Below are 60829 nucleotides of genomic sequence, written 5' to 3'. Positions count from 1 at the left end.
TGGATCAGGGCCCACTTCGTTTCAACACAACCATTTCTTTAAAGGCCTGATCTCCCAAGTGCAGTCGTGTTCTGAGGTCCTGGGGGTTAGGGATGCAACATGTAAATCTGGGGACCCCACTCATGACCATGGCCTTCACTCAGATATTGTCACGTGCAGGTCCTCCACGACCTCACAGACCTTTTCGGCTTTCTGGTCATTGCCAGTTTTTTTTTTTTTTTTTTTTTTACAATTTATTTTTGAGAAACAGAGTGAGACAGTGTGAGTGGGGGAGGGGCAGAGAGAGAAGGAGACACAGAATCCGAAGGAGGCTCCGGGCTCTGAGCAAGCGGTCAGCGCAGAGCCTGACGTGGGGCTCAAACCCACGAACCGCGAGATCATGACCTGAGCCGAAGTCGGACGCTCAACTGACTGAGCCACCCAGGCGCCCCAAGTCATTGCCAGTTTTTCAAAGGGGAGTCCAGACCCATTTAAAACTCCACGCTCAGCTTCTGCCCTCCCTCTGAGACCTCAGGGGGTTGGAAGGACCCGTCAAGGGCCTGGTCTGCCCCCTACAGTGCCAATTCTGCCCCGTTCTCCCAGGGCCTGAGGCCGGGCTGCTCACCGTCCCTCAATGTTGCTTCTCCCTTCTTCCGCAGATGTACACCCTCTGAATTTTAGTGGGGCACGTGGTGGCCCAGAGCAAGGCTGTCCCCCTAGGCCCCTTGGCACCAGGGATATCATGGGACTCTGTTTTGGCCAACGGAGTGTAAGCACAAGTGGGGAGGGAACTGTCCTCCTCCCCAGGGACTGGAACCAGCACCTCCGTCTCGGACCACGAGGTAGGTCTGGAATAGAGGCCGTCACAGCAGGGAGTGGGCCAAACGGAGCCCGGGCCCCTGAAGGCCCGTGGGTCCCCGACCGCCCACTTGGACACGAAAGAAAACTCAAACCCCGGCCTGCTCTCCCGTGGTTATCCCGGGCTTCCCGTCATCGTGCCTTCCCGCTAACAGATTCCCTGCTGCACAGTAGGTGCACAATATTCTTTCGAACGACTGGCTAGGCCGAGAGGTACGGGAGCTGAGCCGGGGCTGGGGCGGCGTGGCCCTGTGCCTGTGTGTCCTCAGCGTTACTGGGAAGGTGGACTGGCCCAGGTTTTATGCGATCTCTGCCTCTTCCTCTGCTGGGGGTGGGGGTGGGGTGGGGTGTGTCATCTTACCCACTCCAGAACTTGCCTGCCGTGCGGGGGCGGAGCTTCGGCAAGCCAGCTCTGGCCTGCCCCCACCCCTCGCTTCCTCCTCCCCTGGAGAGAAGGACGGAGTCTGATAGGTGGGTTCGGAATGGCAGGCAGGCAGGCACAGCCGCTTCCTGCCCCTCGTCTCTTGGGAGTCAGGCGCTGATTGGCCGAACACCTTCTGCTCTGCCCCTCCGGGACTGGTTGTGTGCAAGTGGGTCCCATAGGACAAGGCCGTGGTGGTGGCCTCCCAGTGCCCGCAGGGCCTGATTCTGGGGCTCAGTGTTAGGAACTGCCCCAGCAGGTCCTCCCGGGTATGATGCTAAGGTGACATCTGTCTCTCATCTTGCTGCTTTGACGTGCTTCCCGATGGCTGCAGAACTCAGGTTGGAGAAGGGCAAGGCATTTATTTGTCCGGCGACCCCCAGCAGCAGCCGTCACCTCTGACTGTGGGGGACGCCGGGGCCAGACAGGGAGTGTCAGAGCACCGGAGCATGCAGATGGCCCTTCCGCCAAGTGCCCAGAGCCTCTCTGACCCTCTGCAGCTCTCGGTGGCCACCGTGTTTCTCACTGCCCTATGGGAGCCAACCACCATGGGGACGGCCCCTCTGGTCTGACCTCCTGGGCGGGCGTGGAAGCAGTTTGCACAGGTTTGGCAGATCTGGCCACGCCTGTGTGCAGGGGACACCCGCTGGGTCACCTTAGGGTGTGGGGAGGGTCTCTGTGGGGGGAGAGGGCCAGTTTGGGGTGCAGACGCCCTGAGGGCTGTGTTCCGGAAGTCTTTGGCCCAGGTCTTCTGCGCCCCAGCTGGAGCTCTCCTAGCTGCGCTGATCTGTAGGAGATAAAGGGAGCCGGCTAGAACCGCACCCTAAGCTGCTGACCAGGCCTGAGATCAGTCAGCTTGGTGTCTGGCCGCTCTTCTCGGGGTGCCCACACTCCTCATTCTGCACTCCCCCCACCTCAGGGCCCCCGACCCCTCCTGCACGAAGGGCTCAGGAAGGTCTGGCGTGCCTCCCACTCCCGCCCTTGCAGGAGGGACAGGCCAGCAGGGAGAGGCCCTGTCCAGCCTGCACGTTGGACCCTGGGCTTGCCTGCCTCAGCCCCTGGCACTGGGCCCTCAGGTTCTGCTTCCCGCTGCCCCCAGCCTCTCCCTTGTGCCCTGGGTCTTTGGGGAGCCGCCTGTCTCTAGAAGCCTCTCACCTGTGCCCAGGTCTTTGGGGAGCCGCCCCGTCTCCAGGAAGAGCCAGAGGTTGCTGCATCTGTGTGACTCCACTCGGGTCACCCAATAGCTGGCCACTGAGCCTGTGACTGGGGACAGGGGCAGGGGCCAGTGGGCTGTGGGCCTGGGTCTCTGCACTTCTCAGGGAAAGGGGACCTGGGCAGATGGTGGTGGTGGACTCGGCAGGACGCCCACTGAGAACTGGGACCCCATCCCAGGAGGCATGCCTCCCACCCCTGCCGAAGAGCCAGCATCCCCTCTGGCAATCAGGTGCATTTCCAAGGCCATAGGCACAGGCCCCGGAGTACCCACCTACGGCCACCAGCACCTTCCACTGGAAGGGGTACGGAAACTTCCTCTGAAGGAACATCTGCAGGCCGAAGGTTGCACCGGTGCCTGCCAAGAGCCAAGGTCCCCGTCAGCCAGCCTGTCCACGAGGTGCTGAGCGCCCCCGGCCCCTGTCAGGCTCCCAGCACCTGACGCCACCTGCCGGGGAGTCAGGGTGAGACAGGAGGGCGAGGTCTCTCCATACCCTAGGACACGGGGACCCAGCCTACCTGTGACAAAGGTGAAAATGCCCTTCACGAAGGCGCTCGACTGGCACGCGGCATACTCCCGGAGTCCCTGGGATGAGGGAGGGGGTTGAGGGCTCAGTTCCCCTCCCGCTTCTTTTACCGTCCCTCCCGTCCCTCCTTCGGGCCGTAAGGAAGGAGACCTCATCGTGAGGCCCTGAGGGCTTGGACACATCCCACCTGCCTGCATGTCCACCCAGGATGCCCCGGTCCCCACAGCAGGAGGCTCCCCCCCCCCCCCCCCCGTCCCTGTCCCTCTTCCCTGACGAGGGCCCCCCCCACCCCCCCCGGATCCTCTACCCGCTCCGCTCAGGTCAGCTGCTGAGGTCGGGGGCCCGCGTTCCAGGCGGCCTTCTCACCGGGTGCTTGGCGGCCACGGCGTCGTCCACCCGGGACAGGCCCAGGTTCACCATGTCTGGCGGGTCACCGGGAGCCAGCGGGCGAGCCTGCGCAGGACCCGGCGGAGGGGGCGGGGCCGAACAGAGGGGCGGGCCTGCGCAGGACCCGGCGGAGGGGCGGGGCCGAACAGAGGGGCGGGACCTGCGCCGGACCCGGCGGGGGGCGGGGCCGAACAGAGGGGCGGGGCCTGCGCAGGACACGCGGAGGGGGCGGGAGCGAGAAGAGGGGCGGAGCCTGTGTCGGAAGAGGGGGGTCGGGGGGGCTAGGGTCCTGTGAGAAGGTGGGAAAGGGTGGGGGTGATGGTGGATAGTCTGGGCGATGGGACTCAGGTGGCCTTTGAAGTAGAAGGGGAGTGAGGCTGGGTCCTGGCCAGGTCTTCTGGGGGAGATTGACCATCAGTTTAGATCGCTGGTCAGAACGTTGAAGTCCCAGCTGGCACAGGGACCTGGGAATGGACAGATTCCCTGGGCTATTGGGTCCTGTGTGACATGTGGGCAGGTCTAGCTTACCTGTATGCCCCAGCCACGGTGGAGAAGCAAAGCTACCTCCTGGCCTGAGGATGAGGCCAGGCCTGAGCTGTTTTCCTGACTCGGGGGCAGTGCCTGTCCAGTGGCCAAGGCTGGGCATTCTGGGTGAGGCAAGACCCCTCCTTTGAGGCTCCGGCCCTTTACTAAATGGTCATGTTGACCTTAAGAATGAAAGTTATTTTACCAGCAGATATGGGTTGATTGGGGAATAGCACAGAATCGCAATTTGGGATATGCAAGCTAATGGGCAAAACCACAGACAAGTCCAACAAAGGAGAGAAACATTGTTTTATGGAGAAGAAGGAAATGGGAGGGGTCCTGAACCAAAGCCCACTGGAGAAAAGCAAGGGTTCAGGGTGATGGAGACTTTTCACAGGCTGAGTTGCAGGGGCCTGGATTTCTTGTAGGAGGGGTGGTGTAGCTCTTTGCCATGGGGCCTGTAACTCGTGATTTTCCCCGATTGACCCTGTATGGCGTGGCTCCTCTGTGGGCCGGGAGAGGCAGGGCTGACTTGGAGGGTGGTAGCCCTGTCCTCACCCCCAGACCCACTACCTTCACTTGCGCACACAACGGGGGAGGGTGGGCTGCCGGCTGGCGCCCCCGCCCCCTCCCCGGCACCCCAAGGAGGCCATCCTGTGCCGTCCACACGCCCTTTGCCAGGATGGGCTTCTCCTGCTCTTCCTACCCCCTGCCTCCCACACGCCCACTCCTTAGAGGGTGTGCCTGTGCCTGTGCACGTGTGTGTGTGTGTGTGCGTGTGCTGACACGTCTGCGCGAGCCCCTCTTACCTGGACAGGGGCCTCCCTCCTGGCCCGGGGCCCTGGAGGGGAAGAGACGGAGGAGAGACACGAGGGTCCAGAGAGCAGGCCACCCCGTTTCTCTGCGCGTGCTGCTCCCTGGTTCCAGGTCGGGTACCCCACAGTGGCCTCTCACTAACGAGGTGGGGTCAGCCCCTCTCCTGCCTGGCTGTGCCCTCTTCTGGCCTGGAGGACACCATCCCCTTCCTCCTCCCCTCTGCTTCCTCCCCTCCTCACATCCCTCTCCTCCCCCCTCTCCCCTCGTCCTCTCCTTTTCCCCATTTCTCCCTCCTCCCCTCCCCTCCCCTCCTTCTCTCCCTCCTTCTGTCCTCCCACCTCTCCCCTCCTCCTCCTCCCTTCTCCACTCCCCCCTCCCCTCTTCCCTCCCTCTTTCTCTCCTCTTCCTCCTTCTCTTCTCATTCCCATACTTAGTGTGGCTGCCCCAACAAAACCGGAGGCCCGGCACATGGGAGGATCTCCAGATCCTGGGTGGGGCAGCTGCCAGTGGGCCAGAGGCTGACTTGAGGCAACCTGGTGGTTGAGGTCGCCACTTAGCCCCACAGGTGCTCTCATGGGTGCGAGCTCTAGGGCCTGCCATCAGGTGCATGACACGTCACCCAGGTTTGGCAAGAGGAGGAGGCAGGGGGGCCTGACTGCTGAACAGTGGGGGCTGGGACGACCCAGGCCCGCAGAGCCCACGTCCTGACTGCCCTGCACGCTGAAGCTGGGGCAGGGTCACGGTGGCCTGCAGCCTGTGATCAGGGTGCTGAAGGTACCTGAGGGACAGGAGCATTGGAGGCAGCTGCCTGGTTTGGATTCCAGGTGAGGGTGGGGGCAGGGGCCCCTCCTGAAGCCCCAGGCAGAGATGCCCAGCCCCGACCCATTTCCTGGAGGGACACAGAGGGCACCCACAGATTAGGAGAAAGTGGGTCGTGTGTTTACACAGAAACTATGCGCACGTGGGTGGGGTGCAGGGGACCCTGAGGGCCCGTGCAGGAACCTAGAGCTGGGAGCAGCAGAGCTGACCCACCCAGGTCAAAGGGTGCAGGGGAGGACCGGTTCTAGAAGGTCAAGGTGAACTGTGTAGGTGAGGCCCCCAGTGACCATAGGGAGGATCTGGCCTCTGCCCTCCCAGCTGCTGCAAGGGCTCCCTGGGGTGGAGTCTGACTAGGCAGGGGTCCAGGGGGCCCTTGACATGTCAGCACAGTTCGGGCTCCCTCTGTGGTCAGCAGGGTGGAGGCACGGAGACCTGGAGACTGCTTCTCCCCCGAGGGCAGAGGTCTGGGGGCAGAGAGCAGTGCCACGAACCTGACGGCTGGGCCTGGGGGAGACGGTCAGCAGCCCCGAGCCACCGAAACCAGTGAGAAGTGTCTGGAAGGATCCTGGGGCTCCTGGATCGGCAGGAAGCTGGAGAACCAAGACCGTGGGGTCTGGGACAGCTCTGGTGAGTGGAGATGGACAGAACAAGAACCTCCAAGGGAAGTGTTGGGTCTGAGCCACGCTGGGGGTGCCGGCTCCAACCAACCCCTGAGTCCCAGGGCTCCTGCCCGCAGGACTCAGACCCCAGGGTGGGGGCAAAGGTGCTGCTGGGCAAGGTGGCAACCCCCACACCTGTCCCCTTGGCCTTCACAGCATGACTCTGGGAGGGGCTGAGGCAGGGAAGCCAGACGGCCCCTCGCCCACCAATTCTGTCCTCAGTGGCTGCTGGCTCGAGCTTGGCACAAGGGCAGGAGCAGGTGAAGGGTGCCCGGGGGAGCCCCGGTTCCTGCCTCCTGGGTGGTTGTGCTGCAGCTGGGCGGGGCCCAGGGCCCACCCCTCCACACAGCCTGCAGGGGAGGGGCTCTCCCCGCCCTCACCCCTCCCTACCTCTCACCAGGAGCTGCTGGAAGTCCCTGCTTCCCTTTGAGAGGGGAGGAGGTGGCCTCTTCATGGCCAGAGCCTTCCTTGACCCACAGTGGGGCCTCCTCCTCAGCCCGCAGGGCATCTCTGTCTGACTCGGCCCCAGAAGGCACACGGAGGAAAGGCCAGGGTGTGGTCCGGGTTTCGGAGAGCTCGCCTCCCCTGCATCTTTTCACATCTGGAGCTGGACCAGCCCTGGCAGAGTGGGCAGGGCATAGGGGCTCAGCTTGTCTGGGGCAGCCCTGGAGGGCAGACTGGCCTTTCCTGGATGGCACCCACCCCCGCAGCACTGGGGCTGGGGCCCCGCTCCTCTGTGCCCCTGGTCTGCCCCGGGGGGCTGAGAGGGCGATGCCACCTGCTCAGTGCCCACCCATTGTCAAGAAAGAGCCCCCCCCCCCCCGCCCCAGCCCTGGGGCCAGGGTGTCTCTGCAGGTGAGGGGGGAGAGGCTGCAGAAGCCATAGCCGGACGCACCCCTGCCTCCAGGGAGGCCACCCTTCAGTGCCTTGGGCCTTCTCTGTGCATGCCTGCCCCCGGTGGGCTGTCTGTGCCCGGGGCCCTCCTGACCCCGTCTGGAGTAGGGGTGGGGCAAGAGGCGGGCTTCACGCGTGCATTTTCTTTTTCCCGGAATTAAGTCTGTGGCTCTGTCCGTGTCATAACCTGTGTCGTCCGTGAAGGCCAGGATGGCCTCCAGCAGCATGTGTCATTTCTGACAGTGTGGGGTTTACTTCGCGACCCCACAGCTCAGCCATAAGCGTGCGCGGGGGCCGGGCAGCCCCAGCTGGGGGAGACCCAGACCCATTGACCGGTCACTCGGGACCCCCGGCCCCGGCAGCCACCGATGGCCTTTCTGTGGGTCCGCAGAACGGGGTGGCTCGGGTCTCTGTGTCTCTGCACGACGCGCTCGAGGCTCATCAGCGACGCGGCCGGTCGGTCCTCGGTCCTCCCTGTTCTGGGCGCCGTCCCCCGCTCTGTGTTTGTCGTTCACTGCCGCCGAGCCCGCCTGCGGTTTGAAGCGGGTTTCCAGTCCCAGGACTACCATGATCCCGGCGGGCCGGACGCCCCGCCCGAGCCCCTCCTCAGCTCAGGGTCCAGCCAGAGGGGAGCACCCCCCCCATCTCCCCACGCACAGAGCCTGCTGTGTGTGCCTGTGGAGCACTGCCCTCCAGGGCGCTGGGCGGGCAGGACGGGGGAGGCCCGGCAGCTGCCCCCTGCGTGGACTCTGGGGGGCTCGGGGGACGAGGCCGCGGCCTCGAGGGCCTGCTGCGGCCAGGGACAAGGCAGGCTGAGGCCACCCACACAGCCCGTGCCCGGGGCCGCGAGTGCTGCGGTGTCTCCGGAGGCCACGGTGTGTAGCGCCCCCCGCTGGCCGATGTGACTTTCCTCCCTCGTTCATCCGCAACTGTGAACAGAGAATCCCCTGTGGGGCCTCAGAAGCCAACGGGCCACCAGAGCTCCCGTTGTCACCGAGTTTATAGCATGTGCAGCAGGAGGAGAGTAAATAAACACGGAGGAAAATATTAAGCGCAAAGCCCGGAGGAAACAGACCGGGGGTGGGGTGCACGCTGGGGTGCGAGGAGGGCTGCTTGGAGGAGGCAGAGGCCGGAAGCCGCCCCGGGAGCAGCAGGCTCCCGCGGGTGCTGGAAGGGCCGCAGGGCCAGGGGGCCGATGCCGCCAGAGGCTGGGTTTCATCCCAGGTGCCCCGACGGACGACTCGGGAGGGTCGTAAGCAGGGATGCGCCAGATCTGTGCCCCTCAGGGTTCGCTCCGGCCACGGTGTGGAGAGCACGTCCCGGGGGGCGAGGAGCAGGGGGGCCGGCGGGTGGCCGAATGGCACTCAAGACCCCGGTCAGGGGCACGCCGGTGGCAGGTGTGTCTTCTGTGGGTTGGGGCGCTGCCTCACACCTCTGAGGCTCCTCAGGGGGGTCTGTCCCTCGGTCCTCGCTGGCTGGAGGAAGGACTGAAGCACCACCCTGGCATAGCAGTCCTGTGGCTGGAGGTCACGTCTGTCCTGCCCCCACCCTTTCCTTGGAGCTCTGGACTTGGGGCCTGGGGACTTGGGGCCTGGGGACTTGGGGCCTGGGGACTTGGGGACTTGGGGGCTTGGGGACTTGGGGCCTGGGGACTTGGGGGCTTGGGGACTTGGGGGCTTGGGGACTTGGGGGCCTGGGGGCTTGGGGCCTGGGGACTTGGGGACTTGGGGGCTTGGGGACTTGGGGCCTGGGGACTTGGGGGCTTGGGGACTTGGGGGCTTGGGGACTTGGGGGCTTGGGGACTTGGGGCCTGGGGACTTGGGGCCTGGGGACTTGGGGACTTGGGGGTCTGGGGACTTGGGGACTTGGGGGCCTGGGGACTTGGGGGCTTGGGGACTTGGGGGCTTGGGGACTTGAGGCCTGGGGACTTGGGGTGTGGGGATTTGGGGCCTGGGGACCTGGGGCATGGGGACTTGGGGCCTGGGGACTTGGGGACTTGGGGGCTTGGGGACTTGGGGCCTGGGGACTTGGGGCCTGGGGACTTGGGGGCATGGGGACTTGGGGGCTTGGGGACTTGGGGCCTGGGGACTTGGGGGCTTGGGGACTTGGGGGCTTGGGGACTTGAGGCCTGGGGACTTGGGGTGTGGGGATTTGGGGACTTGGGGGCATGGGGACTTGGGGCATGGGGACTTGGGGTGTGGGGACTTGGGGCCTGGGGATTTGGGGCCTGGGGACTTGGGGTGTGGGGACTTGGGGGCCTGGGGACTTGGAGCTCTGGAGTTGGGGCCTGGGGACTTGGGGTGTGGGGACTTGGGGCCTGGGGACTTGGGGCCTGGGGACTTGGGGCTGGGGACTTGGGGTGTGGGGACTTGGGGCCTGGGGACTTGGGGCATGGGGACTTGGGGCCTGGGGACTTGGGGCTGGGGACTTGGGGTGTGGGGACTTGGGGCCTGGGGACTTAAGGGCGTGGGGACTTGGAGCTCTGGACTTGGGGCGTGGGGTCTTGGGGACTTGGCACTTTGGCCTTCCTGTCCCCCAACCCAAGTGGTGTGTTTTTGAGGAAGGTCTTGGAGCTTGTGCGTGTGTGTTTTAAACAAGGTATGATTTACGTACGGTAGGACTCACTTTCTGGGGACAGATCTGCGGGTTTTGACAGATGCAGGCACATGGCCACCAGGGTCCGGGCTCCAAAAGTGTCCGCGTGCCCCTCTGCCCTCCGCTGCTCCACCACCCCTGTTCTTGCCACCAGAGCGGCTTCTGTTCCCAGGGACGTGCCTATTCTGGCAGGTCCGTGGCCTTTCCGGAGAGGCTTCTCTCACTCAGCAAACGCATCTGGGATTTGTCTAACTTCTTTACCCGAGCGGATGGTTTGGGCTTTTCATTCGCTCCCGGCACGGAGGGACCCCTCTCGTCCACTCACCCACTGAAGACGTTTGCTTGTCTCCGCTTTTTAGTGGTTGTGACTAGAGCCCTCCGAACATCCGCGTGCGGGTTCATTTCTCTTGCGTCAGTGCCGAGGTGCGCGACTGCCTGGGACAGGACCGGCTCCCTTTGTGAGAATCTGCCACACCGTTTTCCAGGGTGGCGCCTGGCTTTTCCCGCCCAGCGGCCGCAGGAGGGTGTATTTGCGGGCGGCCCTGCCACCTGAGGGCCACGCAGCGCGTCTCGCGTCGGAGCGGCTCCCCCTTCCTGTCCCCTGACTGATGGGCGTATTTTCACGTGCTTACTTTCCTCCTGATGTTTTCTTTGGTGAAGTGGTTTTTCAAATCTTTTGCCTGTTTTTTTTTTTCTAACTTGGATTGTTTGTTTTTCTTATCATTGCGTCTGTCTCAAGAGTTCTTTATACATTCAGGATTTAAGCCCTTTATCAGATGTGTGTTTTGAAAATATTTTCATGGGAAGGCTTTTCCTGTGTTGTACCCAGTGACTCTGGGGCCTGGCCGCACTCGGAAGCACCCTCCTCCCACCCTCCACCCACCCCAGCGGGGGGACCCTTCCACTCTGAAGCCCTCGGTAGTGTCGGCCCTCCCTGGGACCCCTGCCCCCGATCAGAGGTGTCGGGGCGCTGTGCCCCCGAGGACACAGGGTGATCGCAAGTAGTGTCTCTGGGTGCTCTGCGTGTGTGCACCCAAGAGGTCACTGGGGAGCCCCCACCAGCCCCTGGCGCCTCCTTGGCGATGCCCACGCCTACAGGCTTATGCAACCCTTGATAAGGTGGTTGTGATACCATAATCCACCCAGACTGGCGGCTCAGCTCCACCCTCCAGACGGGCTGCTGGAGGCCCAGTTGGTGGCTGGGTAGGGGGCGGTGGGGTCTAGAGCGAGGGGCACCCAGGCCTCCGACGTCCCCTCTGTCACAGCTGGCCCCGGGCAGGCTCTGCTCCTAGGTGAGGCCCCGAGGCCTGGCCGATGGCGTCTCCGTTGCAGTGTGGGGAGGAGGGACTGAGGACTTTGGGGGCCCAGACCTTGAGTGGGACCCTCTGGCTGGAGCATCCCCGAGGGGGTCCCAAGCCCCAGCCAGGCTGGAGGTGGATGGAGGCCAGGCTGCTGTCTCTGCTTCGTCCTCGGCGACTGCCTGGCAGGCCTGGGGCACAGATCCTCAGACCGGGTCAGAAGAGGGGAGAGCTCACCTCTCTGGGGCCCTCCAGGAAATGACCCCTGGGGCGGGGGCGGGGGCGGGGGGGGGCGCCCTTGAGTGATCGTGCCAGACAATGGACAAAGGGGACTGGGTTTTCCAGAGCCAAGTGCCTTCTGAGCCCAGCTGGTGGGCCGGGCTATAAAGCCTGGCCTCCCGGGGCTCCGACCGAGCCCGAGGGCAGACATGGCGGCCAAGCTCGTCCTCCTGGGCCACGTCCTGGTGCTGCTCTGGGTGTCCGTGGCTTGGGCCGAGGTCCTGGTGCAGCCCGATTTTGATGCCAAGAAGGTAACAGAGGCCGCTGCACTGTGCCACAGGTGGGGTGGGGGCTGAGCCCACGGCAACGCTCCACCACGGGGTGACGGCTGTCGCTGCTGGCCACGGGCGCCTGCTCTGTGCCTTGGGCCTGCAAACCCGGGGGTCGTCTCTCCATTTCATCCTGAAACGACCCCGTGGGGATAATTACTGAGCCATTTCACAGCCGGGGGAAGTGAGGCCACGCCACCCGCCCAGGTAGGCGGCAGAACAGGGGCTCGGACCAAGAGACAGGTGCTCAGGAGACCCCGGGCCGCGTGGTTCCCGACAGGCCCGTGTGGCCACGTGGCTTTGGGGCCCTGGGGCCCAGGGCAAGGGGGTCCGGCCTGCGGCCACCGAGCTTCCTTGCAGTTCTCAGGCCGCTGGTACGTGGTGTCCATGGTCTCCGACTGCAAAGTCTTCCTGGGCAAGAAGGACCATCTGCCGATGTCCTCCAGGGTCGTCAAGGCCACGGCAGGTGGCAACCTCAGCGTCCACATGGAGTTCCCCCGGTGAGTGCGGTGGGCCGGGGCGGGGGGGGGGGGGTGTGGGCGAGCCGGGCTGGCGGCCGGGAGCGAACACCGGGCCTGCACCCCCAGGGCTGACGGCTGCAACCAGGCGGACGCCGAGTACCTGAGGGTGGGCTCCCAGGGCCACTTCAGAGTCCCAGGTGGGTCCTGCCCCGCCCGCCTTCAGGGGCCCCTGACGCGGCTTCTCCGTGGGGTGACCCGGACCACCCCCCAGCGCCCTCTCCTGACCGCGCCCTCGCCCTCCGCCCTCCGCCCCTCCCTCGGGCCCAGACGCGGAGGCCGGTGGGGGTGGGGGTCGGCGCCCGGGCCCCGAGCACTTGGCCACGGCTGGCCGGCTCACCTCCTCTGCAGCCCTGGGCTACCTGGATGTGCGGGTCGTGGACACCGACTACAGCTCCTTCGCCGTGGTCTACATCTACAAGGAGCTGGAGGGGGCGCTCAGCACCATGGTGCAGCTGTACAGTGAGGCCCCCCCCCCCCACCCCCCCCGCCTCTCCTCCCCACCCAGGCCCCGCCTTCCCATCTCCCCCCGGCCCTGCCCCTTCGGGACCGGCCTCCCCTCAGCCATCTCCCCCAAGTCCAAGCCGAGAAGGACCGGGGGTGGGTGGTGGGACCCCACAGCTCTTCGGATGGGTCGAGGTTGGCTCGAGGGGCCTCTGGGGCCCAGGCCCCCTGTGGGTGGGGACCCCCCTCCCCCTTCCCTGCCCGGCCCCACTGCCTGAGAGCTAAGCGGGGGCTGAGATCCTGTTTCGCTTTAATTTCTGAGGGCCTTGGCAGAGGGGGGCCAGGGGCTCCCCAAGGTGCAGAGGTTGGGGTGAGGGCTGGAGGCTGGTTTCGGGAGCCCGAGGGATGTGGGGCCCAGGGGGATGTGGCCCTGGGAAACAGCCAGGCCATCCCCGTCTCCCAGACGCTCTTGTGTGAATTAGGAAAGGACACCCCTCTGGGTGGCTTCCAGTCCCTACTGGGCTCTCAGCCAGGCAGGCACTTTTGTGCAGTGCACAACCTGCACAATCTTGGGTGGCGGACCTGCTCCCAACTCTCAAGGAAGGGACCTCTGTCTCCCCTGCCCCCCACCTCCGTGAGCCACAGAGCTCACAGCGGCCCTGCTCTGCCCCAGGCCGGACCCAGGAAGCCAGTCCCCAAGCCGTGAAGGCCTTCCGGGACTTCTACCCCACGGTGGGGCTTCCCGACGACATGGTGGCCATGCTGCCCAAGTCAGGTACACGGGCCAGGGTCTACGCAGTCCCCAGCCCCCAGCCCCTTTCCCCGCTAGGTTGGCAGGCCCTCGCCCTCCTGCCCGCAGCCCCTCCTTCCCCACAACACACACTGCAGAAGAGGTTTCAGGCAGCTGGGAAGGGAGAGTCTTTCAGAGGGTGGGGCTTTTTGGGGGCCCGGGGCCCCCAGGGGTTAGGGGCCGCAGGAGGCCGTGGGCAGTCCCGGCCGGCCCAGCCTCACCGCTGTCTTCCTTCCCATAGACACATGCTCCTCTGGGGACAAAGAGGCTCCCTGAGTCCTCGGGAGACCCACCGTGGCCCTTCCCAGGTAGGAGGGAGATGGGGTACGTCCTCTGTCCTGTTCTCCGGCACCTGTCCGGGCAGCTCCTGGCCACCCCTCTGTCTGCCTGTCACCCTGCCTCCTGCTCTGCAGGTGCGGACCCCACCCCCCACTCTCCCCGCCCCCCGTTCGGCCTGGCCGTCCACTCTTGTGATTCAGGCCTCAGCTCACACGTTACCTCCTCCAGGAAGCTTCCTCTGACTTCCTACGGCTGCCATAACAAATCACCACATACCGGTGGCTTCAAAGGACAGAAATGTATCCCCTCCGCCGTTCTGAGGCCGCAGGTCCAAAGTCAAGGAGGGGGCAGGGCTGGCCCCTTCTGGAGGCTCCAGGGGAGAACCTGGCCTCTCCCGGCGTCTGGTGGTGCCGGAGGTCCTTGGCGTCCCTTGGCTTGTAGACCCGTCCCTGCCACCTCTGCCTCGGCTGTCACATGGCCGCCCTCCCTCTCTGTGTCTGTGTTCAAATTTCCCTCTTCTTAACGAGGACACCCGTCACGGGATGCGGGGCCCGCCCTCAACCCAGGACGGTGTCGTCTCGGTCCTTAACCGATCACATCTGCAAAGACCCAGATTCCAAGTAAGGTCCCGTTCTGAGGTCCTGGGTGGACGTGAATCTGGGGGGACGCTGTCCGGTGTGCTGTGTGTCCCCACAGTGTGTGGCTCCCTCCCTGGGGTGCTGGGCCTGGGATCTCAGTCTCTCCGGGAGAGTCTCATGAGGTGGGCGCTGCCCGCCATCTTCTTGTTCACTGCCGTCACGGGGCTGGGTCCCAGGAGCCCTTGGGACATGGACGTGGGTGGACTCTTGGGGACACCCTCCCCCAAAGGGGTCACCAGGAACCCGTGCCGCCCCTTACCAAGTTCGTAGTGCAAAACTTGGGAACCTACGTTAGACGATAGATGACAGGTGAGACGTGACAGTCCTGCAGCGTGGGAGGCCACCCTGCGGCCGCCCTGGCAGGAGAGGGTGGTGGGGGGTGCGTCTTCCTCAGCCTGCGTGCCCGTCATCCCGCTCTCCCTGGCCGTCCTGGCTATGTACCCAGTGGGGCGTTCGGGCTGTTTTAACTCCCCGTGACTCTGCAATACGCCCACCCAGCCTCCCGGCTTTGCCCCTACCACGGGTGCAGCTGTTTTAGGCGGGAGGAGAGGAGGGAGGGAATTGTGCCAAATCACTCACCTTCTGGAAGGCTCTGCCTTTGGAGCGTGTGAGCCCCATCTTCCTGCTGTGTGCCATACCCTGACTTTCAAGGTAAAGTGCCCCAATTGGGCCACTCCGGTGCTGAATATGGGGTGTCGTTGCGGCTTAGTGGCCGTTCTGGGGCTTTCTTGCCACGCCAGCCCCTTATCTCCTGACAGCGAGCAAGTGAGGCTCCGGGAGTGTGGCAGGTGCCCAGGCCACGGCAAGGTGCTGGACTCGGCCTGGGGCCTCCGGGGCAGCAGTGGTGGAATTGGCTTGCCATGGCCGAGCAGGCGACGTGTGACGGGGGCCGAGAGAGGGGCCCGAGTGTTTGCTGAGTGACTGGGTGCACGCGGTGACGGTGCCTTTCCTGTCCCTGCAGGGTGAGCTGGGCAGCCGGCCTTGTCGTCCTGAGCTGTCTGGACCCACCCCCCCCCGGCCCGCCCTGCCTTGGGTGGCTGCCTCCTCGCCATCTCTGGGCCTCCCTCTTCTGTTCAATAAACGTATTCTGCAGTCTAGTGGGTCCTCACCTCTTTGCAGAGGCCCCTGGGGAGGGCGCAGTGAGCCCCGTCTTGACCCAGAACTCCTGGGGAAACTGAGGCAGGGAGGCGGGCGTGCAGGAGCCACTGGCCACTGGGCACCTCCTGGCTTGAGGGGACAGGAGGCTCCAGCCCGTCTGGCACCTGTGAGGGGCTGCACCGTAGGCGGTCAGCGTCTAACGCCACTGGCCTGGCCCCCGCGCGTTCACGGCGCCTGCAGCTGGGGCTCCGCGGTGCACACACAGACCCCTGGAGGCACAGCGCCCTCCTGCCGCTGGGGTGACCTTGACCTTGGGCGTGTCATACAAACCTCAGTAAGGCCTGGAGACGGGTCATGGTCATGGCTGGTGCCCTCGGGGCCCTCGCCGCTGGCCCGGCCCAGATGCTCCACAGTGGATCCCTGGACACACGGTGAGCTTGTTTCGCTCCTTGTTCGGGAAACTGAGGCACAGAGAGCTCGGTGACTTACCTGGCAAGGAGCCAGGCTGAGGTTCAGGCCCCGGGGTCGGGCTCCAGGGCCTGGGCTCCATGCTGAGCCTCCATGAGACGTAGGGGGCAGGAGAGGCCTCCCTGGGGCCCTGGCCGCTGCTGTCCCCCCCTGCTAGGAGCTGCATCCAGTGAACACACTTCAAAGGGGTGGGGGGGGTGGGGCAGGAAGGTAGTGGCGGTCCTGCTTCACGGCTCACGGGCTGGAGCTGGAGGCCATCAGCCACATCAGATGAGGGACATCCGTCCTAGCCCTGCTCCTGCTTATCCACAGCATGTCCCCCGCGCTTCCTGTCCTCCCTCTCCTGCCTGGCCAAGCACGTCCTGGGGGGCCCTCTCCTGTTAGTCTGGGCCGGGAGCAGCCTGGGGCTCAGATCGGCCGGTCCTCAGCCTCCTCGGGGCCCCGCCGCCCCCGCTGTGTCGATGCCCCCCACCCCCCTCCCGGTCTCAGGCGTGCCGGCCAGCCCTGGGCCGCCCCGTCCTAGCTTGACCTTTCCACACCCGCCTGACCCTAAACTGACAGCCTCTGTGGGAGGGCAGTGTCCAGGGTCCAAGGTGGCCGGTCCCCCTGGTGGGTGGGACCTCCCCTTCGGCTGACCAAGCCTGGGGCCATTCCAGGGTGGGCTTTTCTGGCCCCGAAGCTGGGAAGGATCCTTCCTACCGGTCAAGAACCAGGATGCAGCCTCAGACCCCTCCTGGCCACGTGGCACTGTCCCCCTGCTTTGTCGCCAGTACACATGGGGAAACCAAGGCAGCGCAACTTGCCCCGAGTCACACAGCTGGTGGAGCCGGGGCTGCTGTTCACGAAACCGTCAACTGGGATAAACTGAAGTTGGGGGGGGGGTCCAGATGGGGAGGAGGTGGGGCTGCGTCCCGCCACGCTGGCTCGTGTCCTGGCTCGTGTCCTGGCTCGTGTCCTGGTCAGCGTCAGCAAGACAGGGCCGCTCTCGGGCCGGCCTTCTGGGCTCCGGGTCTTACCTGGCTGTGCACCGAGGCCTGAGTGAGTCCGGTGGGGGACGGGCGCGGGGCCTGGCCTGGTTCCTGTCACGGTGGCAGAGGACACGGGCCATAGGAAGGTGTCTGCAGAGGTCCCCGAGCCTCGGCCCCCCCCCCCCCGAATCTCCCATGAGTCCTCCCCCTCACCGGGGCTCTGTGCCTCCTCCCCGGAGACCTCCGCGGGGAGAGGGACGCCTCATTCATTTCCCCACCTGGAGGGCAGGGCCCCCATCGGCTCGGTGCTGCGCCGGCCGGATGTACCCGGCCGTCAGGACGTTTCCTCACTGTCCCAAGGCTGATCTGAAAGAGCCAGAAAGAGAAAGCTGTTCTGAGCCCGTGGGGCCTGGGCCCAGCATGCCCCTCGGGCTTGGGGCTGCGGTCCCGAGCCGCCCCATGGGGGTGGGGGGCCTCCTCCCTCCTCCTCTCGGGGACCCCAGGCGGGCCCACCGTGGGGCCGTGGGTGTCACCGGGCCTGGACCGCGCTCCAGGTGCGCGGTGTCCCCGGGAGCTTGCGCAACACCGTCCCGATATAAACCCAGGTGCCTGGGCAGCAGAGGCTCCGTGAGCGGCGATGGACGCGGGGCTGCTGAGTGTCATCCTGGGCACTGTCCTAGTGCGGGTGGAGACGGCCGCGCAGGACCTCAGTCTACACAAGGTGGCTCTTCTGTCTTATGTGGACAGGTCGGGCAGGGAGGGGCTGGCGTGTCCGGCTCCGTTGGCCCCGCTTCCGTCCCTCCAGCCCCCAGCCGATGCCACAGCGGCCACCCTGGGGGCCCCGGGGCCCACCCAGGTTGCTGAGGGCACGAGCCTCTCCTGGAGACGGGGTGTGAGAGCAGGGACCCAGGGACCGGCAGGGCCAGAGCCCTCCCTGAGCGTTTCCTGTGGGCAGGCCGGCTGGCCCTGCGGGGTCTCCAGGGACCGGGGCTCAGCGTGGCCACCTCCTGCTCCCGGATCGGTGGGGTCGCCCCCACCCTCCATGGCACCACACCCCGTGGCGCCCAGAAGAGGCTTTCCCAGCGTGGGGCCTTTGGTTCCCGTCTAGATGCTTCTTCGCCAGTCTGTGTTGGCTGCTGAGTCAGGAGCACACCAGAAGGCCCGGAGATGACAGACGTTGGGGACACGAATTCTTTCCTCTTGCAAAACGATCAGTTTCTGAGTTTCAGATGGAAGTTCTGGGCTCCGGGCGGGTGTCCGAAGGCAGAAGTCCCCTTCCCCAGCTGTGCCCTTCCTGCGGGGGGCGGTTGCTGGCTGCCCCCTCCTGTCTTTTGGGCTCCAGCCACCGCTGCCCCTGGCGCCCTGGCCCCAAGGACAGGGCATCGCCGTCTGATGGGCCGGAGGGGCTGGTCAGGAGGGTGGCGACCGTCGCTTTGCCACAAGGGCTTGTTGACCTTTCAGACCTGCCCAGGTGATGTGGGCCTGCTCCCTGACCCTGACCCCGCCCCTGCCCAGGTGGTGTGGGCTCTGTTCCCTTGGACGGGGCTCCGGCTTCTCTGTCTAGATTGTAGGATATTGGCGAGAAGCTGGTGTGGCCTCCAGCCAAAACCTGGCGCTAAAGACCCCAAAGAGGCTGGAGGCCTTGTTCCTGACCTTGAGTGGAGATGAGCTGACGGGGAAGGCTGCATACGACAGGTGAGGGGCCCCAGGGGGGTTCCCGGGAGCTCCGGCAGGAACAGGCACGTGAGGCCAGCCCCAGGCTGCACCGGCTGTAGCTGCGGGAGCGGGACGGTGTCCCTTTGGTGGACCGGTCCCCGCTGTGTCCAAAACACCAGACCTTGACCCGCTTCCCCAGCCCCACACCCCCAGGCTCCCACAGCTGCCACACGTCGATCTGCTCCTAGACCTGAAGATAAGCGTAGAGTTTTGAAAAAACCCCATTAACTGAAAAGAGAGAAAACAGTGCTAGGGCTCCTGGGGGTCACAGGCCCGGGGGGCAGAGGCTGGCAGGGCCCCGGCTCCGCCCCTCCACCACCCTCAGCCTGCCCCAGGCTCTCCTGGGTATGGATCCGCTGCTGGAGCCCTTTCTGAAGACGCGTTCCCCTCTCCGCACCCCTGTGACGGGCCCGGCAGAAAGAACGCAGGCTGGCCTTTCCCTGATGGGCCCTTTGCTCCCTTCCAGCTCAGGAAGTCGTGAGACAGAAAAAATAGTGGGCTCAGAAATAGATGTTTTGGGGAGATCCTGCTTTTCCTGGTAAGAAATGCTGCCCTGTTGTCACAGTTACCACCCCCTGGCCCTGCCCGCCAGCTCTCCTCGGCCTTGCCGTTTCCTGCGCTGTTCCTCATGCTGTTCCCTGTGCTCCTCCTCATGCCCCAGACTCTCCCATTCTCTCAGCACAAACTGGGCCATCGTTCAAGGGCTGGGTCCCCCCGGCCCCCTGCCTGGTATTACTGGAGGGTCTGGTGCTGGGCGGGGACGGGATGGAGACAGACCCTGCCCAATCCGGTGCACGCGGGCTCTCCTCCCCCCGCCCCCCAGGCCACAGGGAGACCCACGTGATAGGCACGGACTACGAGCAGGACGCCATTCTGAGGGTGTCCCTGCACTGGCAGGGCCAGGATTTCCATGTGCTCAAATACTTTAGTAAGCGCACCCCGCGGTGGGGGCTGGCCTCGCTCCCGCGTCCCGGAAACGGCCCAGCCCCCTGGTGTCCCCACAGCTCGGACCCTCGAGGACGAGTACGGACCAGGCTTCTGGAGGTTCCGGGAGTTGACAACAGACATAGGGCTGTACCTGGTGGCCCGGCACTGTGAGCCCCAGGCCTTCCGGGCGGGGGTTGGGCTGGGGACCCCGAGGGTGGGATCCGGGGGCCAGTCCCACAGCACCTCACGCTCCCCTGTCCCGCAGGGAGGTGTGCCAAGCTCCTGAAGGAGGTGAGCCTCGCCCCCCGCTGCGCCGAGCCCCCAGGCTGAGTCTCCCGGCCTGACAGGGGCCCTGGGTCACTCTGGATCCACGCTGCCAATGGGGACCCTGGAGGCTGGGGGACTGAGGACAGGGCTGGGAGAGGGAAGGGGAGAGGCGGAGCCGGTACGTCCCACCCGGGTGGGGACACAGACCTCGTGTCTCAGGTTCCCACTGTGCTGGCCCATCCCCTGCCTGAGCCCCGAGAGGTGGGGGACTATCACCCTGCTTTGCAGGTAGAGAAACTGAGGCCCAGGGAGGCTGCTCACAGTCATGCAGCTAAGACACGGGCTCCCACCTGTGGCCCCAACCGCTGCCCTGAGGCCCTGCCCTTCTGCGTCTCAGGAGCTGATCTAGAGGATCCCCTGACCCCAGGCCAGCATGGTCCGAGGCCCCTCCCGCCTGGCCTGCCTTGGCCCCAGGGGGCGGCTCGCACCCACTCCGAATAAACCCCATGCCAAGCCCACTGCCCTGAGTGTCTTTCTTGGGGAGGCGGGCCCGGGGGGTGACAGGTGGGTGCAGTGGGTGTGTGTCCCATGACTTCCCTGAAGCAGCAGCAAAGCTAAGTGTTGGGTGTTTGTTCACCGTGAACGATGGCGCGTGTGAACCACTCAGGTCCCGTCCCTGGCTGGACCTTTGCCCAGACAGGGCTGGGCTGGGGGGCTGCCTCTGGGCAGGCTGGCTCCCCGTCTGTCCCGTGTTTCCTTCCCTGTGGGGCCCGGGGGCCGCACAGCTCAGATGCAGGGTGACAGCCCCCGGAACCTCCCCCCTTCCCGCCCTGAGGGTCTCACCTGGCCCTGCCCTGCTCGGGGCCCACGAGCCAGGCTGTCCGGGTGTGTGGGCCCCGCAACCATCCTCCCATCACCGTCCCACTCCCAGAGAGCCTGAGCGGCCCCGAGCCGGGCATCCTTGAGCTGAGCTGCTGGTTTAGTCTCTCAGATGAAAGGGGACCACACTGCATTTCTGCCTACATTCTCCCATGGCTCCCTCTTGCCCCACAGTCAGATCCCACAGGCATGCAGTCCAAAGTCCTCCAGTCAAGGCTGCTCTTCTGTCCACCTGCTGGCTTCCTCCCACCCTCCCCTGCGTGGTCAGCTCAGCCCTTTCAGTGTCCGGGTCCCCTCATGCACGCTGTCACCCCATGTCCTACACTGACTGATCGCCCCACTTCCTTTCCACCAGCGGGGGCTGAGACCACAGGGCAGACAGGGTTCCTGGTCAGGGCAGAGAAAGTGGGGAAGGTCTCAGCCCAGGATGCCCAAGGCTCCCAGGGAGCAGCCGCCTCACGGGTGAGGCCAAGCGGTGCTGGGGGGCTGGTGGGGACCGGCCCACCCCCAGCAGAAACCGCCCCCGCTCAGGCGTCCAGCACCCTCCACCAAGGCCTGCCTGGAGGGAGGCCTGCCCGAGGCGGGGGCCTGCCCGGGACCTGCCGGACCGAATCCCGAGCCAGGCTCCCGAAAGACCCATGTTGTTCGTAGCTGCCCCTGACAGATTAGAGGGGACAACTGGGACTTTCCACGCATCTGTCCGCCCGAAGCTCGTAGGGCTAGGTGGTCCGCGTGCCGGTGGGCTCACCGGCTCGGGCAGCCGCCCCAAGCTCCACGGGCCTGGAGGGGGGGCGGTGGGGCTCGGGGGAGCAACGCGACACCAAGAGTTTATCTCTCACACATCTGGAAGTTGGAAGCCCGAGACCCGGGTGCTGATGGGTTGGTCTCTGCTGAGAGCCCTCCTCCGGCCTGGAGCCCGTGGGCTTCCGGCTGTGCCCTCGCCAGGCCCTTGCCCCACACACCCCGGAGAGACCTCTGTGTCTTGCCTCCCTCCTCTCACAAGGGCGCCGGTCCTACCCTCACGACCTCCCTCCACCCCGTCACCCCCTCAGAGGCCCCGTCTCCAGGCACAGCCACAGTGAGGATTAAGGCTTCAACAGTTGCATTTCTGGGGACGCGATTCAGTCCCTAACGAAAGCCAGCGGGATGCAGAGGCTGCCTCTGGGTCCAGGGCCTCTGCACTGCGTCCTAAGCTCACACGCTGCCGGACGTACGAGGAAACAGAAAAGGATGGCTGAGCTACACACAACGAACAGGAGCGCTGCTGAATGTGACCCGGGGGCGCCTGGGCGGCTCGGTTGGTTGAGCATCTGACCGGCTCAGGTCACGATCTCACGGTTTGTGAGTTCGAGCCCCGCGTCAGGCTCTGTGCTGACAGCTCGAGCCTGGACCCTGCTTCGGAGTCTGTGTCTCCCTCTCTCTGCCCCTCCCCTGCTCATGCTCTGTCTCTCTCTGTCTCAAAAATAAATAAACATTAAAAAAATAAAATCAAAAGTGAGCCGGAGAAGATCCGTGGGCGGAACGAGAAGACAGGTGGAGAGCGGCCTGGTACGGACGTAAAGGGCCGAAAGGAAGGCAGGCTCAAGGGACTAACTCGCCAACGAGACGGCAGAATTAAACAGCTGGCTAACGAACCCAGAACGAGCGAGCCAATGGGGCCGGGGCGCAGCGCGACGGAGGCCATCAGGAGAGCCAGGCGGGGACGCCAAAGCCGCGTGGCACAGCAGCCGAGACGAAAGCTTGCCCGGACGGGCATAGGGGACCGCAGGGGACACAAGCCAGTGGCCGTGAGCCTGGGACACACCGGCACAGACTGTCCAAGCTGAGGAGCAGAGAATGACCACCAGCGGCCGGGGTCGGGCGTGTGAAGTACTCCCAGGAAGAGAAGGGAGTGAAAATTGGGCAGAAAAAGATTTGAAGAAATAGAAGCGAAGATATGCCCAAACTTGACCGAACACATCCCGGGCGCAGGGAAGCCTAAGCAGGATGAAAGAAACCACCCCCAGGGACATCGTGCTCAAGTGGACACAGCGGCTTGGAGACGACGTTCACGGAGCCGCAGAGGAAAGGCGCTTCACAGACAGAGGCCGTGACAGCTGGCTTCTCGTGGCACGGGACGCAGGCACGTCTCTGAAACCAACTCGGAGTTCTGGGAAATAAAGCTATGCTTTGTAAATGTATTTTTAAAATTTATTCATTTATTCATGGGGTGGGGGGCACGAGCAGGGGAGGGGCGGAAAGAGAGGGAGGGAGAGAACCCCAAGCTGACTCAGCGCAGAGCCCGACGCGGGGCTCAAACCCACGAACCGTGACATGATGACCTGAGCCGAAATCACGAGTCGGATGCTTAGCCGACTGAGCCCCCGGGAGCCCCAATAAAGCTACGTTTCGAGAAATCAACGTGGAGGGAATTTGTCCCTCGTTTACCTGCGGCACAATAAATTACTGCTAGCATGTTCCTCAGGCAGAGGGAAATTGCAGGCGACGCCCCCCGAGGTCCGCGGGGAGGACGGCGGCGCAGGGGACGCCGGGAGAGCGCGCTCAACGGAGACAGAGGGTCAGTGACCTCTTGTGATCGCAAGACTTCGCTTCTCCGCCACGTGTTTCTTGCCTGTCAGTACGGACCCGGGAACGCTCCCTTCTTTCCTCTAGAGGCGCAAACCCGTCCAGATCTGTCCAGTGGGGGCTCCTCCCGGACAGCCGCTGAGTCCTTTTGACACACTTCCCTGATTCCTCAAACACGCGTTTACTGGAAACACTCCGAGTCCTCTCCTGTTGTCCGTGACCCCACCCTGGAGTCATCCCCCCACGGAGCCGGCTCCTTCTTGCAGAGAGCGGTGTTGAGAAAGCAAGATCCGAGAGCCAGGTGCCCCCTGCTCCCTCCTCACTGGGCTGGCATGGGCTTGGCCTCGGCAGAGAGATGCCCCCCGCTTTCCAACCCTGAGAAGACCGCCGCCCTCTGACGCATCCCGGAGCGCACAGAAAGCCTTTCGGGCTTGCTCCCCCAAACCGCCGCGAAGGACGAGCCTCAGAAAATCCAGAACTCAGGGTTTGTTTGGGCTTCCTTTACTCTTTAGCCTGAGAATATACAGAAAAAATCAGGGCTGATTCCGCTGACCCCGTTCGGGTGTTACGTCATTCGTCTATTATACAGTTTGATTCCTTTTTAAAATTTTTAAATGTTTGTTTATTTTTGACAGAGAGAGACAGATGGAGTGCGAGATGGGGAGGGGCAGAGACAGAGAGGGAGACACGGAATCTGCAGCCGGCTCCGGGATCCGAGCCGTCAGCGCGGAGCCCCACGCGGGGCTCGAACCCACGAACCGCGAGATCATGACCTGAGCCGAAGTCGGACGCTCGACTGCCGGAGCCTCCCAGGCGCCCCTGTGCGGTTGGATTCCACTCGTTTGCTTTTGATGTAATGGGTTACCCAGATCCCAAAGTCAAAGCGACACCAAGGAGGCATGCAGGGGGAGGGGGGTGTAACTTCCTCCCCGGCCCTACCTACCCTACCTGCCCCTGGGGGGGACCGCAGTCCTTAGACTCCGATTTCTCCGTTCTGGGTTTCTTCTGGCGGAAGGAGGCAGACACACACGTTCTGAGTCTCACCCGCCCGCTTCGCGTGCCCTTTGGCACTTTGTTCTTTCACTTGACGGTACACCCGCGTGTCACGTCACCCGACACCAGTTCACGGAGCCTTCCCACTGCGTGCGTCGCCGCGTAGGGCTCCGCTGCGGGCACACCGTCTTTGCGCCAACCAAGCTCCCGTGCGTGGCCATTTAGGTGGCTTCCAACGGCTTTCCGTTAGAAACCGTGCTTCGGTGAGTGAGCACCGCGCACATCCATTTTTTTGTGTCGTGGCAGGCGATTCTTTAGGGTAAGTTCCTGAGCGCGGTTCTAGAACAGAAGATAAATGGGTTTTGTTAGATGTCGCCACGTTTCCCCGTATAGGAATTGTACCCTTTTGTGGTCTGAGCAGCGAGCGTGGCATGCTCGGGGCCCCACGGCCTGGCCAGGGAGCGTGTGGTGGGGCCAAGCTCTTCGATTTTTCGCCAGGTGATAGGTGATAAACAGTTATCGGTGTTGTTTTAATTTGCGCGTCTCCCGTGGTGAATGAGAATGGAGACCGTCTCCATTCACCGGGGCTGCCCTTACGAAGGCCCACAGCCCTAAACATCAGAGGTGGATTCTGTCCCGGCTCTGGAGACTGGAGTCTGAGATGCAGGTGTGGCTGGGTTGTGTCCTCCTGAGGCCTCTGTCACGGCCATCTCCTCCCCGTGTCCCCACACGGTCTCCCCTGTGTGGTGTCTGTGTCTTAATCTCTTCTCATAAGGACCCCAGTTACGTTTAACCTGTATGACCTCGTTTTGATTTAATCCCTCTTCAAAGGCTCCATCTCTAAATAGTGCTGCATTCTGAGGCGTCGGGGTCAGGACTTAAGCAGAGAAATTTGGGGGGGACACAATTCATAGCAAACATCTTTTTGTATGTTTAGGCATCACTTTAATTTTTTTTGCATGAATTATCTGGTTATGTCATTTGTCCATTTTTCTGATGAGTTTTTGGCCCTTTTTTCTTTAATTTTTAACTATTTATTTTTGAGAGAGAGAGAGAGAGCGAGTGGGGGAGTGGCAGAGAGAGAGAGAGAGGGAGAGAGAGAGTCCCAAGCAGGCTCCACGCTGCCAGTGCAGAGCCCAATGTGGGGCTTGAACTCAGGAACTGTGAGATCCTGACCTGAGCTGAAGTCGGACACTTAACTGACTGAGCCACTCAGGTGCCCTTTTTCTTTAATTTTTAAAAGTTCCTTATAGAGCATGGCTATGAGCCCTTGCATGTGATATATGTTGGAAATACTTTCTCCAGATCTGTCATTCATCTTTTGACTTTGTTTGTGGCTTGTTTTTGCTATAAAAAAGTTTAAAAAATACAGACGGGTTATTTATCAATACTTTTTTTTTTAATTACATCTGGATTTTGATGCAAGTTAGTGTGGCCTATGGGTTTGTAATGGCTTGATTTGCCTCAGCTGCAAGGCGTTTCCCAGAATTCCCAGAAGGCGACAGCCTTACAGGGCTTATGGAATGAGCTCCCACGGCGACATGGGGTCAAACTCCTGCCCTAAATCCCTTTTTTGTGAATTCATATGCCTCCTGGTGGTTCTGCTTTAGGAGTGAACTGATGCAATTAGAAAGCCGTCTCCTACATCCATGTGATAGGGAAATTCACCAATGATTTCATTCATTACTCGTGTGGTTCCATTTCCACATTTAGTGTCAGATCTCTGATCCATTTGGTGTTTACTCTCGCGCATGAGGCAAATATGCTTCATTTTAATCTTCTTCCAGATGGATATTCAGTCGCCCTGACAGCATTTATTTACAAAAACCGATTTTTTCCTGGGATTTGAGACATCTCCTTTGCAGCACAACGTGTTCCATCTGGCTCAGGAGAGCCTACTGTATGATATTTTCTCCCTAAATCTGCATTCCGTAAGATCACTTCGGGTTACCCAGATGTCTTTTCATCTCTACCATGTTTTATGGTTTCCAGCTACGTTACGAGAATTTAAAGAACACGGTGTAACGTCAAATGTGGCTCTTATCTTGTTAAGCCAGGTGTTCGTAGCCGTTCTCACAATCCGTGTGGTTCCAATGTGTGTGTCGGCCCCCAGCGTTCCTGTTGGCATCCTGACCCCCAACATGATGGCGCTGGGAGGTGGGGTCTGGAAGGTGACAGGCCATGGGGGCGGCGTGCCCACGAGGGGAATCGGCGCAGCCGGAGCCCCCCACGTCCCCCCGCCGTGAGGACACCGAGACGCCCTTGTCCTTCCTGCAGGCACGGCTGACCGGAACACCCGGCGTCCAGAGCTGGGAGAAATCAGTGTCTGTTGCGCGTAAGCCGCCCGGTGTGCGGTTTTGTGATGCCAGCCCCGGGGCACTGAGGGAGGCCGCCTGGGGTCCCAATGCAGGAAGCGTCGTGGGGCTTCTGTTACCTCTTTCTTCTGCTGTGTTTCTCTCCGTTCACCTTAGTCTCCCCGGATGTTTTGTCAGGAATCTCTACGTGAAAAAACAGCAAATAGGATTACTCTGAAGAGTAGGGTGATATTTTTGTCCTTGTGAGTCATCTCCGGCTGCGAGGCGTCGGGGAAGCTGGCAGTCAGGGGCCCTCCTAATCCACGTTCGAGGCCCGACGCTCCCCGGGCTCCGGGGCAGTGGGAGCTTAGCTGCACGTTTGTGCCGGGGCTGGCTGGTTTACCTGTGTCCAGCTTCCCCACGGGGCTCACCAAGGGCCGGGTGGCGGCTCATCGGGGGTCAGTCCTTAGACCTGGCGAGACACGTGGCTTTATCTTTCTTTCACCTTCCGCGTCTCGCTTGTTTTTGTGTTGTTAGAACCCTTGGAAGCCGACTGGCAAAGCCATTGGAAATGTAGTCTGCCCATTCCACCCCCACCCCCGGGGAAGGATCCTGCCGGCCGCCTCCCCTTGGATTTCAGGGGCTCAGACGGATCCTGCCAAGCCCTCTGCCCTCTGCTCCCAAGTAGGGGCTCAGATGACCCAGAGGTGAGAAACTCAGGCCCACAGGGAACTCTCACGGAAACTTGGGGGACGTGCAGCTCCTGGCCCGGGTCACGGAGTACAGAGGTGGGGGGCAGCAGGCCAAGCCTGGCCGGAGAGTGGGGGAGTCCAGACAGGTGGAGCGGAGGGGCAGAAGGAACGGGACATTCCGGGCTGGCTGCTGACTGTGTGTGGGGGCAGGAGGCCAAGGCCAGGAGAGCAGAGTAATGGGTGGGCCAGGGGGGAGTGGGAGCTTTTTTTTTTTTTTTTTCTTCCCTATTTTTAATGATTGAGACAAAAGATCTGAAGTGCAGCTTCTAGAAGAACTGTTTGTGCCTTCCCTTGGTCTTGACTTTGGCCTGCTGCCAGCCACGGTCAAAGACCAGGGTCTCTGGCCTTCCCAGACTGAGCAAGGGAGAGAGTTGAATCCCCAGTGGTGTCAGTGGTTTGACGGGGGTTAGGATGCCCATTCTGGAACCGCCCAACAGAAGCAGACAGAAGCAGGGATCGGCACGGCAGTGTTGACGCTCCCCGGGGCCCACTCCCCATTCTCCAGCGCATCGGGGCAGGGCACAGGGGCCACCACTGAATAATAATGCCACCCCCTCGAGAAATGTCACCACCTTGCAAGGAGACAGGCCAGCGTGGTGTCTTGGTGGTCAGTGGCCGCCCACAGTGACCCACGAAGAGACGTTTGAACGGGTTTACACGGGCCGGAGGGACTGCGCGGCCCCGGGCCCCACGGCAGGTGTGCTGGTGCACAGACTTCCGGAAGATGGGGAGCGTCCTGCTCACTGTTCTTCTGATGTCAGTCTCAGCGCCTTGCTCCCAGGCTGTGTGTCTGGGAAGGCTGGACCCGAGTCAGGTAACGGCCCATCTGTTGGTGCCAGTGCTGGCCTCGAGCCCCGTCAGTCCTAGGGGCCCAGGCCCCTCCTGTGGGGCCACAGTCTCTGGGTTACCCTCCCGGTGCCAGCCCAGACCGGCACCGGCTACGGGGGGATGGGTCAGCCTGAGTCAAGGGCCCTGGACTCCCAGATAAAGAGGACGCGTCAATGGCTGGGGGACCCGGCCCCCCTCACCTGCTCCTCTCCTACCAGCTTCTGGGGTCCTGGTACGTTCTCGCCGTGGCCTCCGGTGAGAAGGGCTTTGCGGTGGAGAAGGCCACGAAGGACATCGAGGGTGTCGTGGTGACCCTTACTGCCGAAAGCAGTCTGAAAATGCTGTCCTCCAGGCACAGGTGAGCGAGCTGTGCGCTGTGCGCCTGTGTCCCCGGAGAGCAGGTCTGGCGGGCCTCTGGGTGGGATCATGGTGGATGCGAGGGGCCTCTCGGGACAAAGCCCCCCCCTCAGCTGCCGCCTAAACTGGGCTCGCGCGTGGTGTCTCGGAGCCGCTGGTATCCTTCCTCCCACACCCGCCTCTGCCTTTGGGAGCCGTGGGGCCCTGGGTCCCGCTGGGACGGGCCTGGCCGTGGGACGAGCAAGGACAGAGGAGGTCTGGGGTCCGATGGCGGCCCCGCTATGTTGGGTGAGCACACACGGTCACATGCGCCACGGTGTGGGCCACGAAGCCGCGTGGCTGGCTGTGTCCCGGTGAGGCTGGCGGAATCAGACATCCAAATCCAGAAACTAGGCGTCTGGAGAGCCTCAGGGTCTGTGAAAAGCCACCGGTGACGTAAGGGCCACGGGGGTGGCCGCGGGGCTGGGTCGCCATTCCGGTGTCCGCTCTCTGGTGTGACTGGTTAGCAGCGCCCCCTGGTGCTGTGTCACCTGCACCTCTGGGGACTGCGGCCAGACGCTGGTTTGGAAAGACGGATGGTGCCGAGCCCCCCTCCCCACCGGGACTGCAAGTGGGTCCTCTTACATTGAATTGAACTGAAGTCATCTGTTGGCCTTCAGATAGGAAGTGCATTTGCATGGCTCAGAAATCAGAGTCCCCAAAGGCACTCAGAGCGGGTCCTTCCCACCTGCCCAGCCAGCCCGTCCCCTCCCTGCAGGTGACCCATGCTTGTGATTCGTGGCGGCTCCTCAGACACGGGCGGCCACACGCCAGCACACGTGTGTCACCGAGCCATGCACGCCGGGAACCTCTCCATATCCGTCCACACAGCCTCTGCTCTCTTTTATTTTATTTTATTTAATTTTTAATTTTTATTTTTTTTAAGTTTATTTATTTTTGAGACAGACAGAGACAGGGAGAGACAGAGCATGAATGGGGGAGGGGCAGAGAGAGGGAGACACAGAATCCGAAACAGGCTCCAGGCTCCGAGCTGTCAGCACAGAGCCCGACGCGGGGCTCGAGCCCACGAACCGCGAGATGACGACCTGGGCCGAAGTCGGACGCTTCACCGACCGAGCCACCCAGGCGCCCCACCTCTGCTCTCTTTTAGAACATTTCACCTTTTATTCTCTTCTGTCTTTACTGAATTTTTAAAAATTGTGGTAAGATAAATGCAGCACAGAAACGGCCGTCGTAACCACTTTCAAGGACGCAGTTCGGGGGCGTCGGGCGCACTCACACTGTCGTGCAGCCGTCCCCCCGTCTGTCCCCAGAACGTGTTCGTCTTCCCAGACTGGACTCTGTCCCGTTACACACGGACCCTCCCCTCCCCCAGCCCCACCCTCCCGCTCTCGGCGTCCGTGGCTCCGACTCCTCCAGGGCCTCCGGCGAGCGTCCACTCCTACAGGACGTGTCCCCCTGTGACGGGCTGACGTCACTCAGCACGGTGCCCTCCAGGTTCGCCCACGTGGCAGCAGGTGCCGCGATTCCCCTCCTTTTTGAGGCTGACGTTCCCTGGTGTGGCCGGAGCACGTGGCCGCTTCCGCCTCTTGGTTTTGCAAACCACGCTGCCGTGAACGTGGGTGTGTACGTCTCCCTTCAGATCCTGCTTTTGGTTCTGGGCACGCGCAGCGGCGGGACCGCGGGGTCACACGGCGATTCCATGTCACATTTTCGGAGGCACTCTGCTCTGTTTTTTTTTTTTTTTAAATACATGAAATTTATTGTCAAATTGGTTTCCATACAACACCCAGTGCTCATCCCAGCAGGTGCCCTCCTCGATACCCCTCACCCACCCTCCCCTCCCTCCCACCCCCCATCAACCCTCAGTTTGCTCTCAGTTTTTGAGATTCTCTTATGCTTTGGCCCTCTCCCACTCTAACCTCTTTGTTTTTTTCCTTCCCCTCCCCCATGGGCTCCTGTTAAGTTTCTGCTGTTTTACAGCTGCCTATTGGTCCAGCAGGCTTTCTGCCAGCGCCCTGCTGCTGGGCAGACGGGGGTCTCCAATCTTTTGCAATTGGAAACACACTTTGGGGAGTGGGCCCAGGGGTCTACCCGAAGGATACATCTCTCGGAGTCCCCGTGTCTCCACATCACGCGTGGCCGGTCCCCTGAACTGGCGCCTGCCCCGGGCATTCCCTTACTCTTTGTTCTTTGCCATCTGATGGGCAGCAGATGGCCCTGTGTCAGCTTTTATGCGTCTTCTGTAAGGACAAGGGCCAGGGGCATCCTGGGACATGCCAACGTGCCTTTTGTGCTTCCTCCCGAACACGGGGCTCAAACTCACAACCCTGAGATCAAGACCTGAGCCGAGATCAAGAGTCGGACACTTAACCAACTGAGTCACCCAGGCGCCCCTGCCTGTCCGTATCTTTGGCATATTTTTCTGTTAGGTGTGTTTTTACCGGTTTGTAAGAACCCTTGAGTGTTCGGGATATTAGCCTCTCATCTGTGGTAAAAGTTAGTTGCAAATATATTTCCCAGTTTGTAATTTTTCTTATAACATTGAGATGGGTTGTTTCTGTTTGTTTTATTTTTTTAATTTTAATTTTTTAAAGTTTATTTACTTATTTTGAGAGGGAGAGAAATTGTGAGTGGGGAGGATCAGAGAGAGAGAGAGAGAGAGAATCCCAAGCAGGTCCCACGCTGTCAGCACAGAGCCTGACACGGGGCTCGATCCCGCAAACCATGAGATTGTGACCTGAGCTGAAATCTGGAGTGGACCCTTAACCGCCTGAGCCCCCTGGCCGCCCCAAGACCAACTGCCTGTCTGTTGTGTCCGTTCACTTTAGGGACTGCTTGGTCCCTTGTGATGCTGGGGCTCCTCACCCAAAATTGCAGAGGGCCCAGCGTCTGTCTGAGGCTCATTTTGCGCCCTTTGTGCCCCCACCATCCTGGGGAGGGAGCTGATCTGTATTTGGCTCTCTTGTGGCTCATTCCCGAGCCAGGCTGGATTCACTGGAGAGCGAGGTTTCTGGGTAACGGGAGCCGTCAGAGGAAGCCAGGATCCCCTCTGCGACACGCTGGCGGCAGGCCGGGCCCTGGCGGCAGGACCCTTGTGTCCCGTGGTCCCGACTCTGGACCCTGAGCTGAGGACGGACGGTCTCTTTTCCAGGCGGAGAGGTGTGATGTGGGCACGGTGTTGCTGTGGAGACAGAACTCTGGATGGGTGTTTGTGAACCCCTGTAAGGCGACAGCCTCCGCGGTGTCCCACGGGGTGCGGGGCAGCGTGGGGATGGGCTCGCTCGCCTGGCCAGCACTGCGGGAAGGGGAGGGGATCGGTCACCCCCAGACTCCCTCTGTGGTGTGCAGGGGGGTGGCCCTCCGCCCCCGTGGGGACAGGACCGGGGGAGTGTGACCCCGGATGAGCTGGGACAGGCCCTCGCCAGCTGGCCATCCGTCACCGGGGACCAGGGGACCACGGGGCTCTGGGGCTCTGAGCTTGCCTGGGGGCCTCTCGTGTCTCCCAGCCCTGGGCGTGTCAGACTACTGGGCGCTGGGCACCGACTTCAGGGACCATGCCGTCATCTTCACCCAGCTGGAGTTCAAGGACGAGGCCTTCAGCACCGGGAGCTATACAGTAAGTGGAGGAGACCCCGGGCCCGCCCACAAACTCCCTGCCGGCCGCAGCCACGCTGTGCGGGAAGCACATCGTCCCAGGGTCCGGGGCTAGAGAGAGGGGCCCGCCGCCTGGGCTGGCCCCTGTGCCCCCAGGGACCCGGCGCCTCGCCATGGCCCTCTCTGCCTGGGGCCCCATCCCTGCACTCCCCCTGCTGCAAGAAGGGCAGCTGGGGCGGGGGCACAGGTGTGAGGGTCCCCTCCTGCCCCGCAGGTCGGACGGAGCTGGCCAGCCAGGAGGCCGTGCGTCTCTTCACCGGGTGGAGCAGGGGCCTGGGCTTCCTGTCCCAGCAGCAGGCCGCGCTGCAGCGGGACCGTGAGTGTCCCCCGGGGCCGCCCCCGTGCCCAAGAACCGGCTCACTTCCGCTGGTCTCGGGGAGCCTCCCGGCCTCAGTGAGTCAGGCAGGACTAGGGGGGGTGAGTTCTTCAAGGAGTCACCTGCTCCCTGCCCGAAGTCAGGCCGACAGGGGAGGCCCCGTCTCGGGTGAGGCTGTGGGCCCGACCTCACGGCTCCTCTTGTCCCCCCAGTCACCTGTGCGCACAAGGCCTTCCGGGTAAGCTGGCTTCCCGAGCATCACCCCGCGTCCTACACCCCAGTGCTCTGCAGCCATGAGGGGCCGGGGACCCGGGTGGAGGCAGACGCCCCTCGAACCTGGGGTCCTCCAGTGCTCTTCCTGGTTTTCAGTGAATGCTTCGCCTCCAGTGGGGACAGTGCCCACCGTGTCCAGGCGAGGCCGGCCAGGCGCTGGCAACCTGCTCAGCCACCCAGGTGCTGGGTGCTGGGTGCTGGGTGCTGGGTGCTGGGTGCTGGGTGCTGGGCAGGTGCTCCCAGGGAATCTTGCTGCGTTTCCAAATAAAGCGATTCCACAAACTGCTATAGTTACCTCTCACTCGTGTGCTGGGCTGGGCTCGGTGTCGAGGGCGGACAGAGATGGACGGGGCGCCACTCTCGTGGGGCGCGGGCCGCGCAGGGAGAGGATAGGGTGCGGTGGGCACACCTAGGGCTGAACCACACGGCACAGAGCCAGCTCGGGGGCGAGAGGGCCGGCCTGCACTTGTGTCCCTCGGCAGAGTCCCTCTGGGTGGGGGGACCCGCGCACACGGGTCTTGGCTGGGGAATGGGGGCTGGGCCGGGGGCAGCCGCTCCCCGGGGAGGGGTCACACAGCCCCGGGCCGATGGGAGGGTCGTCTGCCTGAGTGAGAGCAGGCCTGCGGTTCGAGTTCGGACAGGGTGCTGGGCCGACGAGGTGGGCACTGGTGCCCACTGGGGTGCCAGGCTGGGGCACCTCGGTGTCCGGGGCAGGGCTCTGGGGCAAGGCCAGGGACCCAGGATTGCAGAGGCCTGGCCTGTGGGTCCTCCTGTGGTCCGGTGGGGCCCTGCCTGAAGTCTTGGCAGGAGCTGGGGTGGGGGCTGCCCATCCCTCACGGCGAGGTGGGGTGCACGCCAGGAAGGGGGCAGGTGGGCACATACAAGAGAGCTGCATGCACACGCACACGCACCCCATGTGCCTGTGCACACACACCGGTTGCCCCCTCTGTCAGCACCTGCTCAGGGCAGACCCCCCGTCAGCACCCGCTCAGGGCAGACCCCCCCGTCAGCACCCGCTCAGGGCAGACCCCCCGTCAGCACCCGCTCAGGGCAGACCCCCCCGTCAGCACCCGCTCAGGGCAGACCCCCCGTCAGCACCCGCTCAGGGCAGACCCCCCGTCAGCACCCGCTCAGGGCAGACCCCCCCGTCAGCACCCGCTCAGGGCAGACCCCCCCGTCAGCACCCGCTCAGGGCAGACCCCCCCGTCAGCACCTGCTCAGGGCGACCCTGCGGTCAGGTCCTCCTTCTCACACGCAGATAACCTTATGAAGTGACTCATAGTGACACCAGCTGGCTGTTGTCTCTCTTCCAGGGGTGGGGAGCTAGTGTGAGAGGCCCAGGGCTCCCACTGTGAGGAGGGACGGCTCCAGGGGACATGTGGTGACCTGAGGTCTGGGGGGAGTGACCTCGGGAACACGATGGCTTTGTCTGACGCCTCCCAGGCAGGCGGCACCGACCAGGCTGAGCACCTGGGCCGGCCCTCTGTGCCCGGGACAGGAGAGGGCCCGCAGCCCCCCGGCCTCCCCATCGGCCCACCCCAGGCCGGCTCAAGGCTCCGTGTTGGTTGGACGGCCACGGCAGGGTCCGTGGGTGGGGAGATTTAAACTCAGTGCCCTGGTGGCCGAAGAAGGAGGCTGAAGATGGGACCGGGGAGGCTGGTGCCCACGCTGGTCCTGGCGCTTGTGCTGGCCATGGGGTCCCGGCCACAGGAACAGCCGCCCAGGGAGGCCCACGGCCTCAACTGGAACAAGGTAAAGCCGTAGGCCTGCTGTCCCCCGAGCCAGGCACCCAGGCCGTGGGGGCCAGGGGTCGTCCGAGTGTGGGCAGCTGGAAGATCGCTCCCTAAAAATCTTCCAAGGGCCTTCCCGGGGCCCTGGGCAGTGCCCCGAGGCTGGCAGGAGTCTCCGGCACAAGCCCCTGCCAGCCCAGTGGGACTGCCCCCCGGCGTCTCCCAGAGCAGCTGCCGGCCATGGGGGGTGGGTAGGGCGCAGGGCCCCAGGCAGGTGCACCCAGAGATGCTAGGTGGGCAGAGGTGGAATCAGCAGGACGTGTTCTGGAACGAGGAGATCGCTGGCAGGAGGAGCCCTCCAGCGGGGGTGGCTGTGGGCACAGGCTGAGCGGGCTGTGGCGGTGTCTGGGACGGTGGGCTCGTGGCAGGAAATCAGAGGGATGGGGCCCCCCCGGAGGCCCCGCACGGGAAGAAAGTTACAGCACACGGTTCCCACTGCCCAGCCCCCACACCCCCGGACAGTCTGGCGTCTGCCCACCAGGGCCCCTAACCAGGGGCCGTGCAGGTCTGTGGGTGTTGGATGCGGGCTGGGTGTCTGGGAGGCATCCCTTGTCCGGTGGGTTCCGGGAGCCTGGCTGGGAGCCTGGGAAGGAGCGCCTTCCTCAGCACCTCTGCACAGTTTTCAGGGTTCTGGTACATTCTGGCTGTTGCCTCCGATGGCCAGGGGTTCTTGCCTGGCAGACACAGGAGGAAGCTGGGGGCATCCACGGTGAAGGTTCACAAAGTGGGCCAGCTGAAGGTGGTCCTGGCCTTTAGCCGGTGAGTGGAGCAGGGCGGGGGGCCCAGCACAGCGTCCCCAGAGCCCTGGCCACGGCAGCCTGGGGCATCATCCTGTCCGGGTGGGGGTGCCGGAGCCGGATCACCGGGAAAACCTAGAGTGACGGTCCCCACAGCCCTGAAACCCGTCACTTCCTGCCCCTAAAATTCAAGAGCCTGATTTTGGGAGAAGCCCCCACGCTACACGGGGTCACTCAGCAGGCACTGGGTGTTGGAAGTGTTTCCCTTAATCTGTGGGACCGGTCCCGGTCCAAATTGGAAAATTCCAGAAATGGGCGTCCCGCCTTGTCCCCCTAGGTCACAGGGGTGCCAGGCATACACGTTAATTCTTCGGAAAGATGGGAAGAAGGCGGTGTTCAGGAACACACGTGCGTATGATAGCCCGGGGCCGGGAGAGGGAGGCCTGGGGTGGCAGTGCCCCCCCGGCTTCGTCACCCAGACGCAGGACAGGGTGCCTCTGCCGGCGCCGTCCCCGGCCGCCCCTCCGTCCTGGGGAACGTGGGGGGGGGGGCGGGATGGGCGCCCGGCACACGGGGCGGTCAGGCGGGTCGTGGCCCCGGGGGGAGCAGGGGGCTCTCGACCCCTCCCGCACGCCCCTGCCTTGCTTCTCTCCCGCCCAGTGAAGGGGGTGGAGGGTTTCCACGTGCTGTCCACGGACTACAGCTTCGGCGTGGTCTACCTGCGCCTGGGCCGCGCCGGCCGGACCGCCAAGATGCTACTGTTCTTAAGTGAGTGACATCTGGGGGAGGGGGTGTGCGGGGGCAGGTAAGGGGGGGGCGCAGGGGCACAGGCTCAGAGGGAGGCCTCTGCCGCAGCTCGGGCTCCGCGACAGGGCGCCCGCGACCGACACCGATCCTCACGGCTCAGGGCGCGGACCCGATGGAGGGCCGGGGTCTGCAGGCGGCCGCCGTCTCGCCGCGTCAGGTGTTGGGGAGGGGGCTCCGGTCCCTTCCTCTTCTTACCAGGGCACTGATCCTGTCGCGAGGACCCCAGCTAACCCTGCGCACCGCCGGAGGCCCCGACCCCTCGCACCGTCGCACTGGGGCTTTGGTGTATGAATCTGGGAGGACACGGGCAGTCCATACTTTGGGTCGCAGCCCTTGCAGGGCAGGCTGGCGGCAGGTGGCAGGGGGCAGGTGGGTGGGTGGAGCCTGGAGACCACGTGGGCAGGTCTCTGAGGTGGCTGCTGCAGGGGTGAGTGGGGGAGGCCAGTGCAGGGGGGAGCCCGGAGGAGGAGAGGCCAGGCGCGGGGCTGGCCATCCACGGGAGGCTCAGGCCCTGGCGCTGAAGGCAGCATGGGGGGAGTTGGGGGCAGGGCAGGTGGAGGTGGTGAAGGGAAGGCAGATGGGGAGAGGTTCTGTGCCGGGCGGGGGCGGTACGGAAGGGAGTGGGGTCGGGAAAGGACCCCTCCAGGCACGGGGCACGCGGGGCATGCAGGGCACGCACGGGGGGGGGGGGAGGGCGGGGGGGGGGAAGGGCTGCAACCAGAGGGGTTGGGTGAGCAGACGGGGCTACCCGAGCCGGTCTCCAGGGCCTCGCTGGGGACACCGGCCCGCCTCGGGGCACAGAGGGGACAGAAGGACATTTCCCCATCACCTGTCTGCTGCGCCTCCCGTGGCAGCGCCCTCGCGTCTCTGTCCTGCGAGGGCCTGGCGGTGTCCGTGGGGGTCAGGGTGCAGCCCACGCGGCCAGAACTGGTAACTGACGTGACTGTGCTTCCCGACCGCAGGCAGACGGAACACGTCCAGCTTCCCGAGCATGAAAAGATTCGTAGACATATGTGAGACTTTGGAGCTCGCCGATGGTGTGACCGTTCTTCCGAAAGACGGTAACACGTGGTCGAGAGCCCTCCCCCCCCCCCCCCCCACTGTCCAGGTCAGCACCATGCCTGGCCCCGTCCGCCCTGTTAGGGTCGGCTCACCGGGGGCAGAGAGAGGAGGGTGACAGCGGTCTCTTCCAAGCCCCGTGGGAGGTGCCCCCCTTCCGCGGCCCTGTCCTGCATCAGCACCAGGCTCGTCCTGCCGACGGGCGTGGGCGGGGGGCACCGGGCAGCCCGTCTGGTCTGGGCTCTGTGGCCGTGGCTGGACGACCCGGGCAGTGTCCCACACCAGCACACGAGAAACCGGGGAGAGAAAGGGAACGCTCGTGGGCAGACCGGCCCCCACCGGGCAGCGCCCCCTCGGTGCCCCTCTGCCTCCACAGCCTCCTGTGCGCACACCATCCTGCCCTGAGGGCCACCACCGTTACTTTGGGGTCTGCTCGTGGCCCTCCGAGACCCCAGGAGCGTTCTTCGCGATTCCGGGAGTTCGCACGCTGAGCGGTGTTTGGTGACCCCGGGCCGCTGATGGGGTGAAGTCCAAGGGCCGTGGCTCTAGCCCAAGAGGGATCCTTGATGATCCTCAGGAGCTGGGGATAGGAGGGCACCTGCTGGCCGGCAGGGAGAGTCCAGTCCTGGCCCGTCAGCTCGTGCCCTCCGGGTTCCACGGCCGAGAGGGGCTGTCACCTCCTGTCTGCTGGGAAATAGACCTCGGACCGGTCCAGTGGAATCCTCGCCGCGTGTCTTCTCTGCAGTGAGTCTGCGCACCGCTCCCCGGGCTCCCCGACACCCCACACTTCCCCAGGAAGCCGCTCACTCCTTCGGGAAACACGTATAAGCACCCGTGACACGCCAGGCACGTGCTCGCTGCTGGCGAGAGGGCAGTGAGCAAAACAGGCAACAGCTTATTAGAATTTGGGGACTATCCGCCTCCGAGGGAGAGGGCCTCGAGCGTCCTAGATGCCTTCTGCACAGCTGCACAAGGACCACGCACACCATAATTCTTCTAGACTCTTCACAAAGATGTTACCCTAATGAGGTGCCTGTAGGAAGAGCCCTTGACCGCCTCACGCTTTCTGTGCCAGTCTCCCGGCTCGGCTCGGCTGGGAGCCTCAGCCCCACGGTCACCCCGGAGGCCAGGGCTGCAGCCTCAGCGGAGGCTCGACTGGGGCAGGGTCCGCCTCCAAGACCGCGACCGGGCACGTGCTCTTGGCAGGATTCGGCCGGGACTGGGGGGGTCTCAGGACTTCTGTGTCTCAGCCCGGAGCCTCTGCAGGTTCTTGGCACTGGGCCTCCTGGGGCAGCTCATATTATCTGCTCTTGATTCGTCAGAGAGAGACACACACACAGACACACACTGACACAGAGACAGAGAACGGACCCGGTAGAAAAGGAACCCGGAGAAACCACAGACTTTCATGAACCACCTTGGAAGCCACACCCATCGTTATATTCTCTCCCTCAGAACCGGTCACAAGGGCCTTCCACCGGCGAGGGGAGGGGATGTCACGAGGATACAAGAGGCTGTGTTAGTAAAAGAGGGCACATGTCGGAGACAGAGACCCTTGTTTGTGCTGTGACACCACAGCCTGACGCCAGCAGGGACACGGCCGGTCCTCCTGTGGCCCAAACAGAAACCGGGAGATGCAGAAGGCCGGACGGTCACACAACAGAGGGGAGAGCATCCCTCACGACCCAGGGCCAGAGCGGTTCACAGGCCTCTGGGCCAAATAATACTCCAAAGCCAGCGCGTTCCCCAGGATGAAGGCCAGACCCATCCCACTCCAAGATGTGGCGACCCCCCATGGGAGCAGGCATCAGAGATGCGGGGGGGTCCCGGGGAGGGACTCGGGCAAGTGAAACCCAAGGGAGGCAGCAGTGGTCACCTTCAGACAGGCAGGTTTCTGGTCTGGGGACCGGCAACCCGGATGACAACGTGAGGAAGCAGAGGCCCCAGCCGATCCCCAGCAAGAAGTCCTCGTCCTGCAGGGGACCGGCTGGCCCAGTACTGGGAGAGCCCACTGAAGCCCGGTCGGCCCTTCCCCAGTCCCATGTGGAGCCCCAGGCAGATTGATCAGCTCTGCTCCCCTGAGATCAGTGTGGGGGGGCCTTCGGCGGGTGGTGAGATCCCCCAGGAGGAGGGACCCCGAGCCCCAGGACACCAAGATGCACGCCAGCGGGTAAGACAATCCAAAGTCAAGAGATGGGCTTCCTGACCCAGGTCATCTTACCAGTGACCCAGGCCGTGCTATTAGCCTCGGTGTCCCCATCTGTGACATGGCGACGTAACGGGCCTTCTAGATGGGTTGGCACATTCCCTGAGACATGAGGTGGAATCGTGGCCTGGTGCCTGGAGGACATAAAGGGCCACCTGGAAGGCTGTCCCAGAGTCCCCCAGGGCACAGGATTCCGGAAGCCCCTCCTTGGCCCCTGCCCGCTGTCCCCCTTCTGGGAACACTCAGCATTGTTTGCGGAGGAGGTAGACATGATCCAGGAGGTCAGTAGGGCCCATGTGGAGGAAGGTCAGCGCTGGAGGGACAGACGGACGTGTCCCGTGCCCCCTTCCAGGGCCCAAGCTGTGACGCCCTCTGACTGGACCTCTGACCTGACCTGGTGTGGACCCCGCTTCTGTGGTTTCACTCCCTCCCTCCTTCCCTCCCTCCGTGCCTAAATCAGCCAGCAATCTCAGGTCCCTGCCGTGTGCTGAGCGCGGTGACCTCTCCAGTGAGCACGACCCGATAGGTCCCCCACGTGGCATCTTCCTTTGCAGGGTCTGAATGTTCCTGGCTGTGTCCCCTGTGGCGAGTCTGGGAGGGAGGCCTCTGCTCACGTTCCCGACAAGGAAGCACGAGTCCAGAAGGTCCAGACGACCTGCCCCAAGTGCCAGCGTGTGGAGCTTGGACAGAGGGTGGTCCCTGAGCAGAGGAGGACTTGGGCCCACGCAGCCCGGAGGAGGAGGGCGAGCACCGTGGCGGCCTGGCGCTCAAGTCCGCTGGGAGACGGTGTCCTACCCGTACCGGCCCTGTCCCCAGGGTATTTGGGGTACCTGCGCTCCCAGGTGGCAGGCTGGCCCCTGCTGGCAGGAGAAGAGGCGCCCCTGGGGCAGGACAGAGCCCTCAGGCAGAGAGGAGGGTCGCAGGTGCTCCCCCAGGGGCAGGTGGACTCGGGCGCCCTGAGGGGGCGTCACCGGGACAGCTGTGCCTTGCCAGCCCCAGTTCCCCAAATCCAAGCACAAGACCCTAACAGCCTCTGCCCCACCCCCCAGAGCAGAAACCGCTTCTGTCCTTGTTCCTTTGCGGATGCGTCCATGCCTGCCCTCAGCACCCTGTCTGCTCCCCGCTGTGTGCACGCACCTGGATCCCAAAAGCGAGCCCCGGACCCCACCCAGGGGCTCTGGGCCACAGCCAGCAAGGGGGAGCGCCGTCCCCATGGCCCTCCTCACCCTAAGAAGACACGTAAGCCATATTCACCAAGGTTTTTAACCATCGTACACACTCACACACACACACACACACACACATAGAGCGAAGGGTGGGGGCCCTGGAGGACCCGCACACGTATGTCTCCGGCACCTCCCGCCGCCCCTGTGCTTTTGTGGGTTTGCTCTGGTTCTCTCGGACCCTCCTCCCGGCTCCCTTGAAGGCGTCAGGTCTCCGCCCGAGTCCCTGGGTCACCCACCCACCTCTCCTATTAGGAAGACGTGCAAATGCACAGCCTGCATTTCCTCCCATCTTCCTCTCGCCTCCCAGACTTCGGTCGTCAGATTTGGGAGTCGAGAACACCCCTTGTGTCTTCCCTCACCTGTCCTTCCACCCGGCTCTTCCCAGGCCGTCCCCGAGGCGGTCCTCGGGCTGGATTCGTCTCCTGGGAGGTGGGGGTCAGCGGACAGAGGGCAGACGGTGCCGGTGGGGGCAGGAGAGGGCCGTGGCCCACAGGCCGAGTGCCGGCTTGTCTGCCAGGGCCCCCGGGCTGGGTGAGCCCCGCCGGCTCTCCTCTTTCTTGCCGGGAGACATCCTTGTCCTGAACGGGCACCAGGGAACCTGAGTGAAGAGACCACTTTGCTTTGAGACGAGGGGCGGAGTGGCAAGGGCTGCAGAGGACTTTGGCCTTGGATGGGGAAAGCGAGGCCGGCCACGCACTGCTGTCCCGTTCAGGTCCCCTCTGTCACCTGAGTGCACCTGCAGCCAGAGGGGCTGGTTCCCCTCAGGCTGGCCGCGTCCCCCTGGAGCCCCCGGTCCCTCCTCTCTGCCTGAGGACTCTTTCCCAGAGACGGGAGCCCGTCAAACCTGTCTCTGGGGACCTCTGCTTCCTCACCTTGTAACCTGGGAGGCCAGTCGCCAGACCAGAAACCTGCCCGTCTGAAGGTGACCACCAATGCCTCCCTCGGGTCTCACTTGCCCGAGTCCCTCCCCGGGACGCCCCGCATCTCTGACGCCTGCTCCCATGGGGGTCGCCTCCCCTTGGACTGGGACGGGTCTGGCCTCCATCCCGGGGAACGCACTGGCTTTGGTGCATTATTTGGCCCAGAGGCCTGTGAACCGTTCTGGCCCTGGGTCGTGAGGGATGCTCTCCCCTCTGTGGTGTGACCGTCCGGCCTTCTGCATCTCCTGGTTTCTGTTTGGGCCACCGGAGGACCAGCCGTGTCCTCTCTGGCGTCAGGCTGTGGTGTCACGGCACAAACAGGGGTCTCCACCCCGAGACCATGCCGTTGTCACCAAAGGGGCCTCTTTTTCCCCACCTAATCTTTAATCCATTGTGATTTCAATGTCAAACGAGAAAAAGTCTATTTCAAACGACCACAAAGTACAAAAATGAATCTGTCTCGTCTGAAAAGTCGGTGCAGACCCAAAGTATCTCTGGCAAGATTCCACTTGAAGGAAACCTCCAGAGGAGGTAACGGAACACGGAGAGAAAGCAGACTGGGGGTTCCCAGGGGCTGGCGGGGGACGAATGGGGAGTGAGGGCTCCGGGTACACGGTGACCCTTGGGGACCGAATTATTCTGCAACAATATTCTGTGGCGTGGTTCACAGAATCGTAAGCATGCCCAGCGCTCAGGAATTGCACAACGTAAAATAAATAAAATTTTTATTGAAGATTAATGTGGATTTTAAACAAACCATGAGCAAATAAAGTAACAGCTAAAAAGTAGAGGAGAGAAAGGATAAGGGAGAAGAGGAAGAGTCATTCTGGTGGGGGGGGCGGAGACTGGGACTGGAGCAAGAATTAGAAATACAATAAACACCCTTTGTAGGCCTTCGGGCCCTTGATTTGTGGCCGGAATCCATGCGGGAACAAGGGCGGTGGCAGGAACGTGTCGGGAGCGGAAGCAGGACCCGGCTGACTCTGCTCAGGTGCCCGCTGTCCCAGCACAGGTCCCAGGTCACCTGCTGGCTCTCCGGCCCCTGCAGGAGTCGCCCCAGACTCCACCCCTGCCTGCAGAGACGCCGAGGACCCCGATGCCGTTGGGCCGGGCTCTGGAGCACCACCGGCTTCTGCTCCTGCCCCGGACTCTTGAGAAGGAAACAGTGATGGTTGCAGCGGCTCCAAGGCCTCAGGGTGACAGGAGGGAAGGTCCCCCCCCCCACCCAGAGCCGGCCTCTCCAGGGGCCTTTGCAGAGACACAACTCACCCCAGAGCCTCCCCGAGAAGCCGCGGCCAGGAACCCACACCAGGACCTCTGCCCCCCTGCAGGCCGCAGCCCGGGCTCTCAGTCTCTGCTCCTGGCCCCACACCAGCCCCCGGGGGCTCCTCCCTGGGTGGCCCAGCACCGCCCGGGCCCCCTGAACACACATCTCCCACCCCAGCCTTCTCACCCTCGGGCTCTGGCTCCGGGGGCTCCGGGGGCTCCGGGGACTCCGGGTCCTCGTCCCAGGACCGGTGAACCAGGACCCTGTGGAGGGGCCAGGGCGGTGAAGGAGGCCTTCCCAGGCCAACTCTAGGCCCTGCTTCCCGAGACCTCCGTGCGGCCACTCTCTCCCTGGGTCCAGGGTGGCCCTCCTGGGCGACGGGGCACACGCACAACTCTGTAGGGCAGGTGTAACAGGATTCCGCCAGACGTTTCTTGATTTCATGGATTGATTTCTGTAAAGACAGTGACCCGCGGCCGTCCCGGAGACATCACAGCCCCGCCCAGTCATCCTCAGTGTCCTTCCACCCTCTCCACCTCTCTCAAAAATAAATAACCATTAAAAAAAATTTACAGAAACCACAGGAAAGTATGTGGATGATGACTTATGGAATAGAGAAAATAAAGACATGGAAATTATAAAATTTTTTTGAATGTTTACTTATTTTTGACATAGAGAGAGCCAGAGCATGAGCAGGGGAGGGGCAGAGAGAGGGAGACACAGAATCTGAAGCAGGCTCCAGGCTCCGAGCTGTCGGCACAGAGCCCGACACGGGGCTCGAACTCACAGACCGCAAGATCATGACCCGAGCCGAAGTCGGACACTCAACCGACTGAGCCACCCAGGTGCCCCAAGACACGGAAATTATAAAAAAAATGCAGTGGAAACTCTGGAGTTGAAAAGTACTGTCACTTGTGTGGAAGATTTTCTGGGAGATCTCAACAGTATATCTGAGATGGGTGAGAAAGTATCCCACACATTCGGCAAACTGTGAAGGGAGACCAAGAGAAACCATCCAATCTGAAGAGCAGAAAAAATGAAGGAAAAGGAGCAGAGCCTTCAGGCCGTGGAACTCAATCAGGCAGCATAGCCATACTCACAGTCCAACAGAAGAGGAGGAAGAGAGAGGGAAGAGACAAGTATCTATTTAATACAAAAGAAGACAGTAAGCGACATGAGACATATAGAAAACAGATAGTGGAGGGCAGACATAAATCCAACCTTATCTAGAGTTCCACTAAATGTAAATGGATTAAACATTTCAATCAAAAGACAGACACTGTCATCCAGCTCCATGATCTACAAGAGAAATGCTTCAGACTGAAGACACAAGGAGGTGAAAATAGCACAATGGAGAAAGAGACACCATGTGAACAGTGACCATGAGAGCTGGAGAAGGTCTATCAAATTTAGAAAAATAGACTTCAACACAAGAGAAATATTACTAGACACCAAGAGGGATATGTCATAGCAAATGGAGAGTTGATTCTTCAAGAAGGTAAAATAATTATAAATGTCCATGCATTCAACACCAGGGTCTTCCAAATTCATGAAGGTTCTCTCTGGTTCACTCTGACAAAAAAAAAAAAAAAAAATGAATAGCAAGCACCACAACCAAAACCAAAAATGAGAAAAGACACTTAAGCTCCCAGTTGGAGAGGAAGAAGCGAAATGGTCTTTCTCCACAAATGACTGGTTCTCTCTGTAGAAGATCTTGGGAATCGACAACAAGAAACTATAAAAATCAATAAATGAGTTTGCAGTGTCATCCATTGTGTTTCTGTGTACTAGCGTTGGACAATCTGCAACTAAAAAGCAAGAAGACAATTCGAGTCACAATACTCCCCAAAAGAGTAACACGCTTAGAATAAATTTAACGAAGAAGTGCAAGGCTTGTGGGCTGACCTATAAGCCATTGCTGAGAGAGCTCAGATGTTGTACATAGACGGAGGGATGTTCCATGCCCGTGGATTGGAAGAGTCAGTATTGTCAGGATGGCGAATCCCCCCGAATCAATATATAGATTCAATTCAATCACTGAGAAAATCCCAATGGGATTTTGGCGGGGTTTTTTGGGAAATATACCAGCTGATCTTAAAATTTATATGGAATTGCAAGGGATCCAGATAGCGAAAACAATCTTGAAAAAGAACAATGTTGGAGGTCCTATACTTCTCAATTAAAAAGTATTGTTGGGGCGCCTGGGTGGCTCGGTCGGTTGAGCGTTCGACTTCAGCTCAGGTCATGATCTCACGGCCTGTGAGTTCGAGCCCCGCCTCGGGCTCTGTGCCGACAGCTCGGAGCCTGGAGCCTGTTTCGGATTCTGTGTCTCCCTCTCTCTCTGACCCTCCCCCGTTCATGCTCTGTCTCTCTCTGTCTCAAAAAAATAAATACATGTTAAAAAAAATTAAAAAAAAAAGGATAGACATATAGATTGATGGACTATATCGGAGAACATGGAAAGAAGCCCAACTATTTTTGTCTAATTGATCCTGACAAGGTGCCAGGGCAACTCATTGGTGAAAGGGAACATCTCCTACTAATTCTGCCGCGATAATGGCGAGACCACTTGCAAAAAGATTAATTTAAGCCTGCACTGCACAACATATGAAAAAACTAACTTAAGATAGAGCATAAATCTAAATGTAAGAGCTAAAGCTATAAAATTTCAAGAAGAAAACACAGGAGAAAATCTTCATGACCTTGGGCTAGCCAGATTTCTTAGATACACACCAAGAGCACGATCCATTTAAAACAAGACAGATTGGACTTCCTCAAAATTAAAAACTTTTGTGATTCAAAAACACCATCGTTTCCAAAATGTATAAAGAACTCTTGAGTAAAGAAATAATAGAGGAAGAGGACAAACCATAAAAATGGAAACTCAGCTTAAAAAACGGGTAGAAGATCTGCATATGCATTTCACCACAGAAAATGCACGAATGGCCAAAGTCCCGTGGAAGCGACTCAGCGCCACTAGTCATCAGGGAAATACACATCAAAGCACAACAAACACCCCCTTACACCCACTAGAAGGGCATCGGCCAAGAAAATGGGCAAAAACAGGTGTTGTCACGGATGTCGGGAACATGAGGCCATCGCCCGTTTCGAGTGGGAATGTGAAAGTGGGGCCACCATAGAAGACACCCTGTCATTTTCTCACATAATTGCATAGCGCTGCTGGAGGACCCAGGAGCCCTCTCCTAGGCACGTACCCCACAGAGCTGGAGCCGTACGTCCGCACGGAGACCTTCACACAGATGCGGACACAGCATCCCTCGCCGAGCCCCGAGGTGAAACAACCCAGATGCGCAGCAGGTGGGGAATGGACAAACAGAACGTGGTCTGCTCCTGTGATGGAATATTGTATCATTCAGCTGTGAAAAAGACCAAAACACCGGCCCCGCTACCACGGGGATGCATCCCGAACACATGATACTGAGTGCCAGGCCACGAATTTTATGGATCCCCTTGTATGAAATGTCCAGAAGAGAAAAATCCACAGGGCTGGCTTCCAGGGGCTGGGGTGGGGTTGGGAATTGATGCTGGGAATGATGAGGGGCCTTGTTGGGGAGGTGGGAACGTTCTAAAAGTAGATTTTGCTGAAGTCTGCGCAAGCCTGAAATAGAGCAAAAATCCCGAATTGTCCGGTTAACACGATGAACTCTAGGGGATGTGACGTACGTGCCGACAAAGCTGTTCAAAGGCAGCGTGACCTGGAAGCCGTTCTGTCCCTTGGTGGAGGCGGAGGAAGAAGAGAGAACTGAGAAACATTTCCAATCTAACCCAGCAGTTCGATGGGAATGTCCGCACTGCTGGCACCTGGGGCAGGGTTGAAGGCGAGCCGAGTCACTCGGGAGTCACAGCGAGGTCACCAGACCAGCCTAGTTCTGGGATGGTTTCCGCTGAAACCCGCAGCGTCCCCCGCTTCCCCAAACAGAACAAAATCAGAACAGAGAAAGCAGACACGCTTGCTCTGTCCAACCTACAGCAAGGTGGTGACGGTGGGCCGACCCTTGGAAGTCACCGGGTCCGCCTGGCCCTGCCGCCTGGAGGTCAGTGCCGGGGGCCGCGAGCCAGGGGCCAGCTTCACTTCCCCGCGCAACGGCCAAGCCAGCTGGAGCCTCGCGCACGCGGATATTGATGTTGGCTTTTCCACATGCACGGCAGACCGCATAATTGTTTGAGAGTGAGGACTTTTGAGACGGGCACGGTCCGTCTCTGGAGTCTTAAAGGTCAGCTGCTATGGGTTTAGAGATACATCCTGTTGCTTTGTCCCGGTACCTCCTTCCTTGTTGCTGGAGATCAGCAGTGATGGTGGCCTGTGCAGGCCCCCCCCCCCCCGCCCCGTGTCACCGCTGCCGACCTTGCGCTGCCCAGCACCTGCCTGTCCCCCGATGCTTGAGCCCGCCGTCGCCCGCACCTCTCCCGATAGAGTACCCTCACTGTGCTGTCCACGGCAGGGCTGTCCTGACCGCAGCACCCACACCAGGTGCCGTGCTTTGCCTCCCACCGCCGGATCAATCTGGCCGTGTGTCGGCTCATGTGGCTGGAGTCCAAGCTTCGGGGCAGGCTTCCGTGAGGTCACTCAGGGTCTGGGAACTCTCCATGTCTCTACTCAAGGGCCCACGAGCTTGGCTCATCCTGATGGGGTTCCTGTTGTGGCTCTCAGATGTCCTTGGTTTGTCTCTTCCCGTGTCTCCCGGCTCGTTCCAGAGCCGTCACTGACCAGAGGATGGGGTCGCGGTTAGATCAGCCAGACTCACCATGAAGGGCAGTCAGCATCCATGAGAACACCGGTCCATGGAGAGCGGGGAGGGTGGAGGCCGGGAACGGTCGCTGGGTCACCCGCCACGGTGCCATCAAAGGCTTCCTCGAGCCCTTGACTTCCGGCACTAACATGGCTCCCGTGGGCCCAGCAGCCCAGGGACACCGTCAGCCCTTCACACTGGTCCCCCTGATGCCTAGGAGAACCTGAAAAGATGTGTTCGGCACCCACAAGGAAATGCCCAACGGCCCCAAGGGACATGGTGGCCGCAGACCAAATGGGGAGCAAACGAATAGGGGAGAAACCATGGCAATAATGGGATTATCCCCAAATTCAACCTCATACCTAATGGCAACCCTGTTAAAACCCCTGGGGAATGTTCTTTGGGGGGTGGTGGTGAGATTATAGACAATTTACATGTTTTCTGAAAAGCATAAGATTACAATACAAATATATCGGCTTATATTTAATGTAAACAGCCTTTTAAAAAAAATTCTGATTATACAGCTGACCCTTGACCGACACGAGTTGGAATTGCGTGGGTCCACTTGCGACCCGGGATTTTTTTCAGGAAATACAGGCCAGCGCCGTAAATGTGTTTTCTCTTCCTTTTGATCTTCCTCTGACGTTTCTCTTCTGCGGCTCCCTTTACGGTAAGAACACAGTGTGTTGTTCACAGAACGGGCCAACTATGAGCCAGTCGACTGTTTGTGGGATCGGTACGGCTTCCGGTCACCAGCGGGCTATCAGCAGTTCAGTTTTGGGGGGAGGTCAAAAGTTATATGTGGATTTTCAACTGCCCAGGAGGTGGGGTTGGGTACCCCAACGCCTGCATTATTCAACAGCCAACTGCACAGAACTCAGAAGAGGCTGAAAATTTAAAAGTCAGAGTTAGACTCTCCCTTGTTCAGCGTCCTCACCCCCCAGGGGAGTCTTTCTATTAGTATTCAGAGTCTGGTAGGGCCATCCCATAGGCAATTGCAAACAAGGGCTCAGAAAACCAGAAAAGGGGAGAAATGGGAGCGGGTCAGAGGCCACGGTGTTGTAGACCCCCCTCCCCAGCGCACCCCCGGGTGAGCCTGCCGCGGGAGGCGGCCCCTCGGTCATGCACAAGCCCCGGCACGCACCAGCCTCTGAGGAGTTGGCTCCCTTCCCACCCTCTGGCCCCTCCACGCCTTCCGTGAAGGGGGCCAAGACTCACGGCCTCTCCGAGGTCAAGGCCGATGGCACCTGTGAGCCGGCCTGCCGGGAGCAGGGGGAGGGCGTGGGGACAGGGCCTCCCTCCCTCGGCGCTGGTCTCGAGGCCCCGCCTGCGACAACTTCAGCTGGGGTGGGCTGGGGACTGCCGGGGAGGCCAGGCGGGAGAACTTCAGGGTGGAGGGCGGGGGCCAGATTCCCCGGGGGGCAAACAGGGCCGGTTTCATTCTGTTCCCTCCTCAGCGGCCCCTGCTAGTGAGCCCTTCCTCTCTGCTCCTCCTAGTCCGTGAGGGAAAGCGCACAGCCTATCATCTGTGGCACAGGGACAGTTACCGGCCCTCAAGCCCCCTGCTCAGAACCGGCCCCAGCTGCAGAGTGAGGCGTCCAGTCCCCCGGAAGAAGCCCGGCTGAGAGATCAGCGTGTCCGTAATGAGGCCCCTGCACCCCCCTGGGCCGGCCAAGGCCGATCGGGCACGACCCCCGTGCCGAGCACACCGGGGGGGCCCGACGTGGCTCCCGGACACCCACTGGGAGAGGCCTGCCTTCGGGTCCCGTTCCCTGGGATCTGCCTCCCGGGAGGAGGGTGTGAGGAGCCCCCGAGAGGCTCCTCGTGCCGGGGCAGCGGCCCAGAAAGGTTGACCAAGCCTCCCCTGGGGGCCATGGCCACCGGCACTGACCTAGCAGCCAAGACAGGAGGACACACTGTTCGTGTGACATTCACCATAACACAGAGCGAACTAGTGGTACAAAGGGGTCCTGTGTTCAGAGAAGCCGGGGACCTTGCAGGAGCTCAAGGTAGAAAGAGCTGGAACAGAAACACGGCGTGACCTTTCCTGGAAGCCGCCTTGGCACCGCTGGGCCCTCTGGCTGCCTCGCTGCTCCTGGGCCCTGAGGTCAAGTGTGGCTCGCCTCGTGCCAAATGGCTGCCACTGGGTCAGCTGGGCTAAGTCCAAGCTTCCTTTTGAGCCCAGTCCCGAAGGAGCGCGTGAGCCAGCCAATGGGGGAGGTGGGAGCCGAGCTGACCTGGTGACGGGGCCCCCTCGGCACGCCGCCATCAACCGTGACACGCGGTCCTGCACGGACGGTGGCCCTGGCCCCTTCTTCCCGAGGACAGGGCGGCCGCGCTGGGCTTTGGGACGGCACAGGCCGGGGGTGGGGTGGGCGGGGGTCAGATGGAGACAGACCGACCCGCGCTGGACATAGAGCAAAAACAATACAAATTATTAACCTGAACTAGATGGGAAAGTAAATATTTATTTGGAGCGAGGAAAAAAATCCACAAAACTGCACACCGAAACAGCTGAGTACCAGGGCGCCTGGGTGGACCCGGCGGCTGTGCATCCAGACTCTTTTTTATTTTTATTTTTTATTTTTTAAAAGTTACATCCAAGTTAGTTAGCATAGAGTGCAACAATGATTTCAGGAGTGGATTCCTTGGTGTCCCTTACCCGTTTAGCGCCCCCCCCCCACATCCCTTCCCGTAACCCTTAGTTGGTTCTCCATATTTATGAGTCCCTTCTGTTTGGTCCCCCTCCCTGTTTTTATATTATTTTTGCTTCCCTTCCCTTGTGTTTGTCTGTTTTGTCTCTTAAAGTCCCCATATGAGTGAAGTCATATGAGTTTTGACTTTCTCTGACTGACTAATTTCACTTAGCATCATACCCTCCTGTTCCGTCCACATAGTTGCAAATGGCAAGATTTCGTTCTTTTTGATTGCTGAGTAATACTCCACTGTATATATAGACCACATCTTCTTTATCCATTCATCCATCGATGGGCATGTGGGCTCTTTCCAGACTTTGGCTGTTGTCGATAGCGCTGCTATAAACATGGGGGTGCACGTGCCCCTTCGAAACAGCACACCTGTATCCCTTGGATAAATACCTAGTAGGGCAATTGCTGGGTCATAGGGTAGTTCTATTTTTAGTTTTTTGAGGAACCTCCAGACTGTTTTCCAGAGCGGCTGCACCAGCTTGCACTCCCGGCATCCAGACTCTTGATTTTGGCTCAGGTCGTGATCTCACGGCCATGAGATCGAGCCCCGCGTCGCACTAAGTGCTGACGGTGCAGAACCTGGGGGCTCTCGCTCTCCTCTCTCTGCCCCTCCCCTGCTCACACTCACGTCCTCTCTCTCTCTCAAAATAAACATTTTTTTAAATAAAATAAAAATTACAAAGCTACGTGCCGTACACATCACCAAATCCAAGGAGAACCGTGACATTTGATTAGTTACTATGTGCACATCTCCAGAAAATGTCATTGTCCCGTGTCTTTTAGTCGCTTCCCGTGACGTTGACTTTCTACTGTTTCCTGCAGCAGGAAGAAAATTCAGGCTCCGCTCTAGTATGGGGCACCAGAATTCGTTTGTCATTGCTGGTGGCTGGGGCGCAGAAGACACGTGACTTCCAACATGACACATTTGTTACCCCCGTCGGGATTTGGTGCCTTGACCAGAATTCTGATCAATTCTGCTTCGTGTGATCACCGTCCAAACAGCATAAAAGTGTGTGGCATCACCCTACGGCTTCAGACAGAGAGGGGCTTGCGTTTAGACCGGCCCTCGACGGGAACCGACCGCCGTTTACAAGTGACCGCACCGGGGCACGGAAGCACGGGACGCAGACCGGACCCCGGCTTCGCGCAGAGCGGCCTTTCTCTTCCTTCGCTCTCCACGTGCGGTGACCTGCAGCCCACACACCCGCGTGGGGACCCCAGCGGCATCGGCACAGAGGGCAGTGGGGGGGTTCCTGAAAGCCAAGGCCACAAGGGGGAGCCAACAGAGAGTAGCTCTACACTCAGGTGACCGTCACACCGTCCCACTGAGCCCCAGACTGCCCGTGGCCCCCTCCCGCACCACTGAGAAGCTTCAGCAAATTTACAAATTCTCACGACCAGGGAGCAGTTCACCTGCGCACGGGAGGGGCCCGCAGGGACGTTTCAGGGTCTGTACGAGCAGAACCGCGGGGGCCCCGGGCACGCGTGTCTGCCGGGGACTGCCTGTGGTTCTCCCTTGGGGGCTCACACCCCGCGGCCGTGGATGAGAATTCTGCACGCCACGTGCTAGGGGCACCTACCCTCGGGCGGGGTTCTGCGGGGGGATCTCCTTTTCGTCCCGCCCCGCGGTGACGCCGAGCGCCCCGCACCCCGCTGCCTCTTCTGTCCGCCGCCCACTTTGTCCCCCCGCCGCTGCTCTTTTTTCTGATTCCTTTGCAGGAGCTCCCGGTGGACCCCGCATAAACCTCCCATCTGTACACGCTGCAAACGTTTTCCTCCTGCCTGGCTTGCCTTTCACAGCCTCTGTTAGGACCTCTCCCTCTCTTTTCGGGTCTCCAAAGCTTTGTTTTTCATATGGCGCCTCACGGTCTGTAGGGAACTACGTGTGTGTGGTGTGAGGTAGGGACTTCAGCGTTTGCACCTGTTCCACACGGTGGGATCCGTTTATCCAACGCCCCCCCCCCCCCCCCCCCCCCCCCCCGCAGCTGCTCTTGTCACCTGCAAGGCGCGTCTGCATTTCCGCTCCTGCTCAGAGCTGTTCCTGGGCCGGCCACGCCATCTCCCTCTCTCTCTCTCTGCCCCTCCCCTGCTCACACTCTGTCTGCCTCTCTTTTTTTTTCTCTCTCTCTCAAAAATAAACATTAAAAAAATATTCTAGTTCGTTAATTTCTGCTCTTTATAATTGTTTAGATTTTAATTTCTTTAGGCTATCTTTCTTATTTCTTGACTCACATGCTTAGCTCATTTAGTTTCATTGTTTTGTTGTTGTTTAAGAAACCCACCCAACGCTCTAGACGTTTCTCTCTGGATTTCTTTAGCTGCCCTGTCTTTGTCCACGCAGGCCGCTATAGCAAAAGCACCAGACATTGCTTTCTCAGAGTTTCGAGGCCGGAAGTCTGAGATCACCTCGCCAGCAGGTGCGGTGTCTGGCGAGGGCCGTCTTGTCGCTGTGTCCACACCCGACGCACGGGGTGAGGCAGCCCCCTGGGGTCTCTCCGCAAGGGCACCGATCCTATATCTGGGGACCCCACCCTCAAGGACCCACTCGCCCCAGGGGCCCCACCTCCTGACGGCATCATGGAGGGGCTAGGGGTTCAGCGGAAGAATGTGGGGGCCACAGCACGGGGCACGATTCGACACCCAACCTGTTTATAGTCTTTCTAAATACGCTCTACTTTTCTTGTGATTTCCTCTCAAACCACGAGCTGTTTGGTTCTTAAGTGTGGATTTTCTCTCTCTGCCACCCTGTTCACCGCGGGCCCTCGCGGCTTTGCGGCCACAAAGGGCACGCTCTTTGTGTTGCTTCTTGAAATTCGCCGCATTACCCGCACGTGGACACTTTGCGGCTCTTCCGGAGCGAGATTCTTCGGCCGTGAGACAGGCCTCTATCGTCTTGCTCTGGAATCTGCTTCGCGCGCACAGCCTCTCACCCCTGCGTGCCTCTGCTCCAGCGGAGGGGTGTGACGACTCCCGTGTGACCGCGGGTTCCTGCAGCTGCTTGGCCTTTTGGGTTTTGACCCAGCCTGTCCTCAAGGTTGCGACGGTCGCGCCTTCTCGGTCGACTGCTCCTTCAGCTGTTTTTGTGCTGGTTCCCCTTGCGTCCCTACTAACGCTTTTCGCCTGAAAGTGTGTCTGGTCTGTCCTGCTCTGCTGTGACGCGGGGGGAGTCGGATGTGACGTGGCCAGACCAGAGGCCGTGTGTCCCCGGCGGCCTCGCGGGCCGCCTCTGCGTTCTCCGGGCTCCCGATGTCACGTTTGCGCGTGTGCGTGTGCACATCACACACATCCCCATTTCCGCCTGCCCGTCGTGGTCCTCCCCTTCCGCGTCTCGTCTGTCACCGCTCCGCGCAAGGCGTCCACGCACACGTCTTGCCAGGAGGGTGGACGACCCCTTTGAGTCGTTCCCACACGCCGGATACTTCCTTCTCGATGCTGAATCTGGGGTCGGGTAGCCTGCCCGGGATACAGGAGGGTCTGCGAGACCAAGCCTGCGTCCTCTCTCTGGCGGCCGGCACGCCAGCCGGGCTCGCTTCCCTTCCCGATAGCATCTGCTACTGTGTCTCTGGCCCGTGGCGCAGACCTGACGGGTCCATGGCGGTCACCCAGAGTTGTTCAGTCCTACAATAACGATGTTTTATCCGCTTCACTGCAGAATTGGCCACGGTTGATGGCTGGGAGCGGTAGACTGTCCGTGCCAAGCCTCCCGGGGGACCCGGGCCGAAGAGTATAAAGTGTGGCTGTGCGAAGGGCCGGGGCAGCCTTTCGGAGCCCCAGTGAGCACCTGTCGGCAGCCGTGAGCACGTACCCCTAGACATGAAGGCCCTGCTCCTGGCCGTCGGCCTCGGCCTCATCACCGTCCTCCAGGCCCAGGATCCCCCGGCCTCGGGCGAGGACATGACGGCCGTGAGGCTCGGACGGGGCAGGGTGGGCTGGAGGGGGCGCAGGGAGGCGTGAGACGTTTCAGGCCCAGGCACTGACCCCTGCCCCCGAGGCAGTGGTCAGACAGAGCAAAAGGGGTCTGTACCAGAGGACCCCCAGGGTGGAGGGCACCTGTGGAGGCTGGCAGCTGGCATCCGGGTGCCGGGCGCCGGCTGGGGAGGGTGGTGGGCTCAGAATTGCGGTGTGCCTCCAGTCCCGGGGGTCGGGAGGGCCTGGGCCCGCAGAGGGGGAGGGGGGCCCTGGGGGGGTGGTTGGCCTGTGTCCTGAAGAGAGGGCACCTTCTGCAGATGTCAGGAAAATGGTACCTGAAGGCCATGATCACGGACCAAGAGACATCCCAGAAGAAGCCGGAGTTGGTGACTCCCATGATCCTCACGGTTCTGGAGGGGGGCAACCTGAAAGCTGAGACCACCTTGCTGTGAGTGTCAGCTGTGGTGCCCCGTGACCTCCCTCAGCAGCCCCCTACGTGTACACGCACCGCGAGGCCAGCATCTGGGTGCGGCGGGCACAGGCCACACTGTTGTCTTCCTCACGCTCAGCACGGGGCAGCTTTGGGGGGACCCTGCCGTGGGAAGTGCCTCACTGCGGGGGGGGGGCACCGGGGAGGGGAGAGAAGCCCCAGACGGGACCCCGTGGGCTTTGAGGGGCAGCGCTGGCTGATTAGGGGTGAGACACCCACATCCCCTCCCCTGGGAGAGCCCCAGGGAGCTGCCCCACGTGGCACTGGGGGCCCGGCTGAGACTTGGGGTGGGAGATGGCAGCTGCCCAGTCGGCCGGCCTCAGACCCGGGGCATCACGGGGCCCTGGCGAGAGGCCACACCCACCACAGTCCCCCACGTGGCTTCTGTGTTCCAGGATAAATGGTCAGTGCAAGGAGGTGGAACTGATCCTGGAGAAAACCTCTGAGCCCAACAAATACATGGCCTGTGAGTCCTGGAGCCTCCACCGGGCAGTGCGCGCCCCCCCCCCCCGCCCCCCCGGCCCCGGGAGACGGGGCAGTGACATGATTCCAATGGGGACTCCCGGCCTGAGAAGCCCCGCTCCTATCTGACCCCTAAATGCCTGCCGTCTCCTCTCATCAGTCAGTGTGCCTCACAGATATGAACACCAGCCCCCAAGCACTGGGTGTGACAGATCTGTCCCCGGGGGGACTGGCCTGTCCAGAACGTTCCCATTATGGCTGTGCCCACGTCAGGGGTAAGGGCTGAGCTCCCCACGCCCCAACCTCTTCCAGCCCCACAGCCCGAGACTTCTCCGTGACCCGGTGTGCAGGGGCTCGGGCCAGTGGGGAGGGACCTGGGGGGGAGCCCGGAGCGCGTGGAGGCCGGGGGGGTCTGCTAAGCTGGACCCGGGTGAGCGCTTCTTTCCAGAGAGCCACGTGGCTTCTCCCCGACGTGTGCACTGTCCTCCCGCAGACGGGGGTAATCGTGTCGTGTACATCAAGCCGACAGAGGTGAAGGACCACTACATTCTCTACTGTGAGGGCGAGATCCAGGGGAAGCAGGTCCAAATGGCAAAGCTTGTGGGTGAGGCTCACACATCCAGGCGCTGCCCACCTTCCCCTTCCTTCTCCTGGGAGGAGCCGCTGCCTTCGGGCTGCTTTTCCGGAAGGGAAGCATTTATCCCCATCCCCAGAGGTTGGGCTTCTGGGTCCCAGCCTGGGTCTCTGCAGTGGAAACCCAGAGCACAGGGACTCGAATGTCACAAATGTCACGGGGCAGGCCCCGCTGTGCATGGGGACAGCTCCGCTTCCGGTGGGGGGCGGGGTGTCTCTGGGGCGGGAGGGAGAAGAGCTCTGTGCGCAAGGGGGCCTGCCCGGGAAGGAAAGGCCAGCTGCCAGCCTTCATTCCTGGACAGGTGGCTCAAGGAGGCATCGGGAGGTCGGCACCACCCCTGCCCGGTTACAAGAGGCCCCGAGAGGGTCTCCTGAGAGCTCCCCGTGGCCCAGAGCTGCAGAATGTCAGTGCCGCAGATGGCCTGGGCCCCAGGACCAGAGAGGCCGTGCATTTCCTCTGTGGCGGGAGGGTCCAGCGGCCGGGGCGGGGGGGATCCCCAGGGTGTTTGTGAAGAGTGTGCTTCCTCCCGGGTCTGCCGCTAGGAGGCCACAGCATCCCGGCTCTGCCTTTTCAGCCACACTCTCCACCCCCCCCCAACCCCGGCCGAGGGCCCTCCGGTCCAGGCCCCACGCGGGTGTGGGGCCTCCCTCCGCCCAGGCTGGGGTAGACACGGCAGCGGCTCCGAGTGGGGCCCCTCACCCTCGGATCTCCTGGTTTCACCCACAGGAAGAGATCCCGAGAGCAACGAGGAGGCCTTGGAGAATTTTCAGGAGTTCTTAAGAGACAAAGGATTCAACCAGGAGATCTTCTTTCCCAAACAAAGCGGTAGGAAGGGCGGCTTTGCCCGGTGCTGCCCACTCACCCGGACGGTGGATGGGGACACACTGTGTCTCGTTTTGGCTTGGCTCTCTCCGGGGTGGTCCGAAACCTTGGCCGGTGAGGGGCCTGGGCGCTGACCGACTCCCTGCCATCTTCTGAATCACGTGTGTTTTCTTCTGTCCACAGACACCTGCCCTCCCGGGACGGATCAGGGTAAGTGAGCGGCTGCAGAGGACGCCTGCGAAAACCACCTTGTTGCTGGGGGGATTTCAAGAGGCCATCTGGTCTGCCCCCCACCCTGGATCCCCCCTCCCAGGCCAGGCAAGGGGACTCCCTGCCCCTGGAGTCATCCTGGCACGTGGGCGTCGCCTGCACATTCGGTCTCATCGGGTGAGCCCCTGGGCACTTAGGAAGTCCTTTACGGAGAGCGGGCAGGAGACATACCTCCCGACATGCCCGTGCGCTGGCCAGCAGGTGCGAAATCCCTCCTCGCCCCTGAACAGTCATGGTGACTCTGTTTACCCAATGACTTGCTTAAAAGGTTCAGAGATATGGCAGCCATGTGCCGGATACTTCAGCTTTCCTGGGTCTCTCACTGGAGTTTTAGGGACTTGCCTAGTCCCTAGTCACCTGCCCAGGTGCTGGCAGAGTCAGGATCCAGACGTCTTCCCGGTTCCTCCTTTGCTCTCCCCCATCCTTGGACTGAAGCTGGCTTGTCACATGTTCACACCTGGCCTGGGAGCCTTGGGGACAGCCCCAAGGGGACAGCCCCTGGGAAGCTGCCCCTTCTGATTGTTCAGGCCCAATGGCTGGAGCCCCCGTGGGCCCACACTTGTACCCCACAGTGGCCCCCCCCAACCTGCACCCGTACCCCACAGAGGCCCCCGCCATGGGCCCACACCTGCACCCCACAGTGCCTCCCCCCAGGCCTTCCCCCCCGGCCTCACTGACACCCCCTCCTTCCAGAGCCGGAGGCGTGAGGAACGGATCCACTGCAGCCCCGGGGCGGCACCACCAGGACCCTCTGTCCTGCAGGACATGGAAGGAAGCCCTGCCCACCGGGCCTGGGCTCGCCCCGCCCCTCCTGCCGCCCTCCCCTCCCCCGCCTCCCTGCCCCACCCCTCTCCTGTCCCCACATAAAGAGCTTCTGCAATCACTGCTGACTGTGCCTGTGTGTGGGGCCCCTCGCGTGGGCTGGGGTCAGGGAGGGCGGCCAAGCCAGGCAGGGAGGACGCGAGGGCACCCGACGTCCTGGTTCTCGGCGGTGGTGCGGCGGCCCAAGGGGCGTGGGGGTGTGGGCGGAGGGGTGGGGGTGCGGCTCTGCCCAAAGGTCCTGTGGGGGCTTCCTGCGGGGCCGACGCCACAAAGCTCAGGTCCTGGGTGGTCCTGAGGTTGGGGGTGGGGGAGGTCCTGGTCCACGGGGCTGCACGAGTGAGACTCGTCAGGCTCGGAACAAAGGGGAGGGTCTGCCCCAGGTGGGCATTGGTCCTGTATCCGGGCAGCCTGCACGGGGCAGCGGGGGCCGGGGGGACAGCAGCTCAGAGCAGGGGTGCGGCTCGGGCCTGAACCTCGTCGGGGCCAGCGGGCCAGCCCCCGCTTCTTAGGCTGCCACACCTGACCTCCCACGGTCCCCTGGGGCCTGGAAGCTTGTCAGGTCCCGGGAGCAGAAGTACGGACTCAGACACCTTCAGGGCTCCCGGTGCTTTATAAGATTTGAAGATTCTCTGAGGACACCACACCACAGAATGAGACACAGCGACACTCGGACATGAGAAGGGCAGTGGCTACTCAGCTCTGAACAGAGGACGGCCAGCGGGGCCAGGCAGGGGCTTTGCCCGGGGCCGGGAACCAGGGCTGGAGCTGCAGGGCCACTCGCGTGCTGTACGTCGGGTGGGCCAAGCCGGCTGCCGGGGCTTCCTGCGGACGGGCGCTGGCAGCACCGGGGGCCCCGGGGTGTGCACGCCGTCCAAGGGCCTCCTTGTAGCCGCTGCTCTCGACGCCCAGCTCCAGACCCAGCAGCCCAGCTGCCAGGTCACGTGTGGCAGGCGCACAGGGGTCTCGGGCAGTTTCTCTGCTTTACCGTACCCGTGGGGCCTCGGGAGCCGGCTCGGAGTCCCGAGGGCCATCTGGGGGTATGCGGTGTCCCGACTGTCCAGCCCTCTGTCCCTCAGGGCACCCCTCAGGGCACCGCTCGCGTTGTTTCCATGGCTCCTCGCGGGTCTCAGTCCCTCCGCTTCCTCCTGCTTCCTGGGCAACACCAGACACACCGTGGGGACCAGTTCCTTGTCCCTGGGGTGTTTGGGGAGGACATCAATTTAGGACACTGTGTGTCCCTGGGGACCACCCCCCCCATGGGGACAGAGGACGTGCTGCTGACGCAGCTCCTGGCCAAGGCTCTGGCTTGGAGGGACGGCCACCAGGCTCCTGGAGGTGGTCCCAGGCCTGCGCCCTCAGACTGGCCCGGCTGACGGGCCGGTCAGCGCCTCTGCCCAGGCCCCAGGCATAAGGACCTCGGCCCACAGCACATGGTGTCGCCTGCACGGGACCTTCCTCTGCCTGGGATCAGACCAGAGCCGTCCTCAGCACGGCCAGAGTCTCAGCAAGACCTCCAAGCTCTGTCCTGGGCACCGTGTCATGTGGGGAGGGGCATTTTGGAAGAGGGGGTGTCCCTCAGACTGGTGGTGAAGAAAGAAGAAAACCAGCGGCCGGTCTCAGGGCTTCCGAGGGGCCCGGGGATCCACAGGGGCCCCGAACACCGTCCCCGTTCTGGTTGCGTTTCCACCCCCTGTGGGCCTCTCAGCTTGTGAACGGGGTTGCCTGGGGCTGCAAGACACGTGACCTTGGGCACCTGCTCGCAGCTGGCGTCTTACCTGAACAGTGGAAACCTTGCCCCCGGACAGCCCCATTGTCCCAGGATCCCCGTAGGTGCCCGTTGACCTGCGTGTCTCACCCAAATGGTGGGATGTCACAGGGGGTTGGGAGGGGACAGCAGGTTTCCCCTTGACTCCCCCCTCCCCCACCGCCGTGACGCTGACTCCCCCCCAGGCAGTCCCTGCCCTGCTGGCCGCTCTGTCGCCCCCAATCCTCAGCGACTACAGTTTTGCTTTTGTTCAGGAAGGGTATTTCCAGCAGACGGGATTCTGGGTGGGCTCCTTCCTTCAACACTTTACAGACATCGGCCCACGTCTTCCGGCCCTGGGGGCTTCCCGGTAAAACGCCACGGCCTTCCCGATGTCACCTTAGCCCGCATCTCAGATATCGCATGTGGGTTTGAGGCTTCCCAGTGTCCCTCCCTTGGGGGTCCCTGACCTTTTGTATCCATCCCTCATGGCTTTTAAGAAAATCTGGGCACTTTCTAAGTATTGTTTCTTCTACCGACTCTCAGCCCGGCCCGCCCCACCCCTCCTGGAAGGCGATTACGCTCGCTCTGGACACTGGCCTCCTGAGACTGTTCTGGTTTTCCATATTTTTTTGTCTCTACTCCCAGGGTTGCCTTATTCCTCCTGACGCGGACTCAAGTTCTCTGCGGCTCCTGTGTCCCTCCGTCGGCCTTGGCCAGTGCGTTTCCACGTCAGCTATTGGAACGTTTAGTGTTAGGGGCCCCCGTCTCCCGCCGGGCTTGCCTGTGTTTGCGTGGGTCAGCAGCACGCTTTCCCCTGCAGCCTCACGTGTCCTTAGAACACGGCCTCAGCCTCCTGGTCCGCAAGCCCCGTGTACCTCGAGCCTTTCTCTTTAGAATGGGTTGTATTTGGGGCGCCCGGTGGCTCAGTCGGTTACGCGTCTGACGCTTGATCTTGGCTCAGGTCCTGATCTTGCGGTTCGTGGGACCGAGCCCCGCGTTGGGCTCTGGGCCGACGGTGCGGAGACCGACTGGGACTCTGTCTCCCCCTCTCCCTGCCCCTCCCCCACTCTCACACGCTTGTGTTCTCTCAATCTCTCCCTCAAAATAAATAAAGAAAGCAGAATGGGTTGTATTTTCCCGTTTCCTCGTCTGCTGAGTAATTTCGGGTTGCCTCCTGGATTTGGGGAACGTATTGTACAAATTCTGGATTTGGTGGAGCTCCTTGGAAGAGTGTGGACTTTGCCCTTGCAAACAGGCGCCTCCCCTGTCTGAACCCAAGCTGCACAGTCTGCCTCCCCTGCATGGTGGCAGGTTCTTCTTTCGGCCCTAGCTGGGCGGCACGGAGTCTGCCTTGCCCGTGCCCGTCGTAGGGTGAGCCTGAGATTCAGACAGTTCATGTGCAGCACTTGGGGCTCCCGCTCTCTGGCTGCCTTCCTTCGAGGATTTCTCCCTTCCCTTTCCAGCAGCCAGAATTGCCCAGGACTCTGTCCCCTGGTTCTTCAAGCCAGGAGGAGGGCGGGGCTTCTGTGAGCGCCGCACCTGCTCCGCGGGGCTGAGAGAGAGCAGAGAGAAGGGGGAGCGAGTGCTGTGACTTCCGCGCCTCTCGGTGCCCTCGGAGAGTGGTCTCCGGGCTCCGT

The 60829-nt window shown here is 61.8% G+C and overlaps 6 protein-coding genes across 8 annotated transcripts; 5 read left to right on the top strand and 1 right to left on the bottom strand.

Moving 5' to 3' along the window:
- Window positions 1-619: 619 nt before the first annotated feature.
- Window positions 620-3474, bottom strand: TMEM141 (transmembrane protein 141). The gene is made up of 5 exons (XM_042963531.1): window positions 3364-3474; window positions 2990-3056; window positions 2745-2828; window positions 2414-2521; window positions 620-2045 (listed from the first exon to the last, which is right to left on the bottom strand). The coding sequence occupies exons 1-5, from the start codon at window positions 3415-3417 to the stop codon at window positions 2032-2034; spliced, it is 327 nt and encodes a 108-aa protein (XP_042819465.1). The 5' UTR covers window positions 3418-3474; the 3' UTR covers window positions 620-2031.
- Window positions 3475-10846: 7372 nt separating this feature from the next.
- LCN15 (lipocalin 15) lies at window positions 10847-15304 on the top strand. Of its 3 annotated transcripts, none has more exons than XM_042963529.1 (8): window positions 10847-10984; window positions 11336-11520; window positions 11899-12038; window positions 12126-12196; window positions 12408-12518; window positions 13174-13275; window positions 13532-13598; window positions 15169-15304. In XM_042963529.1, exons 2-7 carry the CDS (start codon window positions 11419-11421, stop codon window positions 13564-13566), a joined length of 561 nt encoding a protein of 186 aa, XP_042819463.1. In that variant the 5' UTR covers window positions 10847-10984; window positions 11336-11418; the 3' UTR covers window positions 13567-13598; window positions 15169-15304. The 3 variants fall into 3 exon arrangements, with proteins under 3 accessions (XP_042819463.1, XP_042819464.1, XP_042819462.1); XM_042963530.1 differs by lacking the exon at window positions 15169-15304 and adding an exon at window positions 13704-13771; XM_042963528.1 differs by lacking the exons at window positions 12126-12196; window positions 15169-15304 and adding an exon at window positions 13704-15160.
- Window positions 15305-17378: 2074 nt separating this feature from the next.
- Window positions 17379-20152, top strand: LCN8 (lipocalin 8). Its single transcript, XM_042963517.1, has 8 exons — window positions 17379-17462; window positions 17547-17633; window positions 18306-18436; window positions 18924-18989; window positions 19276-19385; window positions 19462-19551; window positions 19650-19675; window positions 19940-20152. Exons 1-8 carry the CDS (start codon window positions 17379-17381, stop codon window positions 20150-20152), a joined length of 807 nt encoding a protein of 268 aa, XP_042819451.1.
- A 7706-nt stretch (window positions 20153-27858) lies between these two features.
- LCN6 (lipocalin 6) lies at window positions 27859-34170 on the top strand. Its single transcript, XM_042963516.1, is given in 9 exon segments — window positions 27859-27948; window positions 28181-28320; window positions 31474-31498; window positions 31501-31543; window positions 31829-31924; window positions 31927-31938; window positions 32191-32292; window positions 32505-32704; window positions 34009-34170. Coding segments are annotated over 9 exon segments (870 nt in total).
- A 36-nt stretch (window positions 34171-34206) lies between these two features.
- On the top strand, window positions 34207-37416 carry LCN10 (lipocalin 10). Its single transcript, XM_042963515.1, has 6 exons — window positions 34207-34317; window positions 34975-35114; window positions 35430-35540; window positions 35751-35860; window positions 36862-36960; window positions 37335-37416. The coding sequence occupies exons 1-6, from the start codon at window positions 34207-34209 to the stop codon at window positions 37361-37363; spliced, it is 600 nt and encodes a 199-aa protein (XP_042819449.1). The 3' UTR covers window positions 37364-37416.
- Window positions 37417-53809: 16393 nt separating this feature from the next.
- Window positions 53810-57394, top strand: LOC102960779 (major allergen Can f 1-like). The gene is made up of 7 exons (XM_042964811.1): window positions 53810-53939; window positions 54263-54393; window positions 54831-54901; window positions 55391-55501; window positions 56258-56356; window positions 56537-56563; window positions 57317-57394. Exons 1-7 carry the CDS (start codon window positions 53850-53852, stop codon window positions 57328-57330), a joined length of 543 nt encoding a protein of 180 aa, XP_042820745.1. The 5' UTR covers window positions 53810-53849; the 3' UTR covers window positions 57331-57394.
- The last annotated feature ends 3435 nt before the right edge of the window (window positions 57395-60829 follow it).

This window comes from Panthera tigris, chromosome D4 (assembly GCF_018350195.1).
Source record: "Panthera tigris isolate Pti1 chromosome D4, P.tigris_Pti1_mat1.1, whole genome shotgun sequence".
NCBI classification, from domain to species: Eukaryota; Metazoa; Chordata; class Mammalia; order Carnivora; family Felidae; genus Panthera; species Panthera tigris.
The sequence above is the reverse complement of the archived record's forward strand: the minus strand, read 5'-3'. Positions and strand labels throughout refer to the sequence as shown.

Excerpts from the sequence above, each read along its gene's own strand:
- TMEM141 (XM_042963531.1), bottom strand. The coding sequence starts at position 3,417 with ATGGTGAACCTGGGCCTGTCCCGGGTGGACGACGCCGTGGCCGCCAAG. Across the intron at positions 2,829-2,989 it reads CATTTTCACCTTTGTCACAG|GCACCGGTGCAACCTTCGGC; the intron begins GTAGGCTGGGTC and ends GGCTCTTGGCAG. Across the intron at positions 2,522-2,744 it reads GAAGGTGCTGGTGGCCGTAG|TCACAGGCTCAGTGGCCAGC; the intron begins GTGGGTACTCCG and ends CCCTGTCCCCAG.
- LCN15 (XM_042963528.1), top strand. The coding sequence starts at position 11,419 with ATGGCGGCCAAGCTCGTCCTCCTGGGCCACGTCCTGGTGCTGCTCTGG. Across the intron at positions 11,521-11,898 it reads CCGATTTTGATGCCAAGAAG|TTCTCAGGCCGCTGGTACGT; the intron begins GTAACAGAGGCC and ends GCTTCCTTGCAG. Across the intron at positions 13,276-13,531 it reads GGCCATGCTGCCCAAGTCAG|ACACATGCTCCTCTGGGGAC; the intron begins GTACACGGGCCA and ends TCCTTCCCATAG.
- LCN8 (XM_042963517.1), top strand. The coding sequence starts at position 17,379 with ATGGACGCGGGGCTGCTGAGTGTCATCCTGGGCACTGTCCTAGTGCGG. Across the intron at positions 17,463-17,546 it reads AGGACCTCAGTCTACACAAG|CCCCCAGCCGATGCCACAGC; the intron begins GTGGCTCTTCTG and ends CCGTCCCTCCAG. Across the intron at positions 18,437-18,923 it reads GGGAAGGCTGCATACGACAG|CTCAGGAAGTCGTGAGACAG; the intron begins GTGAGGGGCCCC and ends GCTCCCTTCCAG.
- LCN10 (XM_042963515.1), top strand. The coding sequence starts at position 34,207 with ATGGGACCGGGGAGGCTGGTGCCCACGCTGGTCCTGGCGCTTGTGCTG. Across the intron at positions 35,115-35,429 it reads GTGGTCCTGGCCTTTAGCCG|GTCACAGGGGTGCCAGGCAT; the intron begins GTGAGTGGAGCA and ends TTGTCCCCCTAG. Across the intron at positions 35,861-36,861 it reads CAAGATGCTACTGTTCTTAA|GCAGACGGAACACGTCCAGC; the intron begins GTGAGTGACATC and ends TCCCGACCGCAG.
- LOC102960779 (XM_042964811.1), top strand. The coding sequence starts at position 53,850 with ATGAAGGCCCTGCTCCTGGCCGTCGGCCTCGGCCTCATCACCGTCCTC. Across the intron at positions 55,502-56,257 it reads CCAAATGGCAAAGCTTGTGG|GAAGAGATCCCGAGAGCAAC; the intron begins GTGAGGCTCACA and ends TTTCACCCACAG. Across the intron at positions 56,357-56,536 it reads CTTCTTTCCCAAACAAAGCG|ACACCTGCCCTCCCGGGACG; the intron begins GTAGGAAGGGCG and ends TTCTGTCCACAG.